At 38.3% G+C, this 72089-nt stretch overlaps 2 pseudogenes; one reads left to right on the top strand and one right to left on the bottom strand.

Moving 5' to 3' along the window:
• Positions 1-23377: 23377 nt before the first annotated feature.
• Positions 23378-27859, bottom strand: LOC116911987 (annotated as a pseudogene).
• A 25811-nt stretch (positions 27860-53670) lies between these two features.
• On the top strand, positions 53671-66057 carry LOC116911986 (annotated as a pseudogene).
• Positions 66058-72089: the final 6032 nt, after the last annotated feature.

Raw genomic sequence — 72089 nt, 5'->3', positions numbered from 1 at the left:
ACTGGGTTTGGTGGCTGCATATGGATGGATCCCCAGGTGGGTCAGTCTCAGGGTCACCTTTCCTTCAGTCTCTGCTCTACTCATTATTCCTTTATTTTCTCCTGTGAGTATCTTGTTTCCCCTTCTAAGAAGGACTGATGTATCCACATTTTGGTTTTCCTTCTTGAACTTCATATTCTGTGAATTGTAGCTTGTGTATTCCAAGCTTTTGAGTGCATATCATGTGTGTTCTTTTGTGAGTGGTTTACCTCACTGAGCATGATATCCATTTGTCTAAGATTCCATCCGTTTGTCTAAGAATTTCATGTAGTCATACATAGCTGAGTAGTATTCCATTGTGTAAATGTACCACATTTTCTGTATCCATTCCTCTGTTGAAATAAATATGTTTAAGTCTATATATTTTTTGCTGAAATCTTGGTTACTTAGAAACACAAGGGTTATGTATTTATACATAATTACCATAGCTGTGATTTCATCACAGATGTACAGAAGTAGAATTGCTGTAAGTTTTACATTTGACAGTGAAAATTATCATCTCACAACTGTTGTTGAGAAGTCTAAACAGTAATTCACTTCTTTTGATACAGTTTGAATCTTTATCAACAGTGACTCAACTGTTTCTCTTGCAAGTTTATGTGGTTATTGACATCCCTCAGCATGAGTAAGTGGTTGATAATTTGAGGACCTCAGTTTCTTTGGTTGTTAGATGCTCAACACTTACTTGAATGATATTTCCCATTAGAAAATATTTGTTCACAGCAGCTTATTTCCATAAGGTCAGTATAAACTGTAGCAGGACAGATTATAATCTAATAGAATGTGATTATGCACAGGATTTTTTATTTCCCTCCAAGCCATGGTGAAGATATTTTTCATTTATACAAAATGATTTAGCATATATCTCGAATATTTAACTTCACATTAGAAATTTTACTTCAAGGAATGACTTATAGATTCAGCTTTTTGGGGTAGAGGAAAATAGATACAAGGTAAAAGCAGAAATATAAGTTCAAAACTGGGCTCAATTGCTAAGCAGGCTATAAAATATTATATAAATCATTTTTAAAGATATATGTTTAGTTTTCCAGTGTAAGAAAGGACAAAACACATGATATTGATTCATATTACAAAGATTAAGTATAAATAATTTTTGAAAGCTACTTCTCACCATCAACTACTAAGTGATTGGTATAATTATCAAGATTAAATTTAATTAATTCTAGTAGAGTACTTACATTTGGCCTGCACCTGGAGCTGAACCTGGCACATAGCTCTCTGTACCCAGATGCCATGGGGAGAGAGTTGGATTCTCAGAAGTGTGAACAATAATGAAAGCACAGGTGAGACACCACTTCTGTTCACATTTCTGGCCCAAGAGGAAATGGCTAGGGTCCTCTGGACACAGGAACCAAGGAGAAGTCTGGGATAGGATCCTTCCAGCTTTCATCTGAACTTGGAGCTAACCAAGGGACACAGCTTTCTGTACCCAAACCTATTAGTTTTACACCAGACTTCTCAGCAGAGACTATGAAAGCCAGAAAATCCTGGACAGATGTCATGCAGACCCTAAGAGAACACAAATGCCAGACCAGTCTACTCTATCTTGTAATACACTCAATTAACATAGATGGAGAAACCAAGATTTAAAAAAAAAATTGCACAATATCTTTGTACAAATTGAGCCCAACAAAGGATAATAGATGGAAAATTCCAATAAAAGGAGGGAAACCACACCATAGAAAAAACAAGAAAGTAATCTCCTTGCAACAAAACCAAAAGAAGAGAGAGACACACAAACATAATTCCGCCTCTAACAACAAAAATAGCAAGAAACAACAATCATTATTCCTTAGTATCATTTAATATCAATAGACTCATTCCCCAATAAAAAGACATAGACAAATGGACTGGATACTTAAAGAGGACCCAACATTTTGCTACAAACAGGAAACATACCTCAGTGACAGAGACAGACACTATCTCAGAGTATAAGGCTGGAAAACAATTTTCCAAACAAATGGTTCAAAAACTAGCTAGAGTAGCCATTCTAATATGGAATAAAATTGACTATTAACCAAACATTATCAAAAACGATGAGGAAGGACATTTCATCAAAGGAAAAATCCTCCAAGATTAACTGTCAATCTATGAATATCTATGCTCCAAATGCAAGGGAATCAAATTCATAAAAGAAACCTTTCTAAAGCTCAAAGCACATATTGCACCTCACACAATAATCATGGGCAATATCAAATCCCCATTCTCTTTAATGGACAGATCATGGAAACAGAAAATAAACAGAGACATAGAAAAGATAACAGAAGTTGTGAACCAAATGGATTTAACAGATACTTTTAAAACATTTTATCCTTAAAGAAAATATTCCTTCTTCTCAGCATACCATGGTATCTTCTCCAGAATTGACCATAAAATCATTCACGAAGCAGGCCTTAACAGATACAAGAAGATTGAAATAATCCCATGCATCCAATCAGATCACCACAAAGAAAGGCTGGTTTTCTATAACAACAAAAATGACAGAAATCTCACATATACATCGAAACTATTCACTTATTCAACACTCTACTGAATAACTTTGTCACAGAAGAAAAAAATTGAATACTGTTTATAATTAAATGATAATGAAGGCACAACAGACCAAAACTTATGAAAGAAAATGAAAGTGTCATTGTGACAACTTATAGCTTTGAGTGCCTCCAAAAAGAAATTGGAGAAAGCATCCATTAGTTCTTTGACAGCAAACGTAAAATCTGTAGAACAAAAAGAAGCAAATGCACCCAAGAGGAATAGAGGGCAGGAAATAATCTCAGGGCTGAAATCAACCAAGTAGAAACAAAAAAACTATATAAAGAATCAACAAAACCAGAAGCTGGTTCTTTGAGAAAATCAACAACATAGAAAAACCCTCAGCAAAACTAATAAGAGGGCACACAGAGAGCATCCAAATGAAAAAGAATCAGAAATGAAAAGGAAGACATAACAACAGAATCTGAGAAAATTCAGAAAATCATCAGATCCTACTACAAAAGCATATATTCACAAAACTTGGAAATCTGGATAAAATGGATAATTTTCTAAACAGATACAAGGTAACAAAGTTAAATCAGGATCATATAAATCACCTAACCAGTCTTATAACTCCTAAATAAATAAAAGCAGTTATTAAAAGTCTCCCAACCCAAAAAAAAAGCCCAGGACCAGATAGATTTAGTGCAGAATTCTATCAGACCTTCATAGAAGAACTCATACCAATACTGTCCAAACTATTCCACGAAATAAAAATACAAAAAGCACTACACAATAACTTCTACGAAGCCATAATTTTGTTTATTCCTAAACCACACAAAGACCCAACAAAGAAAAAGAACTTCAGACCAATTTCTCTTATGAATATCGACAGAAAAAAATGCTCAAAATATTTTTGCATACTGAATCCAGGAACACATCAAAACAATCATCCACAATTATCAAGAAGCCTTCATCCTAGGAATTCAGGGATGGAATAGTATATGGAAATCAATCAACATAATCCACTATGTAAACAAACTCAAAGGGGGAGGGGACACATCATCATCACAGTAGATGATGAGAAAGGATTTGAGAAAATTCAACACCCTTCATGGTAAAAGTCTTGGAATGAACAGGAATTCAAGGCCCATATTTAGACATAGTAAAAGCAATGTACAGCAAACCAGTAGCCAACATCAAATTAATGGAGAAAAACTTGAATCAATCCCACTAAAATCAGGGACTAGACAAGGCCACCCACTCTCTTACCTAGATATTCAATATAGTACTCCATGTCTTAGCAAGAGCCATCAGAAAACCAAATGAGGTCAAAGGGATAGAAATTGGAAAGAAAGAAGTCAAAATATCACTATTTGTAGATGATATGATAGTACACTTAAGTGGCCCCAAAAGTTCCATCAGAAAACTATTAAGCCTGATAAACAACTTCAGCAAAGGGGCTGGATATAAAATTACTCAAATAAATCACTAGCCTTCCTCTATTCAAAGTATAAACAGGCTAAGAAATAAATTAAGGAAATTACACCCTTCACAATAGACTCCAATAGCATAAAATACCTCAATGTGACTCTAACCAAGCAAGTGAAAATCTGTATGCCAAGAACTTCAATCTCTAAAGAAAGAAACTCAAGAATATATCAGAAGATGGAAAGATCTCCCATGCTCATGTATTTGCAGGATTAATATAGTAAAAATTGCCATTTTGCCAAAAATCAATCTACAGATTCAATGCAATCCTCATCAAAATTCCAACTCAATTCTTCATAGAGTTAGAAAGAGCAATTTGCAAATTCATTTGGAATAACAAAAACCCAGGAGAGCAAAAACTATCCTCAACAATGAAACACCATCCCTTACCTCAAGCAGTATTACAGAGCAATATTGATAAAAACTGTATGGTATTGGTACAGAGAAAGGTACAAAGATCAATGGAATATAATTGAAGACCCAGAGATGAACCCACATACCTATGGTCACTTGTTATTTGACAAAGGATCTAAAACTATCCAGTGAAAAAGTGATAGCATTTTTAACAAATGGTGTCAGTTCAATGGATGTCAGCATGTAGAAGAACCCAAATTGGCCCATTCTTATTGCCCTGTATAAAGCTTAAGTCCAAGTTGATCAAGGCCCTCCATATGAAACTATATATACTCAAACTAATAGGAAAAAAGGGGGGAAGAGCCTCAAACACATGGGAACTCGGGAAATTTTCCTGAAGGAAAAAACCAATGGCTTATGCTCTGAGATCGAGCATCGACAAATGACATCATAAAAATGCAAAACTTCTGCAAGGGAAAGAACACTGTCATTAGGACAAAATAACAGCCAACAGATTGGGAAAAGATCTTTATGAATCCTTCATCTGAAAGAGGGCTAATATCCAATATATACAAAAAACTCAAGAAGATAGCTTCCAGAGAGCCAAATAACCCTATTAAAAATTGGATACAGACCAAAACATAGAATTCTCAGTTAAGTAATATTGAATGGCTGAGAAGGACCTAAAGATATTTTCAACATCCTTAGTAATCAGGGAAATGCATATCCAAACAATCTTTAGATTCTACCTCACACCAGTAATAATGGCTAGATAAAAACTTAGGTGACAAGAGATGCTGGTGAGAATATAGAGAAAGAGGAAAACTCCTCCATTATTGATGTGATTATAAGCTAGTACAACCACTTTGGAAATTATTCTGGAGGTTCTACAGAAATTTGGACATAATATTACCTGAGGAACCAAATACACCACTTTTGGAAACATACCCAAAAGATCCTCCAACATATAATAAGGACAGATGCTCTACTATGTTCATAGCAGCCTTATTTATAATAGCCAGGAGCTAGACAGAAGCCAGATGTCTTTCAAAAGAGGAATTGATACAGAAAATGTGGTACATCTACACAGTGATGTACTACACAACTATTAAAAACAATGACTTTATGAAATTCATTGGCAAATGTATAGAATTAGATAATATCATCCTGAGTGTGGTAACTCAATTTCAAGAAAAACTATACAAGATATGCACTCACTGATAAGTGGATATTAGCCCCAAAGCTTGAATTACCCAAGATAAAATCCACAGACGATATGAAGCTCAAATAAAGGACAACCAAAAAGCAGATGCTTCTGTCTTATTTAAATGTGGGAACATATGAGAGGATATGAAGACAAAAGTTTGCAGCAGAGACTGTGGGAATGGCCATTTAGAACCTGCTCCAACTTGGGATCCAGTCCATGGATACCCAGCCACCAAAACTAGACAATACTGATGAAGCCAAGAAAGGCATTGTAGGAGGAGCCTGATATAGCTGTATCTAGAGAGTCTCAGCCAGAGCATGACAAATACAGAGGCAAATGCTAGAAGAAAACTATTGTACTGAGAATGGGATCCCTATTGGAGAAATTAGAGAAAGGATTGAAGGAGCTGAAGGGGCTTGCAACTCCATAAGAAGAACAATACCAACCAACCAGAACTCCTAGGAACTAAACCACTATCCAAAGAGTACACATGGACAAACTCATGGCTACAAGGATGGCCTTCTTGAACACCAGTGGGAGGAGAAGCCCTTGGTCCTGCCCAGTGCATGGGAATATTAAAATGTGGAAGCTGGAAGGGGTAGGTGGGTGGGTGAGGGAACACCCTCATAGAAGAAGGGGAAGGGATGGTGGGATAATAGGTCTATAGAAGGGAAACTGGGTAAGGAGTAACTTTTGAAATTTAAATAAATTTAAAAAGAAGAAGAAGAAAAGCATACTTAAGCACTCAAGCCACAGGAACTCTACAGTCCAGCCTATGCTGGGATCTGAAGAGACCCAGTCACAGAGCTCCTGGCACCCAAATCCCATGGAAGGAAAGCTAGACCTTCAGAGGGGCAGACACGCCTGGGAATGTCAGAGGAGACTACTGTCTGCCCACATTTCTGACTCTAGAGGAAACTGTCTAGCACCATCTGGGCACCCTGTACACAGGGTCCCGAGAGAAGGCAGGGCAGGCCTGTCTGGTTGCTGCCCTCACAGAGAGCTAAAACCCAGCCCCAAGGAGCGACTTCAAGCCTGAGAACAGAGGTATGACCAACTTTTCTGCTCCAAGTAACCTGCCTGTTGGATACAGGACACACAAAGGCAATATTCCTCTGGGACTAGACAATTCCAGTTTCTTGCTGGTGCCCGAACCTCACTGATCCCTGCCCAAAGCTCCCTGCTCTCAAACCCCGTAGGAGAGAGAACTCATTGACCAGACAGGTGGGCACTCCTGAGACTGCAGGGCAGGAGAGAACGCCAGTACTGCCCACCCTCCCCACATCCCTTACCCAAAAGGAAACTGTATAGGGCCTCTGGGAACAGGAAGATAGGGATACTCAAGCTGCAGGAACGCTGTGGTCCAGACTCAACCCGGATCTGAAGGAACCCAATCAAACAGCTCTCTGCACCCAAATCGTGTGGGAGGGAGAGCTAGACCTTCAGGGGGCAGACTCCCTTGGGAAGCCAGAGGAGCCTACTCTCTGCCCACATTTCTGATTATAGAGGAAAAAGGCCTAGCATCATCTGGGCCCTCTGTGCCCAGGGACCCGAGAGAATGTGGGGCAAGCCCTCCTGGTTGCTGCCAACAAGGAGAGCTGAAACCCAGCTCTGAGGAGTGACATCAGTCCTGAGACCAGAGGTAAGACCAACATTACTGCTCCAATTGACCTGCCTGGTGGACTCAGGACACACGCCCATAGAAACAGCTGAAGACCAGTAGAAAGGAACGACTACACACCTTAAAGCAGAACACTCTGTTCCCATAACTGGCTGAAAGAAAACAGGAAAACATGTCTAAAGGACTCCTGACACACAGGCCTATAGGACAGTCCAACCACTGTCAGTAAGAGTAGAACAATGTAACATCAGAGACAATGTGATGGCAATAGGCAAGCTCCAGAACTCAAGCAACAGAAACCAAGACTACATGGCATCATCGGAGCCCAATTCTCCCACCAAAGCAAACACTGAATATCCAAACACATCAGAAAAGCAAGATCTAGATTTAAAATCACATTTGAACATGATGATGGAGGACTTCAAGAAAGACATAAAGAACTCCCTTAGAGAAATGCAAGAGGGGGTTGGAGATTTGGCTCAGTGGCAGAGCGCTTGCCTAGCAAGCGCAAGGCCCTGGGTTCATCCCCAGCTCGAAAAAAAAAAAAAAAAAAAACTAGGAGAAATGCAAGAATGTACAAATAAACAAGCAGAAGCCTATAGAGAGGAAACACAAAAATCCCAGAGAGGATTACAGGAAAACACAATCAAACAGATAAAGGAATTAAAAATGGAAATAGAAGCAATAAGGAAAGCAAAAAGGGAGACAACACTGGATATAGAAAACCAAAGGAAGAGACAAGGAGCCATAGATATAAGCATCACCAACAGAATACAAGAGATAGAAGAGAGAATCACCAGAGCAGAAGATTCCATAGAAATCATTGACAAGATAATTGTAAATTGACATTGTAAAAGATAATGTAAAACAGAAAAAGCTACTGGACCAAAACATACAGGAAATCCAGGACACAATGAGAAGATCAAACCTAAGGATAATAGGTTTGGAAGAGAGTGAAGACTCCCAGCTCAAAGGATCAATAAATATCTTCAACAAAATCATAGAAGAAAACTTCCCTAACCTAAAGAAAGAGATACCCATCAACATATAAGACATATAAGACGTATACAGAAATCCAAATAGATTGGACCAGAAAAAAAAAAAAAAAAAACTCCTCCTCCCGTCACGTAGTAGTCAAAACACCAGATGTACAAAGAAAGAATATTAAAAGCAGTGAGGGGAAAAAGATCAAGTAACATGTAAAGGAATACCTATCAGAATTACACCAGACTCCTCACCAGAGACTTTGAAAGACAGAAGATCCTGAACAGATATCACACAGATCCTAAGGGAACAAAAAAGCCAGCCCAGGTTATTGTACCCATCAAAACTCTCAATTAAGATAGATGGAGAAACAAAGATACTCCATGACAAAACCAAATTTACACAATATCTTTCTGTAAATCCAACCCTACAAAGTATAATAAAGGGTAAAGCCCAAAAAAAGGAGGCAAGCTACATCCTAGAAAAAGCAAGAATATAATCATTTTGCAATAAAATGGAGAGAAGACAAGCACCCAAACATAATCTCACATTCAAACAGGAATATAACAGGAAGCAATAATTACTATTGCTTAATATCTCTCAACATCAATGGACTCAATTCCCCAATAAAAAGACACAGATTGACAAACTGGATATGCGATCAGGACCCCATATTTTACTGCCTACAGGATACACACCTCAGAGACAAAGAGAGACGCCACTGCAGAGTAAAAGGCTGGAAAACAACTTTCCAAGTAAATGGTCTGAAGAAGCAAGCTGGAGTAGCCATTCTAATATCGAATAAAATCAATTTTCAACCAAAAGTCATCAAGAAAGATAAGGAAGGACACTTCATATTCATCAAAGGAAAAATCCACCAAGATGAACTCTCTATCCTTAATATCTATACTCTAAATACAAGGGCACCTACATACATAAAAGAAACCTTACTAAAGCTCAAAGCACACATTGCACCTCACACAATAGTATTAGGAGATTTCAACACCCACTCTCATCAATGGACAGATCATGGAAACAGAAATTAAATAGAGACAAAGACAGACTAAGAGAAGTCATGAACCAAATGGACTAAACAGATATTTATAGAACATTCTATCCTAAAACAAAAGGATATACCTTCTTTTCACCACATCACGGTACTTTCTCCAAAATTGACCATGTAATTGGTCATAAGACAGGCCTCAACAGATACAGAAAGATAGAAATAATCCCATGCATCCTATCAGACCACCACGGGCTAAAGCTGGCCTTCAATAACAATAAGGAAAGAACAGCCACATATAAATGGAAGTTGAACAGTGCTCTAGTCAATGATAACCTGGTCAAGGAACCTGGTCATTAAAGTCTCCCAACCAAAAAGAGCCCAGGTCCAGAAGTATGCAGTGCAGAATCTTATCAGAAATTCATAGAAGACCTCATATCAATACTATCCAAACTATTCCACAAAATTGAAACATTTGGTGCTCTACGGAATTCCTTCTATAAAGCCACAATTCCTCTTATACCTAAACCACACAAATACCCAACAATGAAAGAGAACTTCAGACCAATTTCTTTTATGAATATTGATGCAAAAATACTCAATAAAATTCTTGCAAACCGAATCCAAGTGCACATCAAAACAATCACCCATCATGATCAAGTCAGCTACATTCCAGGGACATAGTGATGGTTTCATATACGGAAACCATCAACACAATCCACTATATAAACAAAGTGAATGATAGAAAGAACATAATCATTTCATTAGATACTGAGAAAGCATTTGACATAATTCAACATCCCATCATGATAAAAGTCATGGAATGAATAGTAATTCAAGGCCCATACCTAAACATAGTAAAAGCCACATACAGCAAACTAGTAGCTAACGTTAAACTAAATGGAGAGAAACTTGAAGCAATCCCACTAAAATCAGGGACGAGACAAGGCTGCCCACTCACTCCCTACTTTTTCAATGTACTTCTCAGAGCCAGAGCAACTGGACAACCAAAGGAGATCAAAGGGATAAAGATTGGAAAGGTAGAAGTCAAAATATCACTATTCGCAGAGGATATGATAGTATATTTAAGTAACCCCAAAATCCCACCAAAGAACTACTACACCTGATAAACACCTTCAGCAAAGTGATTGAGTATTAGAGTAATTCAAATAAATCAGTAGCTTTCCTCTACACAAAACAGAAATAAGCAAAGGAAGAAAATAGGGAAATGACACCCTTCTTAATAGTCCCAAATGATATAAAATATAAAATTGTGGAATACTTTGGATAGTATTGGTATGAGGTCTACTATGAAGGTCTTCCATAAAGTGATATAAAATGATATAAAACTTCAAGCCTCTGAAGAAAAAAATTGAAGAAGATCTGAGAAGATGGAAAGATCTCCCATGCTCATGGATTGGTAAGATCAATATAATAAAAATAATCATTTTCCAAAACCAAACTAAAGAATCAGTACAATCCCCATCAAAATTCCAATACAATTCTTCAGAGAGTTAGACAGAAAAATTAACAAATTCCTCTGGAATATCAAAAACCATGATAGCTAAAACTATTCTCAACAATAAAAGGACTTCCAGGGGAATCACTATCCCTGAATTCAAGCAGTATTCCAGAGCAATAGTGAAAAAACTGTATGGTATTGGTACAGAGACTGGCAGACAGTCCAGTGCAATGACGACCCAAAAATGAACCTACACACATATGGTCATTTGATTTTGGCAGTGGAGCCAAAACAATCAAATGGAAAAAAGAAAGCCTTTTCAACAAATGTTGCTGTTTCAAGTGGAGGTCCGCATGTAGAAGAATGTACATTGATCCATTCTTATCACCCAGTACAAAGCTTAAGTCCAACTGGATCAAGGACCTCCAGTTCAAACCAGATACACTCAAACTAATAGAAGAAAATTGGGGAAGAATCTCAAACACATGGGCACTGGTGAAAATTTCATGAACAAAACACCAATGGCTTATGGTCTAAGATCAAGAATCGACAAATTGGATCTCAAAAAAGTATAAAGCTGGTTCCTGGAGATAAGAACACCGGAGCAGCAGGTCCCCTGCATCTGAGACACCACCGGAACCTGAAGGGACCGACCAGATAAACAGTTCTCTGCACCCAAATCCCGTGGAGGGAGAGCAAAACCTTAAGAGAGGCAGAAATGCCTGGGAAACCAGAAGAGACTACACTCTGCCCACATTACTGATTCCAGAGGAAAACACCAAACGCCATCTGGAACCCTGGTGCACGGAAGCTCCCGGAAAGGGCGGCGCAGATCTTCCTGGTTGCTGCCCCCGTGGAGAGCTCATAAGCAACACCCCATGAGCAAACTTGAGCCTCAGGACCACAGATAAGACCAACCTTCCTGCTCCAAGCGACCTGCCTGGTGAACTCAAGACACAGGCCCACAGGAACAGCTGAAGACCTGTAGATAGGAAAAACTATATGCCCGAAAGCAGAACACTCTGTTCCCATAACTGGCTGAAAGAAAACAGGAAAACACGTCTACAGCATTCCTGACACACAGGCTTACATGACAGTCTAGCCACTGTCAGAAATAGCAGAACAAAGTAACACTAGAGATAATCTGATGGTGAGAGTCAAGCGCAGGAACCCAAGCAACAGAAACCAAGACTACATGGCATCATTGGAGCCCAATTCTCCCACGAAAGCAAACACGGAATATCTAAACACACCGGAAAAGGAAGATCTAGGTTCAAAATCATATTTGATCATGATGCTGGAAGACTTCAACAAAGACATGAAGAACTCCCTTAGAGAAACACAGGAAAACATAAATAAACAAGTAGAAGCCTACAGAGAGGAATCACAAAAATTCCTGAAAGAACTCCAGGAAAACACAATCAAACAGTTGAAGGAATTAAAAATGGAAATAGAAGCAATCAAGAAAGAACACACGGAAACAAACCTGGATATAGGAAACCAAATGAAGAGACAAGGAGCTGTAGATACAAGCTTCACCAACAGAATACAAGAGATAGAAGAGAGAATCTCAGGAGCAGAAGATTCCATAGAAATTATCGACTCAACTGTCAAAGATAATATAAACCGGAAAAAGCTACTGGTCCAAAAACATACAGGAAATCCAGGCCTCAATGAGAAGAACAAACATAAGGATAATAGGTATAGAAGAGAGTGAAGACTCCCAGCTCAAAGGACCAGTTAATATCTTCAACAAAATCATAGAAGAAAACTTCCCTAACCTAAAGAAAGAGATACCCATAAGCATACAAGAAGCCTACAGAACTCCAAATAGATTGGACCAGAAAAGAAATTCCACCCATCACATAATAGTCAAAACACCAAATGCACAAAATAAAGAACCAATATTAAAAGCAGTAAGGGAAAAAGGCCAAGTAATATATAAAGGCAGAGCTCTCAGAATCACACCAGATTTTTCGCCAGAGACTATGAAAGCCATATGATCCTGGACACATGTCATACAGACCCTGAGAGAACAAATATGCCAGCCTAGGTTACTGTATCCTGAAAAACTCTCAATTAACATAGATGGAGAAACCAAGATATTCCATGACAAAACCAAATTTACACAATATCTTTCTACAAATCCAGCGCTACAAAGGATAATAAATGGTAAAGCCCAACTTAAGGAGGCAAGCTATACCCTAGAAGAAGCAAGAAACTAATCGTCTTGGCAACAAAACAAAGAGAAGAAAAGCACAAAAACATAACCTCACATCCAAATATGAATATAACAGGAAGCAATAATCACTATTCCTTAATATCTCTCAACATCAATAGCCTCAACTCCCCAATAAAAAGACATAGATTAACAAACTGTATACGCAAGGAGGACCCTGCATTCTGCTGCCTACAGGAAACACATCCCAGAGATAAAGGCAGACACTACCTCAGAGTGAAAGGCTGGAAAACAACTTTCCAAGCAAATGGTCTGAAGAAGCAAGCTGGAATAGCGATTCTAATATCAAATAAAATCAATTTTCAACTAAAAGTCATCAAAAAAGATAAGGAAGGACACTTCATATTCATCAAAGGAAAAATCCACCAAGATGAACTCTCAATCCTAAATATCTATGCCCCAAATACAAGGGCACCTCCATACATAAAAGAAACATTACTAAAGCTCAAAACACACATTGCACCTCACACAAAAATAGTAGGAGATTTCAACACCCTATTCTCATCAATGGACAGATCATGGAAATGGAAATTAAACAGACACGTAGACAGACTAAGAGAAGTCATGAACCAAATGGACTTAACAGATATTTATAGAACATTCTATCCTAAAGCAAAAGGATATACATTCTTCTCAAATCCTCATGGTACTTTCTCCATAATTGACCATATAATTGGTTAAAAAACGGGCCTCAATAGGTACAGAATTATAGAAATAATCCCATGCCTGCTATCAGACCACCACGGCCTAAAGCTGGTCTTCAATTACTATAAGGGAAGAATTCCCACATATACGTGGAAGTTGAACAATGCTCTACTCAACGATAACCTGGTCAAGGAAGAAATAAAGAAAGAAATTAAAGACTTCTTACAATTTAATGAAACATACCTAAACTTATGGGACACAATGAAAGCTGTGCTAAGAGGAAAACTCATAGCTCTAGGTGCCTGCATAAAGAAACAGGAAAGAGCATATGTCACCAGCTGGACAGCACACCTAAAAGCTCTAGAACAAAAAGAAGCAAATACACCCAGGAAGAGTAGAAGGCAGGAAATAATCAAACTCAGAGGTGAAATCAACCAAGTAGAAACAAAAAGGACCATAGAAAGAATCAACAGAACCAAAAGTTGGTTCTTTGAGAAAATCAGCAAGATAGATAAACCTTAGCCAGACTAATGAGAGGACACAGAGAGTGTGTCCAAATTAACAAAATCAGAAATGAAAAGGGAGACATAACTACAGATTCAGAGGAATTTTAAACAATCATCAGATCTTACTTTAAAAGCCTATATTCAACCAAACCTGAAAATCTGCAGGAAATGGACAACTTCCTAGACAGATACCAGGTACCGAAGTTAAATCAGGAACAGATAAACCAGTTAAACAACCCCATATCTCCTAACGAAATAGAAGCAGTCATTAAAGGTCTCCCATCCAAAAAGAGCCCAGGTCCAGACAGATTTATTGCAGAATTCTATCAGGCCTTCATAGAAACCCTGATACCAATACTATCCAAATTATTCCACAAAATTGAAACAGATGGAGCACTACCGAATTCCTTCTATGAAACCACAATTACTCTTATACCTAAACCACACCGAGATCCAACAATGAAAGAGAACTTCAGACCAATTTCCCTTATGAATATCGAAGCAAAAATACTCAATAAAATTCTGGCAAACTGAATCCAAGAGGACATCAAAACAATCATCCACCATGATCAAGTAGGCTTCATCCCAGGCATGCAGGGATGGATTAATATAAGGAAAACCATCAATGTGATCCATTATATAAACAAACATATCTAAACATAGTAAAGCCATATACAGCAAACCAGTTGCTAACATTAAACTAAATGGAGAGAAACTTGAAGCATTCCCACTAAAGTCAGGGACTAGACAAGGCTGCCCAGTCTCTCCCTATTTATTCAATATAGTTCTTGAAGTTCTAGCCAGAGCAATCAGACAACAAAGAGAGGTCAAGGGGATACAGATCGGAAAAGAAGAAGTCAAAATATCACTATTTGCAAATGATATGATAGTATATTTAAGTGATCCCAAAAGTTCCACCAGAGAAGTACTAAAGCTGATAAACAACTTCAGCAAAGTGGCTTGGTATAAAATTAACTCAAATAAATCTGTAGCCTTCCTCTGCACAAAAGAGAAACAAGCCGAGAAAGAAATTAGGGAAATGACACCCTTCATAATAGACCCAAATAATATAAAGTACCTCAGTGTGACTTTAAACAAGCAAGTAAAATATCTGTACAAAAAGAACTTCAAGACTCTGAAGAAAGAAATTTAATAAGACCTCAGAAGATGGAAAGATCTCCCATTCTCATGGATTGGCATTTTAATATAGTAAAAATGGCCATTTTTCCAAAAACGATCTACAGATTCAAGGCAATCCCTATCAAAATACCCATCCATTTCTTCAATGAGTTAGACAGAACAATTTGCAAATTCATCTGGAATAACAAAAAACCCAGGATAGTTAAAACTATCCTCAACAATAAAAGGACTTCAGGGGGAATCACTATCCCTGAACTCAAGCACTATTACAGAACAATAGTGATAAAAAACTGCAAGGTATTGGTACAGAGACAGACAGATAGACCAATGGTACAGAATTGAAGACCCAGAAATGAACTCACACACCTATGGGCACTTGATTTTTACAAAGGAACCAAAACCATGGACTGACCCTGGACTCTGACCTCATAGGTAGCATTGAATATCCTAGTAAGATCACCAGTGTAAGGGGAAGCCTTGGGTCCTGCTAAGACTGAACCCCCAGTGAACCTGATTGTTGGGGGGAGGGCAGCAATGGGGGGAGGATGGGGAGGGGAACACCCATAAAGAAGGGGAGGGGGAGGGGTTAGGGGGATGTTGGCCCGGAAACTGGGAAAGGGAATAACACTCAAAATGTAAATAAGAAATACTCAAGTTAAAAAAAAAAAAAACTATATCGGTTCTGTAAGGCAAAAGACACTGTTGTTAGGACAACATGGCAACAAATAGACGGGGAAAAGATTTTTACCAATCCTACAACTGATAGAGGGCTTATATCCAAAATATGCAATGAACTTACAAAGTTAGACTGCAGGGAGACAACTAACCCTATTAAAATATGGGGTTCAGAGCTAAGCAAGGAATTCACAGCTTAGGAATGCAGAATGGATGAGAAACACCTAAAGAAATGCTCAATATCTTTAGTCATAAGGGAAATGCAAATCAAAACAACCTCGAGATTCCACCTCACACAAGTCAGAATGGCTAAGATCAAAAACTCTGGTGACAGCAGATGCTGGTGAGGATGTGGAAAAAGAGGAACACTCCTCTATTGTTGGTGGAATTGCAGTATGATACATCCATTCTGGAAATTAGTCTGGAGGTTCCTCAGAAAATTAGACATTGGACTACCTGAGGACCCAGCTATACCTCTCTTGGGCATATACCCAAAAGATGCCCCAACACATAACAAAGACACATGCTGCAGAATGTTGATTGAAGCCTTATTCATAATAGCCAGAAATGGAAAGAACTCAGATGCCCTTCAACAGAGTAATGGATACAGAAATTTTGGTAGATCTACACAATGTAATACTACTCAGCTATCAAAAATAATGACTTTATGAAATTCATAGGCAAATGGACACAACTGGTAAATATCATCCTGAATGAGATAACCCAATTACAGAAAAACATACATGGTATGCACTCATTGATGAGTGGATATTAGCCCAAATGTTCAAATTACCTTAAATGCACAGAACACATGAAACTCAAGAAAGATGACCAAAATGCAAATGCTTCACTACTCCTTTAAAAGGGAAAGAAAAATACTCTTGGGAGGGTTTAGGGGGCAAAATTTAGAACAGAGACCGAAGGAACGCCCATTCAGAGTCTGCCCCACATTTGGCCACTACCTATACAGCCACCAAACTAGATAAGATGGATGAAGCAAAGAAGTTCAGGCCGAAAGGAACCGGATGTAGATCTCTCCTGAGAGACACAGCCAGAATATGGCAAATACATAGGCGAATGCCAGCAGCAAACCACTGAACTGAGAAAAGAACCCCCGATGAAGGATCAGAGAAAGAACTGAAAGAGCTTGAAGGGGCTCGAGACTCCATATGAACAACAATGCCAACCAACCAGAGCTTCCAGGGACTAAGCCACTACCCAAAGACAATACAAGGACTGACCCTGGGCTCCAACCTCATAGGTAGCAATGAATGGCCTAGTAGGGGCACCAGTGTAAGGGGAGGCCCTTGTTCCTGCCAAGGCTGGATCCCCAGTGACAGGGATTTTTGTGGTTGAGGTTGATAATGTTGGGAGGATGGGGAAGGGAACACTCATATAGAATGGGCGCCGTAAGGGTTTGGGGGATATTGGCCTGGAATCTGGGAAAGGAAATAACAATTGAAATGTAGATAACAAATACCCAATTTAATAAAGATGGAGAAAAAAACATACTTAAATATACATAGTTTTATATTCTCATCTTGAAACTCCTCATTAGTTTTATAGACACACACACACACACACACACACACACACACACACACACACACACACACACACGCACGCGCACACTCCACAGAACTAGACTTAGAAATATTTATTTTGCTTCAGTTGGTACTGAATATCAAACCTAAGTTGTCAGAAACAGACATTTTGGGAATGAGCCTTCTCTCACTCCCAATGATTGTTTATTATTTATATATGTAAAATGTACCATAAAGTTATAATGTAGCTTATCAAAAGCTAATTTCTGTTAGAGAAAAATGCAAAGAAAAGTATTATATTTTGTTTCCTTTCATGTTAGAGTCAGAAGATGCACAGAGAAAATGGAGACGTTTTGTATTATGATTAACTTTTACTGTATGTCTCATTTCTTTTAATGCCTAGTTCTACTGAAGAAGACAACATGAAAACTTTTATTTTAAATATATATTAAACGTTCTGTTCATAAAAAAGAAAATGTCACAGTTCAAAACATTCAAGTCTTGTTTTAATGTGAGTTTTGCTGTAATATTAGTGGGAGTATGTTTTACCTTAAAACAATAGTTCTGGCCTTTATAAGATATTATCCGAATAAAGCCTAGAAAGAAAATTTTCTCTAGGACAGGCTAATATAGTAATACCCTGAAATACATGGTAGTTACACAGATCAGGAATCTAATATCATCCAAATGTCTTAGAACCAGGCCTTCTGTCAAGTCCAAGTAACTTTTGTTGTTTAGAATTTTGAAAGTTGAGGATGACAAATGTAAAGACTATTTGGGTTACTCAGCAAGCTCTAGGATATCTTGAGCAATCATATCAGACTATCTGTAAGAAAACCAGAAAGAGAATTGGGGCTATTACTAAATGTTAGAGGGCTTACCCAATTTTTTGTATGGCCCTGAGTTCAATTCCTAATAAGGACAAAATTACATTCACTGTTTATTTATATTGACTGGATGTAATATGATCATTAGATATTAAATTGTCACAGTTATTTTATTATGAAAAGCAGAATATACTTCTTTTTTTTATTATTACCTTGAGTATTTCTTATTTACTTTTTTTTTTTTTCCTTTTCTTTTTTTATTTTATTTTTTTTTTTCGAGCTGGGGACCAACCTAGGGCCTTGTGCTTGCTAGGCAAGCGCCTACCACTGAGCTAAATCCCCAACCCCGGTAGTTTTCTTATTTACATTTCGAGTGTTATTCCCTTTCCGGTTTCCGGCAAACATCCCCCTAGTCCTTCCCCCTCCCCTCCTTTATGGGTTCCCCTCCCCATCCTCCCCGCATTGCTGCTCTCTCCCCAACAATCTAGTTCACTGGGGGTTCAGTCTTAGCAGGACCCAGGGCTTCCCCTTCCACTGGTGCTCTTACTAGGATATTCATTGCTACCTATGAGGTCAGACTCCAGGGTCAGTCCATGTATAGTCTTTAGGTAGTGGCTTAGTCCCTGGAAGCTCTGGTTGCTTGGCATTGTTGTACATATGGGGTCTCAAGCCCCTTCAAACTCTTCCCGTTCTTTCTCTGATTCCTTCAACGGGGGTCCTATTCTCAGTGGTTTGCTGCTGGCATTCACCTCTGTATTTGCTGTATTCTGGCTGTGTCTCTCAGGAGCGATCTACATCCGGCTCCTGTCAGTCTGCACTTCTTTGCTTCATCCATCTTGTCTAATTGGGTGACTGTATATGTATGGGCCACATGTGGGGCAGGCTGTGAATGGGTGTTCCTTCAGTCTCTGTTTTAATCTTTGCCTCTCTATTCCCTGCCAAGGGTATTCTTGTTCCCCTTTTAAAGAAGGAGTGAAGCATTCACATTTTGATCATCTGTCTTGAGTTTCATTTGTTCTAGGCATCTAGGGTGATTCAAGCATCTGGGCTAATAGCCACTTATCAATGAGTGCATACCATGTGTGTTTTTCTGTGATTGGGTTACCTCACTCCAGGATGATATTTTCCAGTTCCAACCATTTGCCTACTTAATTTCATAAAGTCGTTGTTTTTGATAGCTGAGTAATATTCCATTGTGTAGATGTACCACATTTTCTGTATCCATTCCTCTGTTGAAGGGCATCTGGGTTCTTTCCAGCTTCTGGCTATTATAAATAAGGCTCGATGAACATAGTGGAGCATGTGTCTTTTTTATATGTTGGGGCATCTTTTGGGTATATGCCCAAGACAGGTATAGCTGGATCCTCAGGCAGTTCAATGTCCAAATTTCTGAGGAACCTCCAGACTGATTTCCAGAATGGTTTTACCAGTCTGCAATCCCACCAACAGTGGAGGAGTGTTCCTCTTTCTCCGCATCCTCGCCAGCATCTGCTGTCACCTGAGTTTTTGATCTTAGCCATTCTCACTGGTGTGAGGTGAAATCTCAGGGTTGTTTTGATCTGCATTTCCCTTATGACTAAAGATGTTGAATATTTCTTTAGGTGTTTCTCAGCCATTCGGCATTCCTCAGCTGTGAATTCTTTGTTTAACTCTGAACCCCATCTTTTAATAGGGTTATTTGTCTCCCTGCGGTCTAACTTCTTGAGTTCTTTGTATATTTTGGATATAAGCCCTCTATCTGTTGTAGGATTGTAAAGATCTTTTCCCAATCTGTTGGTTGCCATTTTGTCCTAACCACAATGTCCTTTGCCTTACAGAGGCTTTGCAGTTTTAGGAGATCCCATCTTTAATTCAATCTTCACTGAATTAGGAATGCTTTTTTTGCAGAAAGCATCTACCACAAACTGGAATTCCAAATATACATGTCATTATTTTTACTTTTAATGCACAGGAATCATTTGTGTTCACCAGTGGCCTCCAAGAATGTTACTAGTCATTTCTGTCAACCCAGAAATCTACAACTTTAGTTTAGGCATACTTTATATTAATCTGGCATGAGATATAATCTGAGGCTGATGATGCACAGCATTCTCTGAAATAATGTATTGGATTTTTATCACCCTCTGTCATTCTTTTAATCAAAAATAAATTGGTTCCAAGTGTAATATTCATCTTTCAAATACTTTAAAAATTGTGAAAGCTTTGGGAATGAATAGGAGGTAGAGGCTGGAAGTAAGCTAGTGGTATTTTGTAAGTAAGGCTTGTGCTGCTCTGAAGGAATGTTGGCAGGTAAATGTAAAAATCAAGAGCTCAGAAGGAAAGGAAGAGAATTGAAGAGAATATATCCAAGTATTTAGGGAAAACATGAGCAATCATTTACACAACTATATGTGTATAATTAGTTCTGATGGAGTCTCATGTATGTATGAAAAGAGAGTTATTAAACACAGACACTCACACACACACACACACACACACACACACACACACACACACACACACACACACCAAGACAACCAGGTTCTATAAATGCACAGGAATTGGTGATTTTGATATGTCATAGTGCTTGCATAAAATAGAACATGGGAAAGATATGTCAGAAATTCAGTTGAGAAGATTTGAAGCCCAATGTTTAAGATAGAACCCAGATATGTTAATTTCTCATAGTTAAAATTGATAAGACTGGATGAACTAAAGAAGAAATTTTCAAGAAAAAGCAATAAACCTTGAAATTTCAGAAAAGTTTTGGTTTCTTGTTTTTTGTTTTTAACAATTATTTTATTTTAATTACATTTTCAGTGCTGAGGACCGACCCTATGGTCTTTCAGATTCTAGGCAAGCTCTTTCTGGCTGAGCGATACCCCCCACCCCCATCCAGTTCTCAAGTGAGACAGGGTCTCAGTAAACTACTTCAGCTGGTTTTGAACTCATGGAAGAAAGGCCTTCATGTTACAGTCCTCCTGCCTAGTCCACCTGAGTGGCTGGGATTACATGTTGCATCACCAGGTCTTATTAAACATTTTTCTGCATGACTCAACATATTTTTTAAAATATTATACATGTTAAAGGAGAAAAAAACAAATGGGTTATCTCATCTTATTTTCAGAAAATAACAACGTGGCAAGTGAAATATTTAAAGTTTTTAAATGATTACTAATAGGTGAGAACCTTAATATTTAATGCTGTATTTTCATACTGACCAAACATTTACACTGAAAAGCAAGTTTCTACCATGTTCTATGAAGAATGAAAAAAAAAATCAATTTAGAAAAATAAACAACAGGTGCTTTCATTTTGTTCACAAAATTCAAATTTTGCTTATTATTCAATTTTAAGTTGTAAGATATGCAAGAGACTAAAAATGTTAGATATCATAATACCTAACAAAAACACAATTTATGGTAAGAATGTAAATGTTCGTCTTTCCTCAAATTGGAAAATGTTTCAGCAATTTTTGATTTATAAAAATTTTCCCCCACATAGATACATTTTTTAGAGAAACTGAGAAGTATAATTTATTCCCACACCCTCAGATGTGATACACTAGCTGTGTGTGTAAAAATAGTAATCTATTTCATAATGTTCTGATTATAAAAACAAATACATCACTCAGAAGTGCTTCGAGGCTGTCAAATTTAAATTCCTAATATTTACGGATGAACTGCATGAAATATAATTTTCTACTTAAAATTCTAAATCTTATTATGTTGTATGTTTTCATATTTAGCAGTTACTTCTATTGGCACTGAAATTTCTAGAATGTGTTTTATATATCTAAATTGATGCAGAATTGCAGTGGATAGTTTAAAAAATATTAAACGAACTTGAAGTTAAATGTAATATTTTCTAAAAGCTCCTTGCTTATAGAAGTAAACCTTGTATTGAACTGGCTTAAGAATGTTTACTTCACTTAAATATTCACATACACTAATCAAAACAGAAAAAAGAAAAAAACTGTCCTAAATTTATTAATGACATAAATTATGGGCTAGTGAGATGATTTGACCTTTTAAATACTTGACACCAAGCCTGTGGTTCTGTGTGCAATGCTTGGAACACACATTATAGAAGAAACTAATTCTAGCAAACTGGCTTCTGATATTCATAGGAAATACAGAACATGCAATACAATCATTCACATACACACAAGTAATAAATTAAATAAATAAATAGATGGATAATGTATCATAATAAATTTATAGTATAAAACTTATGTTGAATTTTCTAAAACAATATTTCTGCATTTTAGATTTTCCAAATTTCTTTAAAAACAAGAAATTTATCTTTTTATTTGTAAGGCTAAGAAATAGTTTATATATACCATAATTTGAAAATCACAAAATAGCTGTGTTTTGCTTATATTTTATATAGAATGTATTAAATAATGTAAATATAGAATTATCAATAGATATTTGGTTTTTGGAAAGCTTACTGTTTTCAAATCCAGACTAAGAACGATGGCAGGCTAACTGTATGGGTTCTTCTTGCTATGTGGGCATCAAGTCAATCTGTTATTGATTCTTTACTCCTACAAGCTTTACTCCTACAAGACCTCTATCACAGCAGATCTTGCAGACAGTACACCATTTCAGATAAAGGTTTTGCCAAGTATGTTCCTGTAATGAATCAAAGAAATACAGTCGTGAAGAGTCTATATATGCAATGTATAACATCTCCATCTTCAATAAGTTGTGTAAGTGATGTCTTTAGCAATGCAGTTTTGCTGTCAGTTTCTGGAGAACAACCTATATAATCTTGGCTAAAACCTGGATTGTTTGGGAATTCCTATGGGGCACTTTTGGTCCAGAGAACAGATAGACATAACCTAGGGCCAGTGCTAGAACAGCATCAAGGTCAAATACTCCACCAGACTCAGTGAGAGGTGGTGCCCCCCACACAGAATTTCATAAGGAATGAGTCTAAATCGTCCTGGGGTGTTCCGGATTCGGAACAAGGCAAAGGGAACGAGGGTTGTCCAATCATTCCCGCCGGTCTCTAAGGCCAATTTTGTTAGGGTCTCTTCTAGGGTTCTATTCATCCTTTCTACCTGACCTGAGTTCAGGGGTCGATAAGCACAATGTAATTTCCAATTAATCCCCAGTTGAGTGGCCAATCCCTGACTTACCTGGGCAACAAAGGCAGGTCCATTATCAGACCCGATTACCTTGGGTATTCCAAACCTTGGAAAGATTTCTTCTAGGATATTCTTGGCCACCACATTGGCTGTCTCAGTTCTGGTGGGAAAAACTTCCACCCAGCCTGAAAAGGTATCTACAAAAACTAGCAAGTACTTGTTACCATATTTGGCTGGCTTAATTCTGTAAAATCAACTTCCCAATAAGCTCCCGGTTGATCACCCCAGAGCCTCTTTCCAGAAGTATTTATAGAGTGCCATGCATTTGTCAAAGAACAAGCCTTGCAGCTTCTGACTACTTCATCCACCAGGTCCAAGAGCCCTATCACATAGTAATCGGAAGATCTCACTATATCTTTAAATTTTTTTTGTCCCCAAGTGAGTTAGATAGTGCAGGTTAGCAACATATATGTGCCCCTCCTTCTGAGGGAGAATCAGTCTGCCACTTTCTGTTTCAGCCACCCAATAAGGGGTAAATCCTTGTGCCAGGCCTAATTTGTCCATTATTTGATCATCTTCAGGGGTGTATCTAAAGCTAGTTTCCCTGGTATCACAATAATCTTTAGACTCTTTGACTGCCAGGATCATTGCACCTTGGACTGCCTGTTTGGCAGTAAGATCTGTCATCTGATTCCCTCTTGCTACAGTATCTCGAGTTCTCTGGTGTCCTGGACAACATATAATGGCCACCTTTTTTGGCAAATGTATAGCCTCGAGGAGGCTCAGAATTTCCTCTTATTTTTATGTCTTTTCCGGCTGATGTTAACAGTCCCCTTTGTCTGTATATTGCTCCGTGTATATGGGCAGTTGCAAAGGCATACCTGCTGTCAGTGTAGATGTTGATAGGCTTCCCTTCTGCCATCCTTAGAGATTGTATCAAAGCCACAAGTTCAGCTTTCTGGGCTGATGTCCCTTCAGGGAGGCTGCTGGCCCAGATCACTTGCTTCCCGTCTACCACTGCTGCCCCCGCCTTCCACTTACCTTCAACCACGAAACTGCTGCCATCTGTGTACCAGCTCGGACTCCCAGGCCATGGTTGATCCTTTAGATCATGTCTAATACCAGTCTCTTCTGCCAGGATGTCAGTGCAGTGATGAATAGGTGAAGAGTCATCAGTCTCAGGCAGCAAAGTAGCGGGGTTGAGGATAGCAGGGGCAGCAAAAGTCACTCATTCAGTCAACAGAAGGCTCCGGTACGAGTGTTGATCATCCATCTGTCAGGGGGCTGCCAGATAATGCTTTCAAGTGTGTGTGGTGCCACTATAGTTATTTGCTGTCCCAGAGTAAGCTTTTCGGCATGTTTAACAAGCAGGGCTACGGCAGCAATAGCTTTCAGGCAATAGACCACTGGCAACAGGGTCTAATTTCTTGGATAAGTAAGCCACTGGTCTTTCCCAAGGTCCCAAAGTCTGAGTAAGGACTCCTCTGGCAACCCCTGCTCTCTCATCCACATAGAAGTAAAGGGCTTGGTTAAGTCAGGCAGGGCTAAGGCTGGGGCCATCAGTAGGGCCCTCTTGATTTCCTCAAAGGCTCTCTGGTGGTCTGGGGTCCACACAAACGCCCCCCTTCTTTAGTAAGAGGGTACAATGGGGCAGCCGAGGTCACAAACCCTGGTATCCATAGCCTGCAGAAGCCAGCAGTGCCCAAGAATTCTCGGTGTAGTTGGGGTGACATCTGGGTTAGTCTTTTTCCTGGCTTCCATTAGCCACCGCTTTCCATCTCAGAGGGTGTATCCCAAGTAAATAACCTCAGTCTGACATAGTTGAGCCTTTTTAGCTGAGGCTCAGTACCACAGTTCACCTAATTCTGTCAATGATTTTTCGGTACCTTGTCTGCACTCAAGTTTAGTGGTTGCGGCAAGAAGTAAATCATCAACATATTGAAACAGAGTTACCTGAGGGTTCTCAGCTCTGAAGGTGGCCAAATCCCGGTGGAGGGCTTCATCAAAAAGTGTGGGAGAATTTTGAACCCTTGGGACAACCTGGTTCAAGTCAGTAGACCTATCAGTCCAGTGTCCGGATCTCTCCATTCGAAGGCAAAAATAGATTGACTGGAATGATGTAACCTTAGTCAAAAGAAAGCATCTTTTAAGTCTAAGACAGAGTACCGTTTCCTGTCTGGTGGAAGTGAGATGAGGAGGTTGTAAGGGTTGGGAACAGTCGGGTATAGGTCTTGGACCCTCATGTTAACTTCTTTCAGGTCTTGTACTGGTCTGTAGTCGTTGGTGCCAGGCTTTTTAACTGGCAGCAACGGAGTGTTCCAGGGAGATTGACAAGGTACTAAAATACCTTGTTGTAAGAGTCTCTGAATATTGGGTCTAATTCTTTCTCTGGCCTCCTGGCTCACTGGGTATTGATGTACTCCTATGGGGGTGCCATTGGTCTTTAGCCCCACCACTACTGGGGGAACTCTCACTGCCATTCCCATACCTCCAGTCTCTGCCCATGCCTTAGGAAATGCCATCAACCAGCCCTTTATGTCAGAGTGCTTTTCCTGACTTGGAAGCTCATGTAGTCGATATTCTTCTTCAAGCTTCAGGGCCAACACCATGGAGTTGGGAGTCTCCCATGTCACTTCTGGCCCAGTTTGAGTAAATCTGACCTGAGCCTTCAATTTTGTTAGCAGGTCTCTCCCTAGCAAAGGCATGGGACACTCAGGAATAACCAGGAAGGAATGAGTTACCTGTCCTCTCCCCAGATCTACAGTTCCCAAGGTGGTCCACGGATATTGTTTCTGTCCAGTTGCCCCAATTACTATAGTCTTTTTGTTTTTTACCTTCCCTAATGGTTGCTACAATACAGAATGCTCAGCTCCTGTGTTTACTAGAAAATCCATAGGGGTCGCCTCCACAGTTAGGGTTACCCTAGGCTTGGGGAGGGGGTCCGAGCCCTGTCTCCCTTAGTTATCTTCATCTAGGGCCAGTACCTTAAAGGCTTTCCCTTTCTTCTTTGGGCACCCCCTTGCTCAGTGTCCTTTCTCTTTGCAATAGCCACATTGGTTTTTATCAAAGGTGTACCTCTGTCCTTCTTTATTCATTCTTGGTCTTCTGTTGCCCAGGTTCCCTATATGTCCAGGTCCAGTCTTTTCCTTTTCCCTTATTACTGCGGCCAAGATTCTAGTTAAACTTCTTTCTTGTATACAATCCCTCCAGTCCACTCTTTCCTCTGCCTTACGCCTCTCTCTCTCTCTCTCTCTCTCTCTCTCTCTCTCTCTCTCTCTCTCTTCTCTTCCTCTGTCTCTCACTTATGAAACACTTTCTCTGCTTCTTTAACTAAATCCCTTAAGGTATAATCCTGTGGCCCTTCTAACCGCTGTAACTTTCTCTTTATGTCTGGCGCTGACTGTCCTATAAAGGCCATAGCCACTGTAGCTTGTTGACCCTCAGAGGTAGAGGGTCAAAGGGAGTACAACGTCTGTAAGCCTCCATTAAACGCTCTAGAAACACAGACGGTGGTTCAACAGGCCCCTGAAGAACCTTGGCGGCCCCTTTGAGACCTGCCAGGAGAGCCCGGCGGTAGAAGGTCAGCCGCTCCCTACCTGCCGCTGTGTTGTAGTCCCAATCAGGCCGGTTGAGGGGAAACCCAGCATCTATTTCATTCCGGAGATTAGTTGGTGCCCCATTCATCCTGGGGATGTTCTTCCAGGCCTCCAACAGGATCCTCTCTTTTTCTTCAGTAGTGAAGAGGACCAGCAAAAGCTGCTGAACATCATCCCATGTGGGTTGGTGGGAAAACATCAAGGACTCTACTAATCCTGTCAGGCTAGCCGGATTTTCTGAAAAGGAAAGGTGATTAGTTTACCAATTACAAAGGTCTGCAGAGGAAAATGGCCAATATTGGAGGGGTTGAAGGTTGGGTGGGTCCACCAGAGGCCCATAAACGCGCAGAGGCAGTGCCACTGTCGAATCTGGTCCCCCGGGACCCTGTGCTGGACTCTGAGCTCAATGGCTTCGGGTGCCCGCGGCAGGCCCCACATCTGTGCTGCCACCGGCTCCCAGATCAGGCATCTGAGGCAGCGGGTAAGGGGGTGGTGGAGGGCTCGTCCACTCTAGGGCCTCCTCAATCTCCGGGTAGATTTTTAGGAGGAGTCGAAGGTTGTTTTTCGGGCGAACTCTCAGGCTTTGGAGCTTCTGGTTTTGGTCCGTGCTCCGCCACTCCCCAGAGAGCCAGGGCTCGGGAGCCTGGCTTCCATTTGTCCACCCAGGGCTTGACCCAAGGTGGGGGGTTCTGAACCAAATTTTGCCAGACAGTAATGTATGGTTGTTGATCAGGATGAGATCCCAGTCCCTCCTGAAAGACAATAGCTTTAACTTCAGAAATGATAATCAAGTTAAAGGTGCCTTCTGGTGGCCAGCCAACATCAAGTGTTGGCCAGTCCGAGGAGCAAAAAGTCTGCCACCGTCCTTTCTTAATCTCAACTGCCAAACTGTGTGCCCTGGCCCTAACCTCAGTCCAATGATCTAAAGTCAAACTCAAAGGAGTCGTCACAATCTGTCCCATTGTCAGAGTCACAAGTAACACAAAACGGAAACCTTAGACACACAGACAAGAACTGACAGATGTCTATCTTTACCAAGACAGACAGGACCACTCTGAAAATGCAGATGGCCGGGAGGGCGTACAGACTTCTCCAACCCAGGAGAACTGCAGAACTACTGTGTCCTCACCGTTACCCAGATGGGAATCTCCCAGGCATCCCTGGGGTTGCACAGGGGTATAGGTCTTGGACCCTCATGTTAACTTCCCTCAGGTCTTGTACTGGTCTGTAGTCATTAGTGCTGATACAGCAGCAAAATCGGTGAGCCCCTGGCTCATCTACCGCTCACACTTGCGTCTCTTCTGAGACACGAGCCTCCCTCTCAGTCCGAGAAGGGAGCAACTGTAAAACGAGAACTCCAGAACTCGCGAGCAAATACAGACCCAGAATAGCAAATACAGACTCAAAGTTTAGCTGGCACAAACACAAAGACACAGACAATATCTCACCTCCAAGTAGGTCTCTGGAGATGAGGGTGGTAGCCCATCCCAGACGAGCCCCCAAATGAAAGACCTCCAGAGTGGAGAGACCCACGCTCAAGTCTCGGGATGACACGACCCTCCAAGAACTCACGTGAGACTGTCCTTGCTGTAATCACACGAGGTTTATTAACTGGAACCAGTGCACTGGGGTCGAGGCTCGTATCCCATGCAGGGGCAGTGGAGTTCGACCCCGAGATGCTGGGAGAAAGGGTATTTAAAGGGAGAAATCACAATCCAAGGGGACAGGGGTGGTGTCATTGCAAAATCACAAGAATACCAGTGAAAAATCACAAGGAGAAATTCCCTGTTTTTCAAGATTGTTCTCTAAGATTTTAATCTAACTTTATGGTCAGTTAGTACAGGTAAAGAGCAGGGTCTGGAATTTGAGGTATTTAGGGCTTCTTAGGGGTGAGGTTGCATTTTTTAAACTTCTGACTTTTTGGCTGTATTTGTTATTCTTTCAGATGGGCATCTAGATTGTTTCTAGTTTCTGGCTATTACAAATATAACGGAAAATATTTGAAAAACTGTCCTTGTTTTGTGATGGAACACCTTTTGGTTGTATTCCTGAAAGTGATACAGCTGGGTTTTGAGGTAGATCTATTCCCAGGTTTTTGAGAAACCATCAAACTCATTTCCACTTCCACCAGCAGTTGAGGGGTGCTCTATGTTGTTTGCTCTACATCCTCACCACATGTGCTGTCACTTGAATTTTGACCTTCACCATTCTGATTGGTGAAAGATGGAAACTCAGAGTTATTTTGGTTTGCATTTCCCTGATAATTAAGGACAAGTTTTCTCTGTGTGGCTCTTGCTGTCCTTGAAATTCATCTCAGAGACTCATCTGACTCTCTCTCTCAATTGCTGGATTAAGGTAATGTGCCATCACTGCCCAACAATGCATATATTTATAAAGAACTGATTAAAATCTATATTTTTGGAAAATGTGATATTATTCTTTATTTAGATAATATTTCATTAGCTAGACATACATATATAGATTATTAAATGATTCCAGAAACTTTTCTATAATTTCTTACAAATCATTTAAATATCCTATACCAAATGGGCTACCAATTATTTTTTAAAAGTGCATTATTGATATATACTATGTGCTTAATGCTATTAATAAGAAATCTCTTTATCAAATGTGACATAATCTACTTTTTAATTCATCTTGTCATTCAGTAGTTTCATTTCTGGTTCTAAAACCAAAGCAATAATCAATTTTAATCCCAAGTTACATTGCATCATTGTGGGCAATTCAAAGTAGCAGGAATTCAAAGGACAAATTTATATTCACTGTCAAAAGCAGAATGAATGCAGGCATGCTTATCAGTAGTCCTCTCCACTCTAGCACAACTCAACTCATTCCAAAGTGTTTCTTCACATGGGCTGCATACCTGCGAATAACAACATAGACTATTTAACAAGTGTTCCCACCCTTTGAAATGACTTTGTCTTTTATCAATTTATTGTAGCTAAATGAAATAACTGTCTTAACATAAAAGTATTAAGGCAACTTTAATTTTACCTTAGGTATATTTAGCAAACGATGTTTACACTTTATCTTCTAAAGATAGAGTAATATTTTTTATGGTAGAAAGCAGATCACTTTATAAATTCATTAAGTCAGTGAATGGATTTATAAAGATACTGCACACAATTATGTTCATTTAAAAAGAAACAACATGGTGAGGTGAATCTCCACGTAAAATCATTGGCTTCTTCCCCTAACAATCAGGCTTCAATTCTCTTCTCTACTACTCACATGGTAAGAGAAAGCCAACTCCAACAGTTTGTTTTTTTTTTTTAATGTTGTCCTCCATGTAGTATGGCATGCTTCAAAACACATAATAAATATGTGTAGTAATCTTTAAATGTTCTCAGCAACATGCAAAACAAAAGATGCAATCAGCTAACAGCATTTTTTATAGTTATCAATGACTAACAACTTAAGAAATCAGATTAAAAGTCTTTTCTTTTAATTCATCATCTTCTTATACTTACTGTGGCTTTCATATTCTCCCATGCAGTTGTGTTATCTCAAGGACTCTAAGGATATATGTCCTATACTGAATAAGTGTTTGCAGTTACCTTTAATTGCTAAATACCTTAAAAACAAGAAAACAAAATCCGTGCTTACAATATTACTTTCTGAAACAAGTCAGAATATTATCTATGAAATCTGACACTCCTGAAGACAAGCTCACCGATTATATAGATCTACTGTCAGGATCAATTTGTTTGTTAAAAATGAGCCCAAACTAAATGGATTAGTTTAATATGCAGCTTGAAGATCAAAGCAGCTGGCCATTGAGATGCTCTGCTGATGGTCATTGTCACACATGGAGCTTGAAGTGAAGGTTAAACCAGTGTCTCTGTGTTTACCGCGTTTGATGGAATGATCATCAAATGCATTGCACAGTAGCTGCACCTCCCTGCATCTGTCTATTGTTACCACTTGTTCAAAGTATTTGCTCAACCAGTTACATCGAACTCACCTTTTGTCATCTTTCAGTGTCCTCTGCGTGCAAAAGTATAATTATGAGTTCACAGAGGAAAAACAAAAAGGAAAATGATTTTAAATAACTGAATGACACAGGATGGAGCTATAGAATGCAGAATAGTGTGAGACTGTACCTCAAGGGCAAACTGTGTGATTCTGTGTCCCAGGGCAGACCCTTAGCAAATAGGATGATGAATCTTTGTAGTTTCTCAACCATGTTTGCTTGGCTCCAGCACATTTGAGCATCCTTTTCCTATATTAATGATACATATTAAATATGAATTAGGAAGAATGAAGTGCTGCCTGGGTAATATGTAATTCCATAGCAGCACTCTCCACATTTAAAATACAACTTGTAAATTTAAAAAGGAGTTAAGAAAAACTCTTGTATTTACACAAATTCGTGACATTACATTGTCTTCTCTGTAATGACTTTGTGATAAGTCTGAATTTTGAAGGCGATTACTAAGAAATAAATATTTTTGGTTTCAAAATATGAAAAATCATTCTTAAGAGTTTTACTTATTCTGATGTGTCCAAATTCTTAATTTGTTCTTGTTAATTTTACTTTCTACTTATTTTCACTAAAACTCTTTAGGTTGTACGTGCTGGAATTTATCTCTTCTTAACCAGTTTATTTAAACAATTATAAGCAATTGAAGTTTGAATCTATTGTGTCAATAATAACTGAAAATAGTCAGTATTTTTTATTAGATAAAATTTCTGTGAGGGAGATTATTAGAGTCACATAGAATTATAGACTGCTTTGACATTTGTATAATTTATCATGTTATTTTTGTTACATGTAAAGTAGTATTCTTAGACATAAATTGTTTACATTATATGGGTCTGATGGCCTTTAAGTCACCTAGGATAGAAAACAGTATATATGCAATGCTAGAAGAGTATTGATAGAGAAATTGCAGTACATTTTCTAACTTATACACCAATCAGCACTTTTTTTTTTTAATTTCATGAAGGAGCATCTAAGAAGCAAATATGTGACAGAAAGTAATGTGGACTTTTTTTATTTTCCCAGAAAACTATTAGAGAGCAATATTCTCTTTTCCCTCCAAAGTTTATGTGTGTGAATTAAATGTGCTTTTGAAATCTCATTACAGGCAGGTTAAATGTTATGTTTTCTATTTCGTGGGTAATGGTGCCTGCTACATTGATGGTTTCTGCAACCTCATAAAAGAACAATGAATTATGAAATGTCTGTTTACAAAAATTGACAAACACATATGACCATAGAGGCAACTGCCACTTTACTAACACAATAACACTGTCCATCAGAAACTTATATTAAATGTAAATCAAAATAATTTTTTTCCACTAAAGCCACTTTACATTTTTATATGTCAAAGTCTGATATGGTTGATAAATATATAAAAACAATGTATAAAATGATACAAAGTCAATCATCTTTTTAAAGTTAACATGAATATTTATAAATAAAACTATGCTTTTAATATGCTGGATTCCTCATAAATATAAAAAAAGATGTTATTTCATTCACTATTGTTTTAATAAACTTTGTAATTCTTTTCCCCCTTCAAAAGCTAACTTTTAGGTAAGAAAAGAAGTTTTAATTTTATCTTGGTTTCTTTGAATTGCCTGAAGCTAAAGGGGATTTGTCTACCTTTTTATTGATATCATAGGTCTATCAATGTTTTGTTTGATTTTATCACCGAGAAGTATTTCATTTTATAAATATGTCACAATTTACCTGACTGCATGTTACTAGATGTTTCATCGCATTAGAAGAAATAAAGGCCTCTGTAGTATGTACTTAAAATCTCTGAAGGAATATGTAATGTTTTGTCTTGATGTCTCTCCATATCATGGAGTTGGTGTAACCAGAAACACTTCTAGGCTGTGCATGCCTTCCATGTATAGTTCCACTCATCATTCTTGACCTTGGTACCTTTTAATAAATTGAGATGTAAAATGATCTTAAGACTTGAAGGAAGTCTTGTTCAGGTCATCTTTCTGTGTGCATTTCTCTTTCAGGAACACTCTGGGCATGAGCTTTTGTTTCATCTGCTTCTTTATCCTCTTCAGTGCTTGCAGAGACTGGCAGATGCCATTTGCTTACACTTTCTAGTGTTGACCCTTGAATTTCATGTTAACACTGGTCCAAATGGAGGGTGCAAACTATATTCCTTAATTGTCTTCAAAGGTCACTCTTCTGAGAAGAAGAAATAGAGAGTTTCTATTTAGACTTACACGTTTTTCAAAACTTTATGCTGTTTATGAAGTCACATTATATGTGTTCTATTATTGTAGTACATTACTAGCGTGAATATTAAAACTTATACTTGATAAAAGAGAGACAAATTTGTCAGTCATCTTTTTTTCATGTAGAGACATTTGTGAGACTGAGAATGAGTCTTTCGAACTCACACAAAAATTCCTTAAGCAAATTTGTCAAGGTTTCTCCTTCTGTTTTTTTTTTTAAGTATCCTGAAATATCTAGTTTTTCTTCTGACTACTTTTTATCAAAAGCACAAAATTCATTTTTTATAGTAATTTGGATAACATAGGTAGAACTCATAAACTTTTTATTAAAGTAAAAATTTCAGCTCAGAAACTTCTTGGCCCTGTATCTAAATTCCATGATGACTCAAGAGTAATATATTATATATACATACAAACATACATGCAGGTATATAACAATGTAAAAAGCTGGTCATGAATTTGAAGGAAAGCAAGGAAGTACATGGGTAGATGAGAGAACAAAACAAAAGAGGAAAAGATGGAACTATATTAAAATTGCAAGCACAGAATAATTAAATTAAAGGGAGTGACAAAAGTTATTATCAACTTTTAGTCTCCATGCCTTTGTTAAACTGATGAGGTATGTTTCTTTCCCGTTTTTTCTTGTTTCCTTTTTCTGTTTCTGTCATGAAGATGCACTGGGTAAGACAAGAGAATCAGTTTTGCACTATAGATTTTATTATACATTTGTCTTTTCTGTTATTTTCTGTTTTAAAAGTCCTTTGGTAATCTCAAACCTTCTTGTCACCGTTACCAACATTGACAGAGATATTTTAATGAGAACACTGTATCTCATGTGCATTTGCAGTTGATTGAGATCTAGACAGATGCCTGCAATTAGTGTCTGCTCACATGTGCCTCATGTCCTGGGTAACAAGACTGTCATTTATGGTGGAAGCATTTATAAATGGAAATTTTAGAAAGCCATAAATACTAAAAGGCACCTCGTTCTAAGGCTCATGCCTTATTTATGTGAAGTTCATGGGATTTCATCCCAAGCAATTCTACTGAGTTCAAAAGAACTTGTTAAGCAATCACATTTTCATCATTTGTAAATCATTCTCAATATATTTTGCTTTCACTGATATACATCCAGCCTCCTTATGTTCTTCCTAATAATTCCCAGATTACATGATTGTGGTCATCCTTTACCAAGAAAGAAAAGGATTTAATACCTATATTACAATTAATTTGAGGCTGGCATTTAATATTTTATTTTGAAATCTGATTAATTGCTAAAATAAATACTTGAAAATAATTTGTAAAAGTTTTGTTAAGCCTTTGATTTCGTCAATTTTAAAATAGAAATGTCCTTGAAAATAATAAAAGTTTGTGCATAAGTACTAATTGAGGTTTTTATATCCATGGTAGATTTTGAAAGCTACAGATTGAGGCTGGGGAGATGATTCATTCAGTTAGAGGACTTGTTAGTATTGCAGAAGACCCAGGTTTGAGTCCCAACTGCTTTACACTGGAACATAATAAACTGTATCTCTAGTCTCATAAGATCCAACTTCCTATTCTAGTCTCTACAGTCACCAGACATACTTGTGGTACAGATATATATGTGCAGGCAAACTTCTCAGACATATCTTTTAAAATATCTAGTGCTTGATATTAAAAATTTCATACTGTTTAGAAACATATACATCATATTTATATCAATTTAATGTGAATATATAAAAAGATACTAATTGATGAAGCTAAGAAGTACATGCTGACAGGAACCAGATATAGATGTCCCCTGGGAGACACAGGCAGGGCATGTCAAATACAGAGGCGAATGCTAGCAGCAAGGCACTGAACTGAGAATGGGAGCCCTGTTAGAGGAATTAGAGAAAGGATTGAAGAGCTGTCAGGGCTTACAACCCCATAAGAACAAGAATGCTAACCAACCAGAGCTTCCAGAGATAAACCACTACCCAAAGACTATACATGGACTGACCCAGGGCTCCAACTGCGTATGTAGCAGAGTATGGCCTTGTTGGGCACCAATGGAAGGAGAAGCCCTTGATCTTGGCAAGGTTGGACCCCCAATGTAGAGGAATGTCAGGGGGCTGGAAGGGGAGCACAGATGGGGAGGAAAACACCCATATAGAATAAAAGGAGGGAGATGGGATAGGGGAGTTATGTTCAAGAAATGGAGAAAGGGAATAACATTTAAAATGTAAATAAAAATATCCAATAAAAATTCTGCTTAACAAAAAAGATACCAAATGTTTTTCAGTGGAATTATAATCCAGGACTTAAGAAAATTTAAATGTTCAGAATACATTGTAGCCTTAACTATTCAAAAGGCTCCTGAACTGATCTACTCTGTTTTCTACAAAAAGAATATTCATGTGACATCCAAAGGGTTCATACAGAAATGGCATAAAAGTTACTAATGTAACTTAGATTAAAACAAGACTATACTGACAAATAAAACAAATTTAGTATTAACAGATTCAAGCAAATGCTATGCAAAATAAATTAGATATAAGTTAAAATAGGATTGTGTATTTCTACAAATAAATGTTCTAATTCATTAAAATACAGATTTTATAACCTTGAATATTCAGAAAAAGTACTAGAGTCAAAATTTTCTAACATGTGGGTTACTACTAATAAAATAATTCCTGGTTCGGAAGATTACTTAGCACGACCACCTGAGAATTAACAGCTATCATTCAAGAAAATGCACCACTGGGAGTCAAGGAAGAACTGAGAACAGAATGGGAGGCCACAGGCTGATTCTAGTCCATAGAGGGGTGGAGGTCGCTCTGGCTAGTCCTACAAGTAAGAGTCTTTGGCTTGACAGGGACTTGGTGATAGTTGTGACCCCGAGTGCAGAGAGACCTTCTGGAAGACTAGGCTGGGGCTCTGTAGGTGAAGGCTCTTTCCATGATTCCCCGTGGCGGAACTTGATGAAAAGAGTTAGTCTGTAGTTCCAAACCATTTATTGTCATGGTGGAAAGTGGATACACAGAAAAGTACTCCACTTCTCAGCGTGGGCCTGAGATTAAATGGCTTTTGCAAGGGGCGGGGAGGAGTGTTTGGGAAGGGAATCTCATTGGCTATGCCCTCACAGTCAGTTAATACAGATGAATCACTGGGCTCTGGGAAGACTGAAAGACACATTTTCAAATAAATATGCTAAAGGTTCATTGGGAAGATGCTTAAGTGGGTTAGAGCACTGGATGCTTGTGCAAAGGCAGAGGTGCAATTAGCATTACTGTGAATCCACATGGCTGGTAGTTCGCAGCTGGGGGTTGCTCCACTTTCAGGTGATTTGACTCCATTTTGTGGGTCTCTGCAGGCATCAGGCATGCATATGGTGTGATGCACAGTCATATATATACAAGCAAAACACCCATTCCTATAGAAAATGATATTTAAAAAAATATTTTGAAAAAGTATAGCGAGATTGATAAAAGAATACCCATGCCCATGAAGTCAAATTCTGACTTGTATATGTGCACATTTTAGTAGACCTGCATACCTACATCTGTGAGCCCAAAGACATCTATCTGAATATATATTTACAGCAAAAACGGTTTCTCTTGTATCAAGATATCATGTGATTAAGAATTTTAAAATAGTTATAATATAAACTTCTAAATTTAAGCAATGTCCTCTTTAATTTCAAACACTGTAATTTTTAAATTCTTTGTGAAAGTATATTGCTTTACAAGACATTTTCATTTCATTCTTATCTACTTCGTTATATTATGCACTTTGTAAAGACATAAGAATATGCCAATAATATTTTTTCACAGCAGAAAAATAATCATAACACTCAAGTTGAGAGCTTAAAACTTTTACATGATATTGATTAAAGTTAGTAATTTCTGTAATTTTCTTAATGCTTTTTTTACCAATGAAGAGTTTATTACATCAAAGTATTTCTTTTTTTTTTTTTCATTAAAACTAGAGGTACAAGAAAGAGTTCTTTGGCAAGTTTAAAGAGTACTAATTTCGTAAGGACCAGTAATGTGTAAAGTCCTTTGAGTATTTTGAACTTAATTCCAGTAAAAGTTTGGGATAAATGTAAGACCTCTTCATTCTTCAAATCCATTGTCCTTTCAGAGTCCTTTAGTCTCAGCAGCTCAGCAACAGTCCTCAAACCTAGAATTATTTCTAAACCCCCATCAGGTCCAGGCAGATACTATGCATGAGGATTTCAAACTGTCATTTGCCTTTCCCATATTTCTTTCTTTAAAGGAGGTCATGGTTCAGTTTAATGGGTACTGACAGCCATATTAGACTGGAGTAGGCTTGCTTTAAAAACTACAAAAGCAATGCCTATTCTCCAAGCGTTTCTCCAGGGACTGACTGTGATGATCTTCTCTGGAACTTGGCAGACCTCTGCTCTTTTCTTCTGCCACTCTTGGAAAATTGAGACAAAAGATACCCCTGAGATTTTCACTGTTCTTGTTCTCATTGCATTTTATCTCTAGGGACTCCTCTCCAGTGAGTGACTTTTAGATAGAAAGCAGAGTATTTTTTCATTGTCTCTCACTTATGTCAGTGTATGCACTTTAATGAAACTGCAAGAAGCATAGGATAAATATGAGAAGAAACTTTCTGAAGTTGCCATGGAATGAGTTCTACTCATATTTAAATGATTACCCACCAAATAATTGTTATCTACCTAGTCAAAGGGAATGCTCATCTTATGAATGAGCAATGAGCAGCTATTGTGCCAATCTAAGGGACCATCTCTTTATTCTCTCAGTACTACTATCTTTGGCATTCATGCTAAGCCCTGAGTTTGTAAAGAATTGTTTTAAAAATAACCATACATGAGGAAGTCAAGTGTAAAGGAAATAATGAAATGAGATTAGTCAAAAAAAAAAAGAAAGAAAATCAAGAGAAATAGTTTACAGTGTTAATATGCTTACACAGACATTTTGTATTCACTGAAAACAATAGATAAGACATACTACTATTGATTGAACAATCACTTAAATGTTGTACAGGGAAAGATCAGATACATGATACTTTATCAATTCTTATTTCATATTATCCCTTCATATTAAATACTGAAAATTTTCTATGATTGTTTCTTTGTAGGTACATTTAAAATGCATAATATTTTAAATGCAAGTTGTAAAAGCAAAACCATAGCATTAAATAATATCCTTATCATTTATAATTGCATTTTGAGAGGACACATACACACAGACACACACAGACACACACACACACACACACACACACACACACACACACACACACACACACAATGTGACCTATGATGGCATATTTGTTAGATATATACCAACCAATAAACTATGTGATAATTTGTCTTGATTTCAACATGACAGTTTTAAAATCTCTCTAAAAACCAATTTCTCCTCTGTCTTTTAGAGATTATCTGGATTATGTCAGTGAGGCAGAAAAACCCATCCCAGATGTGAGTAGTGCCATTGTAGGAGCTGAAGTACCAAACTCATAAAAAAGAACAAAGTGGGATTAGCATCTGTGTCATTTCTTGCTTCCTAATGGCATATATGACCAGGGCATCTTTTGCTCCTACCACCATGAATTTTTTCTGCCATAATGACTTATAAACAAAAGAAAACAAACAAAAAATTATTTACCTTAGGTTGCTTTTAACTGATATTTTCTCACAGTAATAAAAAAATTACATACTATAGATTGTCAATTGTTGGGAATTGGTTCTAATGCTTTGTTCTTTTTTAAAATAATTTTATGTACTTACATTTCAAATGTTATCCACTTTCTCCCTCCCCTATACCCTCTCCCCTCCCCCTGCTTCTATGAGGATGATTTGTCTTAATTCAGCTCCCAAGGCCTCATTTCCAGACCTGAGGTTGTCTGTGTGTGCTCAGGCAGGTCCACAGGTGCAGTACATACAAAACCCTTCTGGGAGCCAAAGCATATTAACTAATTAAAAGCTATAGTCAATATTTTCAAGAAGTTTGAATTCTAGATGGTTGATAGAAAAATGAAAATCAGTAGAGTTCTATTTTTAATAATATTTATAGACTTAATAATAACATGACAATAAATATTATGAAAACCACTTAATGATAGCATATTATTCAAGCTTATTGCTTAAGACTTGCTTTCCAGGTCTTGACATCTGGGCTGTCCTTTAAAGGAAAAAAAACCAGAAAGATGGACATCTACATAACAAATAAAGAGGTGTTAACCACAAAGAATCTGAGCCATGTATGTGTATGAAAGAAGAGAAAGAGGTCCTGAAGCTAGAGAGCTTAGAGCAGGGTGAAAGTGTGAGAAATTTGTTCTGCTCAAAACATTACCAGGTAAACTTGTCCTATCCATGCTGAAGAAGTTTCATGTACTTGAATCACTTTGTGCTTTGATGTTTTATTAAAGAAATCAGAGTTAGCAATGATTTTATATATATATATATGTATATATATATATGTTGTGTGTGTATTTGATAAATATATATATATATCTATACATATATATTTGTCAGTACTTGTGGATACACACACACACACACACACACACAACATTCATAAGTACAGAGAATTACAACTATTGCTTCAACAACCAAAAAAAATTAGAAGAATGTAAGAGTTTTATGAGTACAAGCTGAGTTCATAACAGGGCAGACAGGAGTTTTTGATCATTTTCAGGGCCTCTCACTTTGAAAAAGGTTTTTCTGCAGAATCCAAGGCCCTTTTTTAAGCTGATAATCTCACCTGCTTTGGGAATCAAAGAGACTGGAGCAGAATCCAAGGAAGAAGTAATAAAATGTAGACATACTCAATGCCATTCAAGTCTATTGTCTGATAAGAAGACCCCTCGCCAACATTGAAATTTCTGCTATTTTTTTCTCTACCTTATAAGACTTGCCAATGGCTCCATTTTAACTGCAAAACACTGAGGAAAGAGAATTCTGATAATGCTTCAGTCTAGATACATTCATCCATCATTAAAAACAAAAAAAACAAAAAAAAAACCAAAAAATAAACAAACAAACAAAAACCCAAACCATTACTGTATTCATTCTTATATCTATTTTTATTTAACAAATATGTGCTAAAATATATTTTTGTCAATTATAGAATATGATCACAGATTAAAGTTTTATGAATAAGACAGTGAAATTTCCCAGTGACATATGCTCATTAATGATCAGCTCTTGTGAGTTTTCTCTCCCTGGAGTTTGGTATAAACTCCACACAAAAACTTTGTTCTCCTGAGGTTAGGGTGTGACAGATATTAAAAACCAAACTCTGTGTCTATGTGCATTGTAGGCAGGGCATGTGACAGGTTCCTTTGTTCAGGTATGTACTCACAGCATGTCACTGTTCACATTGCCCAACTATATTTCTGGGAAGTATTCCTTTTTGTGTCATATGTTGTTTTCTGAATCCAAACCATCCCCTACATCTTTTGATGCCATTTTGTTTAGAAATCTCAACAAAGAAACTCTTCTAGGCATAGGACGTTCCACATAGTTTAGTCCTGAAACTAGATTCCAGATATATTTAAAATCAAGCTAATTCTTCAAAATACCCTATAACTAATTTTATACCCACTGAAATTCATTATAACTCATTCTTGCTGCATCTTAAGTACTTCTTGATCATGCTAGGTCATAAAGGTAGATATAGAAATAGAAATAGAGATGATATACAGATGAGAGATGATGGAAAGATAGACAGACAGACAGACAGACAGACAGACAGACAGACAGACAGACAGATAGATAGATAGATAGATAGATAGATAGATAGATAGATAGATAAATAGATAGATGATAAATACATGATAGATAGATGATGGACAGACAGACAGACAGACATTTGATATATTATGTTACAATGTCATATACTGACAAGAGAGTCTTGATCTCTGTAGGTCAAACATGACAGAGTATAGTAGAATTAAAAGAGACCTGTTAAAAATTGTGAATGTATCTTCCTTTTTGTGGACTGAGAACACAAGTGGTACCTAATGCACTTTATTTTCTTGTTTTTTCTTCTCAGAGTTGTCATTTTTTGGCTTCTGTTGTTGTTACTCTGATACATTATCATACTCTGAAGTCTCTCATTGTAGAACTCATTATGTACTACAGGCCATTGTAAGACTCATGCTAATCCTCCCATCTTAGACTCTTATGTCATAGGATTATTGGAATGAGCCACAAGACACGACCATGTTCACTCACTTGGTTGAAAATGAAAATGAAGTGGTAAATCATTTGGGAAAATACCATATATTTGAAATTGTGTTCATTTCTTGTAGCAAAGATGCTTTTGATTTTGTCATAGTAGATGTAGTTGCAGTTATTAATTTACTCCTTCATTGAGCTTTTACTCTTCCAATATCTTCCTTAAATATCCATGTAATTTCAACCATGAAAGATTGTTGAAATAATGAAGAGGAATATTGCACAAAACTGGAGTTTAGTCTAAATTTAAATTTCTTCATCATGTCTCCTCTTTTCCATTTCAATATATTTAATTTAATTTATTTATTTTATGATCTCTGTGTGTGTGTGTGTGTGTATGTGTGTGTGTGTGTATGTGTGTGTGTGTGTGTGTGTGTGTGTGTGTGTGTGATGGTCTATGTGTGGAAGTCAGAAGACACCTAGTTTTTTCTCTTTTTTTCTTTTTACCATGTATGTCCTGGGAATCTATCCTAGGTGGTCAAGCAGTAGGTGACATTACAGTCTGATCTACCTCAATAAGACAACAATTTATTCTTACTTATTTCTGTATTTTAGTAAGATATCTTTAATAAGAACATTAGCTTTATAACATATCTGATTTTCATTACACTTTCATTGTATAGATTAACAGGCAGTGCTCATGTTTCAATAACCATCTCTAAGGTCATCTCTAAGGTGAATTTTGCCTGTTTTAAATTTATATTTTGTCTATGATAATCATTCCTAAGTTTTAGTAGACGCTTCTATTAGTTGTTAGTTATACTTATCTCATTTTTCCTTTGCAAAGGAGAATTGTTTCTCTCCATCTCTCCCTGTTCTGCTGCTGTTTTAATAAGTAATGGTTATTGACAAGCATAGAATTAGTATAGTTTTTTGGGAATTGTTATTAAAATGCAAATGTTGCAATAAAAATTATAAACACCCTAAATTCAGTATTTACTGGCTCAGTTCATGTGTTTCTCCATTTAATATATTTAGTGCATTTAATATGTGTATTTAGGATATCATAGTACACTACTACAGTCACTTCATTTGCTTTCTATTTCTATAAACAATGATAAAACCAAGTTAAGAAATAAAGGTTTTATTTTGTCTTATAGCTGACTGTCCAGCTGACAGTAAAGAGAAGGAATTTCAATCAGATCTGAAGCTCAAACTGAAGCAGAATTGTGAAGGAACCAGCTTACTTATTTTCTCTACATCATGGATCAGTTAGGCTGTGGATGCACCTGCTCATTGATTTTCTCCTCATCCTGGCTCAACTTAGCTTGCTTCCTTTAAAACCAAGGCCCACACCCAGTAGTCGCATTTTTAAAAGCCTGAGTCTTACAGCAAGCCCCATTTTTTTGCTTACAGGATATTCTGATGTATGCATATTCTCATCACTGACCAAAGTTCCTGTGAAGTTGACAACACTAAACAGCACAATTGACCTCCTGTTAGGTTAACACATTAATAGGTTACTGGTTTTCTTTTTATTTATGTATCTATTTTTTATTTAATCCTTTTGTCTTTACACTTCAGATTTTTTTCCCCTCCCAGTCCACCCTCTGACTGTTCCACATCCCATACCTCCTCCCTTCCCCCGTCCATGAGGATCTTCCCACCTGGCCAGACCTCTAAACTCTCTGGGGCCTCCAATCTATTGAAGGTTAGGTGATCTTCTCTGACTGAACCCAGACCTAGGAGTCCTCTGCTATGTATATGTTGGGGCCCTCATATATGCTGGTGTATGTTGCCTGGTTGGTGATACTGTTAAATAGTAGCCTTTCATTTCTTGTATCCCAAGCTCATGTTATAATACCCGAATGTAAAAGAGTATATCTTTTAAAACACTTTCAAAATTGAAAATATAATCTCATAAATGTTCAAAGTCCCTCAATTGTCAAATTCTGTACTATAAAAATATATTACACAAGTCTAACTTAATAAGGAAGCATCATGGTCTGTTTCTCAATTAAAAAATGAAAATGATAAAAATAATAAACAGCTAATGTTATTATAAGATTATTATCTAGGTTTAATGGAACAATCAGTGAAAAATAATTAAAAGCTCCTCTCTTGTGTTGCTAGTTATGAGTAAGAGACTACAATGATTAATATCACCTACAAATACATTTATGCATATTCTTTTTTTTTTTTTTCCTTTTTTTTTTTTTTTTTCAGAGCTGGGGACCAAACCCAGGGCCTTGTGCTTGTTAGGCAAGCGCTCTACCACTGAGCTAAATCCCCAACCCCACGCATATTCTTAAGATTAAAAAAATGTCTCCTAAGGTAAACTACTAAAAGAGCCAAGATTTTATATTTTATTACATTCTGTGTTTTATTGTTTATTACTTCAATTAAGGGCAAGTGATATCTGTCTTAAAGGACGGTTACCAACAAAAATAATTTTAAACTGCACCAGACCGTAGGGTACATGCTTGCAAGTCAGTACTAGGAATACTATGGCAAAAAGGATTTCTGTGAGTTTGAGGAAACTTGGTGATACAATATGAAAGCTTTTCTCAAAATAAGAGAAAAAAATTCAACATTTTTTGTAGCATCAAGTAAAAATTGGACATGTTTTGAAACCAGAGCCTGCTTCATTTTATGCTCATGCATTAATCAACATCTCCTTTAAATTATTCAGCTTGGGGATGGGAAAATAGCATTGTTATAAACTGCTTGCCTTGTATGAGAAACATATTCACACTTCATAATAACCACTGGAGATTCAGAGTAGCAAATCTACTATAAATATTTTCTCTAATTTATTTATTATGATTTATTTTGTTTATTAAATCCAAATCACAGGTAAACATAGATTAGCAAATAAATTTCATATTTATTTGTAATTATTTTTACTATATTATAAAATCCTTGGTTTCTCAATTTAAATATATAATATATAAATACTGTGAAAAACTTGTTACTTGCAAAAAGAAAGATTAAAAAGTCAAAAATTCAAGAGACCTAATTAAAAGTTTGATATTATAGGGAAATGAAAGTTTTTATTATTATTATAGCAGGAAAATTTTATCTAATAATTCTGAATGTTATGAAACAAAAGAATAAAATTATGCTTAATAATAATCAAGAACATTGCATTTATTATGTATACTGATAAAATGTTCTATTTCACGAGTTTGTTACCTTTTAAACTTCACTTCTAAGTTGACACAGCAGATATCATTATGATTAGAAAGAGAAATCTGATGAAAAACTGCACTGCCGTCATGCACCAAAACCCACCTAGGGCCAGAGTCATGTTGTGCTTGTCATTTGAAGAACATTTAATTAAAATCAATATAGTAGCTAAATTAGCTTAGAAGCTACTTAATAAAATCCAAATGGGTTTGAAGACATTAAAGTCTCTTCATACTCTGATTATAGGTTGCCAATAAATTACAACTGATATTTTAATCAAATTTTAGGAATACAAATTCAAACTAGATTTTTAATTTATGCAGCTAAGAAGTAACCAGAATAAATGTTATCCATCTCTCAATATTAACTTGAATGTTAAATTTTCATATATGTTATAAACAATTACTCAAACTTTATTGTTTTTATTTACATGACAAACATCTCAGTTATTATCACCCCGTCTTGAGGAGTTTTCAGATTCTGTGCTAGCAGGAGTGGATTCATGTTTATCATAATCAGGTTTAAGCACATAAATCTACTTGAGAAATGTGCATGTCAGTATTCTCCGTTATCCTTCCAATTCCTCCATTTATTTTGCAGGTATTTAAATTTATATACACTTTTATGTGTGTTTATAAATTAGGTGTGTCAAAATTCATCTTCCTCAAATGAAAAGAAGAGAAACCATCAGCATGTAGTCTTCATTGGAAAGTGAAAAAAAAAATATATATATATACATACATATATATCATATTATTTCTGAGTCTCCTCTAATATTCATTAAACCCTGCTTTTATTTAAAGAAATAAATGCATCTATACATACTAGTCTGAATTGTCTCCTAAAAGTTAATAGGACTTGGAAGATTCCACAGGTGCTGAACACCGTTTTCAGCCTTTGCAGAGCTACAGTTATGGAGGCAGAAGGGAAATAAGCAACAAAGTTTTACTAAATATTATACAGTGGATATATACAGTGGATAATACAGATGACAAAATTAAGTTCAGGTAGCTCTGCCCACCTTTTATATCTTATCCTGCTGTTAATGATATTAAATGATGCATACCATACATACAAACATATATGCTACACACACACACACACACACACACACACACACACACACACACACACACACACACACAATTGGTTCAAGAAACAAACTAATCTTACCTGCAAAAGTAACTTCAAGTCCATTGAATATCTAATCATTTTCTGTATGAATGAGTACAGCAGGGGTTGGTGCCTCACTCTATAGGCAGAAGGAAATCAAATCAATTGGATATGGATATTGATTTGACCTCCATTTTATAGGCTCATACTTTATAACACGATTTCAACTCGTCAGGCATTTTACTGGAAAAACTAATTTTGCTAGTGTTTATATAATTCAATATATATTCCCTTATCAAATAACATATGCCAAACACTAAATAAGCTGACATATAATTTGCATCAATGAGAAAGTTTAATGCAGTTTTTAGGCTTTTTTAGTTGGATACAAACTAGATATAGTTGGAAAGAGGGAATCCCAAATGAGGCACTGTCTCTATCATATTGAGCATATGAAGCAATGACTCCATCAGACTGGACTTTGGGGATGTCTGTATAGTATTTCCTTATTTACTCATTGATATGGGTGGTCCACTGTTGGTTTTTGTTGGTTCCTTAAAAAAATGAAAAGAATAAACTTTTGGGAAGTAAAGCAACAAGCAGCACACCTCCATGGTTTCTTCTTTGTTCTTTGGTAGGCAAGTACTAGCCTAGCATGCATGGAGCCTTGGGTTGGAGGCAGGAGGAACAGGGGCTTCAGAGTCATCTTTGGCTAAGTGGGCATTTTGAGGCTAGTTTATGCTAAATAGGACCTGATATCAAAACATAAAACAAATGAACAATATTTTTTCATATAATATGTCCTGTTTACAACTTCTTTTTTCTCTACTTCTCTCAGTTCCTACCCAACTTTTACATTATTTATAATGACCCCATTTCAACCTATTATTAGGAGCCAAACATTGTGTTTTTATAATTTATTCCAGAGTTTTTTCAAGAAAAAAACATAGGCCTTTCTAGTGAGCACAGTGTCCCCAGTGGAGGAATTAGAGAAAAGACTGGAAGAACTGAAGGGGTTTGTAAGCCCAAAGGAAGAACAACAATATCAACGAATTAGACACACCAGAGCTACCAGGGACTAAACTGCCGGGACCATGGCTCCAGCCACATATGGAAAAGAGAATGGCCTTGTGGGACATCAGTGGGAGGAGAGGCCCTTGGTCCTGTGAAGGCTTGTTGCCCCAGTATAGGAAAATGTCAGCGCAGAGAGGCAGGAGTGGGTGGGTGGGTGGGGGTGTCACCCTAATAGAAGTAGGGGGAGGAGGGGTGGGATAGGGATGTTCCAGAGTGGAAACCTAGAAAGGTTATCACCTTTGAAATGTAAATAAAACATATCCAATTAAAAATTGTTGAGTGGCCCATAGATATTGAAGTATATCACAGATATTAGAGAAGCTTTGATTATAAATATATTTTTTGTTTAATCCTTTTTTGATGGTCCAGATTTTGGCCTACTCTGGATCCACCCTCTGACTGTTCCACATCCGATATCTCCTCTCCCCATCTCCAGGAAAATGTCCACACACATGTATTCACCTCCCAAATCTACCCACTCCCTGGGGCCTCCAGAATCTTGAGAGTTAGGTGCATCTTCTCTCACTGAGTCCAAACCTAGCAGTCCTCCACTGTATATGTGTTGAGGGCCTCACACCAGCTGGTTCATGCTGCCTTGTTGGTGGCCCACTGTTGGAGATCTCTGGGTCCAGGTTAATTGAGAATGCTGATCCTCCTACAGGGTTGCCCTCCTCTTCAGCTTCTTCCAGCTTTTCCACAATTCAACCACAGGTATCAGCAGCTTTTGTCCATTGGTTGGCTATAAATATGTTCATCTAACTCTTTTAGCTGATTCTTGGGTCTTTCAGAGGACAGTCATGAGAGCACCCTTTCTGTGAGCATACCAGAGACTCAGTGATAGCATCAGGCTGTGGGGTCTCCCCTTAAACTGGATCCCAAGTTGGATCTGTTACTGTACTTCCTTTTCCTCAGGTTCTTCTCCATTTTTGTCCCTGCAGTTCTTGCACACAGGAACAATAATGGGTTAGAGTTATTGACTGTAGGATACCAACCCATCCCTCACTTAAAACCCTGTCTTTCTGCTGGAGATGACTCTACAAGTTCTTTCTCCCTACTGTAGGGCATTTCATCTAAGGTCCCTCCCTCTGTGTCCTCTTACCTCCCAGATCTCTGGAACAGTATAAACGGTCTCCCCACCTCCTACTTCCTAACGTTGCCTATTTCCATTCTTCCAGTTAGCCCTCAGGATTTCAATCCTGTTATCCCCACGCAATACCTTGTCATTTTTCCCTCTGCCCCTGCTTGTCCCTTTCTCACCTGGGTCCCTCCCTCCCTTTCCCCTCCTGGAATTGCTTTCTTCTCCCTCCCAAGTGGGATTGAAGCATCTTCACTTGGGTTCTTAGGCTTATTATACTTTTTTGGGTTCTGTGGGTTGTATCTTGTGTATTTTGTACATTTGTTTTGGCTAATATCCACTTACTAGTGAGTGAACACCATCCATGTCCTTCTGGGTCTGAGTTACCTCACTCAGGATATTTTCTAGTTCCATCCATTTGCCTGCAAAACTCAGGATGTCCTCATTCTTAATAGCTATGTACCATTCCACTGTGTAAGTGACTCACATTTTCTGTATCCATTCTTCTGTTTGGGGACATCTGGGTTGTTTCCAGCTTCTGACTATCACAAACAGATCCACTAAGAACATAGTGGAACATGTGCCCCTGTGTCATGGCAGGGTATCCTTTGGGCATATGCCCAAATGTAATAGCTGGATCTTGGGGTAAATCCATTTCCAATTTTCTGAGGAATCTTCAGAGTGATTTCCAAGGTGGTTATACCACTTCACGATCCTACAAGCAATGGAGGAGTGTTTCTTTCTCCACATCCTCACCAACATGTGATGTCACCTGAGTTTTTGATCTTAGACATTATGATTAGTGTAAGGAGGAATGTCAGGGTCATTTTGACTTGCATTTCCCTGATCACTAAAGACTTTGAATATTTCTTTAAGTGCTTCTTGGCTATTCAAGATTTCTAGAGAAAATAGTCACAATTTATCAAAATAAAACATATAATATTTTATTAGTATATAAAATAATACATAAGTGTTTCTTGCTCTACTGCCATAATTGGCCTCAAACTACTGGGTTCTATTATCAGGTATGAGAGACTGTATGTACCAGTGTGCCTTGATCATTAAAAATATAATATTTTATTACACTTAATTTATTATGTGTCATCCATATTACTTTGGTATTTGTACATATTGACTATGGTTGCATTGGCTTGTGTGCACATAAAATCTATGTAGATAAGATGCACTTCTTATTTGTTGAGACCAGGTCTTCAAATAAATCTCAAACTCATTTATTTACCTCAGTTAGTTTAGCTGACCAATGGACTCACTCTCATGCATTTTGAGGCTCTGTACTCAGGTCTTCCCACTCACACAATAGTCCTTGTATTGACAGAACTAAGGTAGTTTAGCAGCTACCTATTGGATTTTAATTAAGCTATTTATAGTAAGTTTACTTGTCAAAAAAATTAGTTTGCTTCTCTTCTGTTCCACCATTGCACACCCTGCCCTCTCTCTCATTCTCTACTCCCTTCATTCCTCACTTATTTTGGGCATCCCTTACTTTCCTCATTATCTGACTCTCTTTCTATTTTTTGTTCAGGGTAGTTTCCAATTTAACACCCTCAAATCTCAGTCTCTTATTAAATACTCATTAATTGGCATAATGATAAAAGTTGGTGATGGCTGTCTAAAGCAAATGGCTATACTGAAAAGTTCTCTTCTTTCACATTTACAATCCTATAATTGAAATTAGACATAATACTACCTGAGGACTGAGCTATACCAGTCTTAGGCACATCCTCTAAAGATGCTCCAACATGTAACAAGGACACATGCTCCACTGTGTTCATAGCAGCCTTATTTATAATATCCAGAAGCTGGAAAGAACCCGGATGACCTTCAACAGAGGAATAGATACAGAAAATGTGGTACATTTACACAATGGAGTGTGGGGCTTCATGCCAGGGTGTGTGTGTGTGGGTGCTCCCCATGGAGATCTCTGCCCCAGCTTGGTGTGTGGGTTTGGGTGTAGGAAAGAGAACTCAGGAAGGGAGGGGGGACTGCCTCTGCAAATTCCTTTGCTGGTTCTGCTCCTTTCTGCCACTGTTGCTGTCACTTCGGTTGCTTTGTTGCTCAGGCATGGATGAGCCAGCAGGAGACTGACTAGCCAGCAAGGGTGCAGGAAGACTTCTGGTGGTGATTTCAGGAGAGCAGATCTCTTCCCCAAGCTGTGGTGTTACAGCTTTTATGACAGAAGCTCTCAGATAAGTGTAATTCCTGTACACTTTTAATCCTTCTGAACACGATTCTTAAATATAGTTTTTGAATGGGTCAGTGTCTGACAGGAGGTACTTCCTATTGGTTTGGCTGAGAGTTTAGGAAGATCTCATCTACATATTTGGAGACATGGTCCTGCATGTGCGTCTGATTTGTCTTAAGCATATGTGACTTGTGGTCACATCCTTACCTGTGAAGGAGGGGCTGTGAGGGGCTGCAGCAACATGAGAAGATCCTCATCTCTTGGGAGACGGGGAATGCGCCTACCGTCCCTAAGGGTCCCCCCAGGGATTCAACCTATATCAACAGGGAATCACGGTATCTTTCATGGCCTACCTCTCTACAACTCCTCCTTTTACTTTTTTAAAAATGAGTTGTTATTTCACAGTGAAAATTTGGGGTGGAATTGAAGTATCAAAAGAAAACACTAAACAGGCCGAAGGGGTAGCACAACTAGGCTAGAGGTGTAATGAGGAATACGGGTGGGGGTTGGGAGGCCAAAGGATTATGGAACCAATAATTGATAATTGATCCTTGGGTTATACAGTTTGAGGGTATTAACTTTGGTATTAAACAATGTTAGATTGATCTAGTTAGACATCATGTTTTCCTTACTATCATGTAACTTTCCCAAGTTCAGTAGCCATCTGGCTTTGGCAACAGAGTACATCTGTAGCTGGAAGGTCCCAAGTCTCAGCAGTCCATCTGTGGATCTCAAAGCATGTTTCCGGAGTCTGAAGTCAGATGAGTTGTCTGGAGGAAAGCAGCTTTGTTGTCCTAGGCACATTTGAGGAGATCAAATTCAGTCTTGGCTGAACCTAGGGAAACAGCCCTGTAAAAAACAAGTAGGGTGATCAGAACACAGGAGCAGATCCGCAGCAGGGGGATGTCTGCATAGGATGGGTGGCATGTGTTAGGTTTGTGTTGGTTTGTTTGTAGCACACCATGGTCTGATGTTATAATCCTAGAAATGCAAGGGTATTTGAGGGGTTTAGTCATGGAAGGCATTCTTTAAGTCTGCCTTAGATGGCAGAAGGAGAAAATTTCATGTTAATTATGTATCTGGGACAGGCAGCAACAGTTTGTCTATGAAAGAAAATGGGTTGTTAATTAAAGATTAAATAATAGTTTTCAGTGTATTTGGTTTGACATGTAGGAGTAGATTAGATGGTTTTTAAACCTTAAAGGAAGTTTGGAAAATTTTTGGACATAAATCACAGATGCTAGGGAGAAAACTAAATATTTAAATAAAGAGACATGAAAAGCATGAACATTGTCTTAGGTGTTCCTGTTAGAGAAAACAAACATTTAAACAAAACTTGGTCTTTGCTCTTCTGTTTGCTCTCCTGCTTTTTCCTTCTTCCCTTTTGTACCTTCTTTCCTCATTCCCTCCCCGCTTCCCTCCACATGCCCATGGCCAGTATTTACTTCTCCTCTCTTCTATTCTTCTCTCATTAAAGTTCTCCACATGGAAAAACAAACAAACAAACAAACAAACAAACAAAGCCTGAAAACTTTTGGGATTCAGATATGTTTTCCCATTGTCTTTGACCAGCCTAGATGTAGGAGGGGAAGGGCCTGCTCTGCCACACTGAGGCTGTTGCAGCTGAGGCTGCTGGGGCTGTGCCCTCTAAGTAGACTGATCTCATGTTTTCCCTGTTTGTTTTTTCTTGGCTGGTAAGTCCTAAATGTAGATTGGAAGGAGATGAAGAGGCCAACTTTGAAGAAAAGCTCAAAGCAAGAATAGACTCTTGATAGCATAGGGATGGTCTGCATCTGCTCCACTGGTGGGGAGGCAGAACACAGGAAGTTTGACCACTCTTACTTCATGAAGCCTGGCAGGTGTCAGGCTGTGGGAAGCCTCAGGAACCCCTATATGATCCAGGGTGGAGGAAGTGCAATCTGAGGGGTAGGGATGGCTGGAGCTAACATCAAACACTCAAGTGACAGCAGATGCTGGTGAAGATATGGAGAAAGAAGAACACTTCATTTTGGTGGGATTGTAAGCTGGTACAACCACTCTTGAAATCAGTCTGGTGGTTCCTCAGAAAATTGGACATAGTACTACGTGAGGACTCAGCTACACCACTCCTTGGCATATACCCAAAAGATGCTCCAACGTAAAACAAGGACACATGCTACACTATGTTGATAGCAGCCTTATTTATAATAGCCAGAAGCTGGCTCAACAGAGGAAGATGTCCCTCAACAGAGGAAGGATACAGAAAATATGGACATTTGCACAATGTATTACTACTCTGCTATTAAAAACAATGACTTCATGAAAGTCATAGGCAAATGGATGGAACTGGAAAATATCATCCTGAGTGAGTAACACAACCACAGAAGAACACACAGGATGTGTACTCACTGATAAGTGGATATTAGCCCAAAAGCTCAGCCTACCCATGAAACTATTTACGGACCACATGAAGCTCAAGAAGAAAGACAAAAGTCCATATGCTTTGGTACTTCTTTGAAGGGGTAACAAAATATTCACAGAAAATATGGAGACAAAGTATGGAATAGAGACTGAAGGTAAGGCCACAGGAACTGCTACTTATGGACATCCATCCCACATGCAGTCAACAAACCCAGTCACTATTAGGTTTGCCAAAGGTGCATGCTGACAGGAGACTGATAGAGTTCTTTCCTGAGAGACTCTACCAAAGCCTGAAAAAAAATGAGGCCAATGTCAACCACTGGACTGAGAACAGGGGTTCCCAATGGAGAAGTTAGAGGAAGGACTGAGATGATTGAGGGGGTTTGCAACCCCCACACAAAGAAAATCAATATCAACCAGCTAGAAACCCCAGACCCCCCAGGCCTAAAACACTAACCAAAGAGTTCACATGACCCATGGCTCCAGATGCATATGTAGCAGAGGATGGGCTTGTTGGGCATCAGTGAGAGGAGAGGCCTTTGTTCCTCTGAAGGCAGGATGCCCCAGTGTAAGGTAATGCCAGGGCGGGAGGTGGGAGGGAGGGAGTGGGTGGTTGGGTGGGTGGATGGAGAAGTATCCTCATGGAGGCAGAGGTTAGGGGTATGGGATGGGGGTTTTCCAGAGGGGAAACGGGAAAGGGTGTAACATTCAAAATGAAAATAAATAAAATATCCAAGGAAAGAACAGAAAAAGATTTTAAAATGTACCAATTAAATACCATGCATATTACCTTTGTGCTCAAAATCCTTAAATGGACCATTTCAATACAATTAGCCAACAGGTGATTCTCCAGCCTCTGGATTTGTGAAACATACCTTTTTATATTTTGAGATTACAAAATAAATATACCACCTTTTTTTTTTAACTGTATTTCAAACTCCTTCCCCTTACCTTTTTTAGAGGAATTTTAATCCAGCAATATAACTGCTAGAAAACATACCCTTTTTTCTTTTTTTTCTTTTCTTTTTTTCAGAGCTGGGGACCGAACCCAGGGCCTTGCGCTTGCTAGGCAAGCACTCTACCACTGAGCTAAATCCCCAACCCCTTTAATCATACCTTTAATCCCAAAGGGTGTAAGGTTAGTTTGGAGAAAGTAACAATCATATTTGAAAGTGATACCTAATTGATTAACAGCCAAAATGACAAATCAGAAAAGATTTGACAGAATGAGTCAGATTTAGGATAAACTGAGCTCTGATTAGAACAAACAAGAACAGGATATTATTTAAGAGCAGTGCAGGAAAAGAGAGATGAGTTCAAGTTGGTTCATTCAATTCAGTCCAGGTCAATGGAGTTCAGGTAAGTGGAGTCCATTGAGTTCAGTCAGTGCAGTTTGGTACAGTTCAGTTCAGTAAATTAGAAGAGTGCAGTGGAGTTGAGGTTGTTGGTAAGTCCATAAAAGATAGCTCAGGTTACTAGAGGTGGTTGAAGCCATAGAATTGGCTTTGTTGTTCATATGAGGTCTCAAGCCCCTTCAAACTCTTTCGGTTCTTTCTAAGATTCCTTCAACGAGGGTCCGGTTCTCAGTTCAGTAGATCTACATGCGGTTCCTTTTGGCCTGAACTTCTTTGCTTCATCCATCTTATCAAGTTTGGTGGCTGTATGTGTATGGGCCACTTGAGGGGCAGGCTCTGAATGGGTGTTCCTTCTGCCTCTATTCTAAATTTTGCCTCCCTATTCCCTCCCAAGAGTATTCTTGTTCCCCTTTTAAAGAAGGAGTGAAGCATCCATATTTTGGTCATCCTTCTTGAGTTTCATGTGGTCTGTGCATATAAGGTAATTCAAGCATGTGGGCTAATATCCTCTTATCAATGAGTGCATACCATGTGTGTTTTTCTGTGATTGGGTTACCTCACTCACAATGATACTTTCCAGTTCCATTCATTTGCCTATGAATTTCATAAAGTCATTGTTTTTGATAGCTGAGTAGTAGTCCACTGTGTAGATGTACCACATGTTCTGTATCCATTCCTCTATGAAGGGCATCTGGGTTCCTTCCAGGTTTTGGCTATTATAAATAAGGCTGCAATCAACCTACTGGAGCATGTGTCTTTGTTATTCTTTGGAGCATCTTTTGGGTATATGCCCCAGAGTGGTATATCTGGGTCCTAAGGTAGTTCAATGTCCAATTTTCTGAGGAACCGCCAGACTGATTTCCAGAATGGTTGTATTCGTCTGCAATCCCACCAACAAAGGAGGAAGGTTCCTCTTTCACCACCTCCTCACCAGCAACTGCTGTCTCCGGAATTTTTGATCTTAGCCATTCTGACTGGTGTGAGGTGGAATCCCAGGGTTGTTTTGATTTGCATTTCCCTTATGACGAAAGAAGTTGAACATTTCTTTAGGTGCTTCTCAGACATTTGGCATTCCTCAACTGTGAATTCTTTGTTTAGCTCTGAACCCCATTTTTAATAGGGTTATTTGTCTCCCTGCAGTCTAACTTTGCAAGTTCTCTGTATATTTTTAATATAAGCGCTCTATCAGTTGCAGGATAGGAAAAGATCTTTTCCCAATCAGTTGGTTGCCATTTTCTCCTAACAATAGTGTCCTTTGCCTTTCAGAAGCTTTGTAGTTTTATGAGATCCCATTTGTCGATTCTTGATCTTAGACCATAAGCCATTGGAGTTCTGTTCAGGAAATTTTCTCTAGTGCCCATGTGTTTGAGATTCTTCCCCACTCTTGCTTCTATTAGTTTGAGTGTATCTGGTGGAGGTCCTTGATCCACTTGGACTTAAGCTTTGTACAGGGTGAGAAGAATGGATCGAACTGCATTCTTCTACATGCTAACCTCCAGTTGAACCAGCACCATTTGCTGAAAATGCTATTTTTCTTCTTTTGGATGGTTTTATCTCCTTTGCCAAAGATCAAGTGACCATAGATGTGTGGGTTCATTTCTGGGTCTTCAATTCTATTGTGGTGGTCTATCTGTCTGTCTCTGTACCAATACCATGCAGTTTTTATCACTATTGCTCTGTAATACTGCTTGAGTTCAGGGATAGTGATTCCCCCGGAATTCCTTTTATAGTTGAAGATAGTTTTATAAATCCTGTGTTTTTTGTTATTCCAAATGAATTTGCAAATTTTTCTGAATTTTGATGGGGATTGTACTGAATCTGTAGATCACTTTTGGTAAAATGGCCATTTTCACTATATTAATCCTGCCAATCCATGAGTACAGGAGATCTTTCCACCTAATGAGATCTTCTTCAATTTCTTTCTTCACAGTCTTGAAATTCTTATCATACAGATCTTTCACTTGCTTGGTTAAAGTCACACCGAGGTATTTTGTATTATTTGGACCTAATATACAGGGTGTTGTTTCCCTAATTTCTTTCTTTTTTTTTTTTTTTTTATTAATTTGAGTATTTTTTATATACTTTTCGAGTGTTATTCCCTTTCACGGTTTCCCGGCAAACATCCCCCTCCCCCCTCCCCTTCCTTATGGGTGTTCCCCTCCCAAACCTCCCCACATTGCTGCCCTCCCCCCAAACAGTCTAGTTCACTGGGGTTTCAGTCTTAGCAGGACCCAGGGCTTCCCCTTCCACTGGTGCTCTTACTAGGATATTCATTGCTACCTATGAGGTCAGAGACCAGGGTCAGTCCATGTATAGTCTTTGGGTAGTGGCTTAGTCCCTGGAAGCTCTGGTTGCTTGGCATTGTTGTACATATGGGGTCTCGAGCCCCTTCAAGCTCTTCCCGTTCTTTCTCTGATTCCTTCAACGGGGGTCCTATTCTCAGTTCAGTGGTTTGCTGCTGGCATTCACCTCTGTATTTGCTGTATTCTGGCTGTGTCTCTCAGGAGCCATCTACATCCGGCTCCTGTCAGTCTGCACTTCTTTGCTTCATCCATCTTGTCTAATTGGGTGGCTGTATATGTATGGGCCACATGTGGGGCAGGCTCTGAATGGGTGTTCCTTCACTCTCTGTTTTAATCTTTGCCTCTCTCTTCCCTGCCAAGGGTATTCTTGTACCCGATTTAAAGAAGGGTGAAGCATTCACATTTTGATCATCGGTCTTGAGTTTCATTTGTTCTAGGCATCTAGGGTAATTCAAGCATTTGGGCTAATAGCCACTTATAAATGAGTGCATACCATGTATGTCTTTCTGTGATTGGGTTAGCTCACTCAGGATGATATTTTCCAGTTCCAACCATTTGCCTACGAATTTCATAAAGTTGTTGTTTTTGATAGCTGAGTAATATTCCATTGTGTAGATGTACCATATTTTCTGTATCCATTCCTCTGTTGAAGGGCATCTGGGTTCTTTCCGGCTTCTGGCTATTATAAATAAGGCTGCGATGAACATAGTGGAGCACATGTCTTTTTTATATGTTGGGGCATCTTTTGGGTATATGCCCAAGAGAGGTATAGCTGGATCCTCAGGCAGTTCAATGTCCAATTTTCTGAGGAACCTCCAGACTGATTTCCAGAATGGTTGTACCAGTCTGCAATCCCACCAACAGTGGAGGAGTGTTCCTCTTTCTCTGCATCCTCGCCAGTATCTGCTGTCACCTGAGTTTTTGATCTTAGCCATTCTCACTGGTGTGAGGTGAAATCTCAGGGTTGTTTTGATTTGCATTTCCCTTATGACTAAAGATGTTGAACATTTCTTTAGGTGTTTCTCAGCCATTCGGCATTCCTCAGCTTTGAATTCTTTTTTTAGCTCTGAACCCCAATTTTTAATAGGGTTATTTGTCTCCCTGCAGCCTAACTTCTTGAGTTCTTTGTATATTTTGGATATAATGCCTCTATCTGTTGTAGGATTGGTAAAGATCTTTTCCCAATCTGTTGGTTGCCGTTTTGTCCTAACCACAGTGTCCTTTGCTTTACAGAAGCTTTGCAGTTTTAGGAGATCCCATTTGTCGATTCTTGATCTTAGAGAATAAGCCATTGGTGTTTTGTTCAGGAAATTTTTTTCCAGTGCCCATGTGTTCCAGATGCTTCCCTAGTTTTTCTTCTATTAGTTTGAGTGTGTCTGGTTTGATGTGGAGGTCCTTGATCCACTTGGACTTAAGTTTTGTACAGGGTGATAAGCATGGATCGATCTGCATTATTCTACATGTGGACCTCCAGTTGAACCAGCACCATTTGCTGAAAATGCTATCTTTTTTCCATTGGATGGTTTTGGCTCCTTTGTCAAAAATCAAGTGCCCATAGGTATGTGGGTTCATTTCTGGGTCTTCAATTCTGTTCCATTGGTCTATCTGTCTGTCTCTGTACCAATACCATGCAGTTTTTATCACTATTGTTCTGTAACACTGCTTGAGTTCAGGCATAGTGATTCCCCCTGAAGTCCTTTTATGGTTGAGAATAGTTTTAGCTATCCTGGGTTTTTTGTTATTCCAGATGAATTTGCAAATTGTTCTGTCTAACTCTTTGAAGAATTGGATTGGTATTTTGATGGGGATTGCGTTGAATCTGTAGATCGCTTTTGGTAAAATGGCCATTTTTCTCTAAGGGAGTTCTTCACGTCTTTCTTGAAGTCCTCCAGCATCATGATCAAATATGATTTTGAAACTAGATCTTGCTTTTCTGGTGTGTTTGGATATTCCATGTTTGTTTTGATGGGAGAATTGGGCTCCGATGGTGCCATGTAGTCTTGGTTTCTGTTGCTTGGGTTCCTGTGCTTGCCTCTCGCCATCAGACTATGTCTAGTGTTACTTTGTTCTGCTATTTCTGACAGTGGCTAGACTGTCCTATAAGCCTGTGTGTCAGGAGTGCTGTAGACCTGTTTTCCTGTTTTCTTTCAGCCAGTTATGGGGACAGAGTGTTCTGCTTTCGGGCGTGTAGTTTTTCATCTCTACAGGTCTTCAGCTGTTCCTGTGGGCCTGTGTCTTGAGTTCACCAGGCAGGTCTCTTGCAGCAGAAAAGTTGGTCTTACCTGTGGTCCCGAGGCTCAAGTTCACTCTCGGGGTGCTGCCCACGAGCTCTCTGCGGCGGCAGCAACCAGGAACATCTGCACCGCCGTTTCCGGGGAGCTTCAGTGCACCAGGGTTCCAGATGGCGTTTGGTGTTTTCCTCCGGCGTCCAAGTTGTGTGCAGAGTGCAGTCTCTTCTGGTTTCCCAGGCGTGTCTGCCTCTCTGAAGGTTTAGCTCTCCCTCCCACGGGATTTGGGTGCAGAGCACTCCCCTAATTCCTTTCTCGGCTAGATTCTCTTTTGTTTAGAGGAAGGCTACTGATTTATTTGAGTTAATTTTATACCTAGCCACTTACTGAAGGTGTTTACCGGGTTTAGTAGTTCTCTGGTGGAACTTTTGTGATCACTTAAATATTCTATCATATCATCTGCAAATAGTGATATTTTGGCTTCTTCTTTTCATTCTGTATCCCTTTGATCTCCTTTCATTGTCTGATTGCTCTGGTTAGCACTTCGAGAACTATACTGAATAAGTAGGGAGAGAGTGAGCAGCCTTGTGTAGTCCCTGATTTTAGTGGGATTGCTTCAAGTTTCTCTCCATTTAGTTTAATATTAGCTACTGGTTTGCTGTATATGGCTTTTACTATGTTTAGTTAAGGGCCTTGCATTCCTATTCTTTCCAGGACTTTTATCATGAAGGGGTGTTGAATTTTGTCAAATGCTTTCTCAGCATCTAATGAAATGATCATGTGGTTTTGTTCTTTCAGTTTGTTTATATAATGGATCACGTTGATGGTTTTCCATATATTAAACTATCCCAGCATAGCTGGGATGAAGTCTACTTGATCATGATCGATGATTGTTTTGATATTCTCATGTGGCTCATACATATAGAGCCACCAAACTAGACAAGATGGATGAAGCAAAGACGTGCAGGGCAACAGGAACCCAGTATAGATCTTTCCTGAGAGACACAGCCAGTATATGGCAAATACATAGGCGAATGTTAGCAGCAAACAATCAATTGAGAACGGAACCCCCGTTGAAGGAATCAGAGAAAGGACTGAAAGAGCCTGAAGGGGCTTGAGACCCCATATGAACAACAATTCCAACCAACCAGAGCTTCCAGTGACTAAGCCACTACCCAAAGATTATACTTGGACTGACCCTGGGCTCCAACTCTATAGGTAGCAATGAATAGCCTAGTAAGGGCACCAATGGAAGGGGTGGCCCGTGGCCCTGCCAAGACTGAACCCCCAGTGAATGGGATTGTTGGGGGGAGGGTTGTAATGGGGGGAGCATTGGGGAGGGAAACACCCATATAGAACGGGAGGGCAAGAATTAGGGGAATGCTGGCCTGGAAACTAGGAAAGGTAATAACAATTGAAATGTAAATAAGAAATACACAATTTAATAAAGATGGAGAGAAAAAAAAGGAGCCAGAAGATAAAAACAAGCTTAATTTGAGGACAAGGAGAACAACTCATTTTAAAGCCTAGAGAAGCATTGAATCAATAACCCCAAAGAGGCCTTTGAGCTAGAACAGCTAGGTTGAACCAGCCAGCCAGTATTCAGAGAGAATTAGAAAGGCTGAGCTCTTTCTGAAACAGCATTTACATCAGGACAATAAAAGTTACTGTTACATTTTATTGTATAGCTCAGGAATAATTGCAGAAGAATGAATGGAAAAAAAATTAAGATCCGAGTAAAAGTGATTTTGCTGAGAAATTTTGTCTCCTTGCAATGTCTGAGTCTTCATCCACAGAGTCTCAAGTACATGACTGCCTATCCATGAACTGAAAGAGAACAGCTACAGCAGACATGCACATAGAATTTTATGCTCTCTTCATTACTGATGCCATCATATACCATTTGTTCCCCATTCCCAAGAGTATTTCCTCCTGCTTTCCTCACTACCTGATACCTATCTTTCTTGTGAAATTCTTCTCCTTTTTCGTTATTGCACTTAATATCTTTTTTCAATATTTTGCTCAAATGAGTTTCTGTGAACATATTGCCCTATGGCCACATGGACAGATTCTAAAATCTTATCAAAAGCCATATACCAAAATGTGTATAGGCAGCACTAATATGACAAAATAAGTTTCAATTAAATCAAGACACAAAGTTTTACAAGTGTGGCCGAAGGCTAGATGTTAAAGGCCATTAAGAATAGTGTTAATATGACATATTGCAATGAATGAAATTATCAAATATTTATAAAATATTTTAAAACATTTAAGTACAACTATCTTTCACTGATCTCTATTTTAAAATGTGAACAATATTTCCTTTGTAGCAAATCACATTTTAAAAGTTAATATATTCATCATGATTTTAAAATTTTTAGTTGGTTGTTAAGATTTCATACAAGTATAAAATGTATTTATATCATAGCTACCCCAAACACTACCTCTACTTTTTCCCTAGAACATTCTTCTCCCAGAATGCCCTGATGATCTTCATATTTTGTTTAGGAAAGTGACCTGTCCAGCAGGTCCAGTTATTCAGGGTTCTGAAGAGGCACTACTTGAGGGTCAAAGGCGGGGAGAAAAGAAAGAGACCAAGCAAAGTTCTGTTGTCAAGGTCTCATTTATTGAGTGGAATGTACAGCATTTAAAGCTCTGAGGCAGGAATTGAAGCTTAGGGTGGGGGAGTATTGGGAAGTGCCCAGGGATATAAGGTGAATCGCTAAACTGCAAGATATCCTCCTTAAACAAAGAGGCAACAGTCTTCCAGGGACATGTTCTTTGAAAAGGTCAAGCCCTTCTCAGGAATCTGCTCAGGGCAGGGCACTAGCTTTGCTCAGTCTGAAACATCCTGTGATTGTTCCCTGAATCTTCCTGGGAAAGGCTTTTGTCCAACAATCTCATAATCTTACAGCATCCATCTTAGGGGTGAACATCTGTGGCCATACAGCCCAGAGTCAAGTATACACCTTAAGCTATACAGTCACAAAGCAGCCAGGCCCAAATCCAATACGGCTCCCTAAAGAAAAGTAGTAGTTTAAATTCATGCAGTTGTATATTTTGTTCCCTTAAAACATTATAGCTAATAAAACATATCTAACAAATTGTGAACTTCTATTTTATTGGGCATAGTATAATTTTAAGAAACAGGAAAGTTAAATTTAAGAATGAATTTGAAATTTATTTTATCTGAAAACATTTTCTTTAGTGGTACCCCAATTTGCCATGGCAATTGATTGAGTAAAGTACAACCCTCAAATGAAAAGGTTTCAAATGATTTTTTTATAGATTTAGCAAATTAAAACCTTCATGGGTACACAATCAATGTTTTGTTTGCCAAATTTATACACATGATTTTCATTTGCTCCTATAAAGCTCACATTAAAGGTTCAAATCTATTCTGAAGACTGCTATGTTTTCAAGTAAACTTTTCTTGAAAATACTACTGTGTTTGTAGATCTCTGTGGGAGTATAGCTTCACGTCTTCTCCAATTCTATGATCCCTTAGTGATATAGATTGTATTATAACTGTTCCTACAACTCAAGAGGACTCTCATGGCTTTGGAGTTATTATTTCTCTTCATTGTTGCTGTTTTCTCCTTGCCAGGCACTGATTGATTCCAAATCAACCCTCCCTTCTGGGAGTTTGCACATTCTAACAATTGAACAGCTGTCTTAGGTAGTGGTGTTTCTATAACTCTCAGCAGGCACTCACACTATTAATACCATTTTACATTTCTAATAGGAATATTCTTAAACACCACAAATCCTAATTATTTGAGCAGCAGTGGGCCTTAATTCATAACAACTACTTCTGAAAACAAAGACCTTTGCTACTTGGCACAGAACCCCTATGAGCTGCCCTCCCCTTTTATCTGAGGGTGAACATCATCTATGGAAAGACTGCTGCCTGGGAGGTGATAATTACCCTTCTGAGCATCATGGAAACTCCCTGGTGCTACATGACGATGCAGTTAGCAAACTCATACTTGCTAATCTCTCCTTGCCTCCTCATGTTCACATGTTCCCAAATTATCTAATCATCACTTTATTTTGGAGGAAAGATCAAAAGTGTATGACTCATGCTTATATTCTTAAATTTTTCCCTTTGAAAGGAAGATATCCCACTGACATTATGTACATGCATTTATTGAGCAACATTTTTTGTTCTGAAATAAAAAGCAATCCTATTTATCTAAATACTCAAATATTTATCCTTTTCTTAAGTTCTAAAGAAAAAGCAGACTATTGTAATGCTCTTACAATTGATGAAAAAGAAGCCACGAATTTGAAGGACAGTGTTAAGTAAACTACAGAAGGATTTCCAGGAAACAGAGGAAAGAATAAATGTTGAAATTAAAATAAAGTATAAAATATTAAAAATTTATGCTTAATGATTTTTACTAAATATGGCATTTAAACTTTACATAGTTATGTGAAACAAGTTTGTATTGTAGCACCAAATACACACTTCTATTTGGCAGTAGTCACAATGCATGTTTAAATTTCATTTTTCAAGTAAATTGGAACAGATATTAAATATAGAATCATCACATGTTCCATATATGAGAATATAGAAATATGCTATATGCTTATATTTAGTGAATACTTGAATAGATAAAAACATATGAATTAAGAGCATTATGCTACCATGATGCTCTCTGTTAAATTTTTACAAAGGTTGGGTGAATAGTTCTAGAGCAAAGTTTTGTGAAAAACCATGTACCAAAGCAGTATGATTTGTTGTTATATGTGGGAACATCTTTTGGTCATGTGTCTAGTAGTGGTATAGCTGGGTTTTCAGGTAGAACTATTTCCAATTTTCTGGGGAACTGCCAGATTGATTTCTGAAGTGGTTTTACTAGCTTGCAGCCCTAGCAGTAATGGAGGGGCATTCCTCTTTCTACACATCCTCACCAGTATCTGTTCTCATCTGACTATTTGATCTTTGTCATTCTAATTAGTGTGAGGTAGAATATCAGGGTCATTTTGACTTGCTTTTCCCTGATAAATAAGGATATTGAACATTTCTTTAAGTGCTTCTCAGACATTTGAGATTCCTCAGTTGAGAATTCTTTGTTTAGCTTTTTACCCCTTTTTTGAATAGGGTTATTTGATTCTCTGAAGTCAACTTCTTGAGTTCTTTGTACATTTGGATATTAGCACTTTATTGGATGTAAGGTTGGTAGAGATCTTTTCCCAATCTGTGAGTTGCCGTTTTGTCCTGTTGACAATGTCCTTTGCCTTACAGAATCTTTTCAATTTTATAAGGTCCCATTTGTCAATTGTTTATCTTACAACATGAGCCATGGGTGTTCTGTTTGGAAAATTATCCCCTCTGCTGATATGATCTCTAAGCTTATTCTGTATAGACCGTCATTGCAATGTAGTCCACAACTTAGGTCAGAAGAAGGCTGAAGGAACTGATTCCTCTTTTTATCATTTAAATTTTTTTGTCTGGTTTTTAAATAATAGTATATTTTATCACTTCTCCCTTTTGTTTCTTTTTCTAAATCTTCCTATACACCCTTCCAACCTCCCTTAAAATTTAAAGCCTCTTTTCTAGCAAACTGTAATGGCACACATATATGTTTATACATATATATTCCTAAATATAACCTCCCCAGTCTATAAGATGTTACTTGTATTTATATTTTCAGGCATGACCATTAGAATGTATTCTAGCTACCAGTACTCCATGTCTACTGATTGAAGTAGTGGTGGATAAATTTTACAATGACACTACTTACTTGAAAATTGCATAAATGTAGATAGAACACACTAGCACATACACACACAAGACATGTGGAAATGAACCTATAAAAATAAACAATGAAAGCTTTCATTATTCAAATGCTTCTTTTGTCTCTATATCCTCTCATCCTTCATCATATATAGCTAGGAGAAAATGGAGAATTAAAGAGAAAACAGCAGGAAAAACAAATGTTTACCTTTGTGCTTTTAATTTTTTTTCACAGCAATATTTAAAATTATAATAAATACTCTAATTAGATCTTTAACTTCTCCAAAGGTCCATGTGGTAAGGCCTCAGTGTAGTTGCTGAAACTTTAGGATACAAATTCTAATAGGAGGTCCTCATGTTAATAGGCTTGTGCTCTTGGAGGGAATACTGTTATACTATTTAGACCCTTACCTTATTTTTTCCTCCCTAGACTAAAGGAATACATTTTCACTCAGGCACATGCTCCCACAATGATGACCTTATTTGCCTCCCATAGGCCTTTAAGGAAGGACACATTGTCTTGGAATAAGACACTCTAAATCTGTAATACCACAATTAACCATTATTCTTTATATTGTTCCAGTGTCTAATTTAGTAGTAGAAGGTTGATGACCATAATAAGACAAAACAGAAGACTTAGATCACTTCATGCTACAATTAGTTCTGTGTCTAGAAGGAGAATAGACTAGAATATTTTGGAAACAAAATTTTCCTTTGAATGTTGGACCATGAGATTTCTCTTTATAGGATTTCTTTTTGATGAACATTTACTTTGGCATACAGTTCACTTCTAAAGGTCAATTCTGCCTTTTGTGTTATTCTCATCCACAAGAGCTATTGCTGAAATCTAATCATGTTTTATACTTTGTCATTCTGCAGGTATTTTAAGGTAGCTGCTCCCCATCACAAAAAGTCAAGAAAAAGCTCTAACTATTTTGAAACCTGACTGTACTAACTTATTAAATGTGCGACATCCCTAGACTAGATATTCTAATAATAAGATATAAGTGAATAATTAAGAATATGTTGTTACAAAATTTAGTCAGTTTAAATACTTTTACAGGAAGATGACACTATATGCAATTTTCATTTATCTTTTCAATATAATATCAATATTATCAATACTTTTCACATATATAAAATTGTAGAAAAAGTATTAGCATTACTTACCAATTTATTCACTAACTGAAATGCCATAAATATATTCCTCTATACCTCCAATCTGATACTCCTTAATTACAATCCGGTCTGAGCAAAGCAAGCTATTGGGCCAGTGACAGCCTGGAATTAAGATGTTTTTGGTACCCTGGTTGCTCTGCGGCTGTCATTCTACCACAAAATGAATATATTGCATCGCAAATGATATGGATATTGTTTGGACTACCATGAGAAAAAGAGAAGGAAAGAAGGTTGGGAGGTCCATGAACATTCAAAGAAGGAAAAAAAAATGGCCTGAGGACTAAGCTCTACCATAAACAGTGCCATGCCTAGAAAATACAAATGAAAATGACCATTAAGATGCATGAAAGGGAAAGACCAAGCAGAAGGATGACAAGAAGACTCTACAGGGAGGAGTCCCTCCCTATCTGCTAGACAGAGAGGGACAGTGGAGAACTAAAGTACATTTCAACATGACTAAGCAGAAATGCAAAGAAAAGGCAGGAAAATGCGACTCCCTCTACTCAAAGTTTGTGCCCAAGGAGAAACAAAAGTATTGAAAGTTATTCAATCAGGAAAACAAAAAAAGAAGGCATGAAAGAGAATGGTTACAAAAGTCTGCTTTGTTGGTGATGGTTTTACAAGAAAACCACCTAAATATGACAGGTTCATTACAACAATGGGTCTACGTTCCAAAAACGCCCCTGCCATACACCCTGAGCTGAAAGCTCCTTTTCTCCGCCTATACTTGGTGTGAAAAAGAATCCATCATCCCCATTATACACAACCCTAGGTGTGATCTCCAAAGGTATAGTCATTGAAGTGAATGTGATCGAGCTGGGTCTTGTGACACAAGGAGGCAAAGTTACTTGGGGAAAGTACAAGTATGCTCAAGTTGCCAACAATCCTGAAAACAATGGGTATATAAATGCAGTCTTTCTGGTTTGACAGTGACTTCATACAAGTTATTCCACTCACTATGGAAGACAGCATAAACACTCTCAGGAAAACACCATCACTGTGATTTTTCTGAAATACCAAACAGGCTTAACCCATGTGCAGTCATCAAGAAGTATTTATAGAATTGTAAAGGAAAATAAAACACTGCACTATTAAAAGCCAAACAACGAAACAAACACCAAACAAACAAACAAACCCCCAAAAGCCCAATAGTAATGTGTTCCAGTTTTTTCCATCATAGGTGTTATCTTGGCCAGAAGATAAAGTATCCCTTACATTTCAAGAATTCCTAATCAATTTTTAGTCCAGATAGCCAACTATATTAATGAAGTAAAAAAAGAGCTTTGAGTTTATCGTGTATAATAAAAGCATGCTAACAGTGGAGGTGAGAAATGGAAGGACAATCTTTGTGAGATGTTGGAACTGAGATGATTTAACTGATATACATATTACTTTGTATTCACTTTGAGTTTTTGAAATTTATAATGTTACATGTGCCACAGTCACATTCAAATTTCCTCAGGTCAAGAATATCATAACATCTTCTTATGCTGCAAAAGAGAAAAATATTTCAAACTAAAATACAATTCCCTTAGACTAATGTACCACAAATTATAGTTATTTTAAAATTATGGGATTACATATATTATAGTCAATAAAACACTGAAGATAATATTTCTTTTCATGTATATTCCTTTAAATCAGGGAGCTTACATATATGTTATTTTTTTAGTAGGAATATTTTTCTCCTCTCTATAGCTAGAAATGTCTGCATTTTAAACATCATAGAAAATTTAAATGTATTTTCTTCTAGCTGTGAATGTTAAAAAGAATAATTAGATTTTGACACACTTGAGTCATTCTCCTGTTGGAACTATACACATTTTATGTACTAATCTCAGAGTTACAAGCAGCAGAGGCTTTGACTTTTTTCAAGTGTGGCAAGAAGCACATTTTTTATGTCTATTTTTAAGTCAGTAAGCATCTCAGAACATCTATCATCTACCAGAATCATGGCAAAGCCATTTACAATCTAAGAATATTCTTAGAAAAAGTATAGTTTTCAATATGCTAAGACATTTTATGAAGATCAATACATAGAATGATGGATACATTTGGTAAAGCATTGTAAGTGTCCATGATTAACTGAAGAATGACACCTCAGACTCAAATAGTATGTAAACAGAATTCCAGCATGCTGGGGTTTCCGAATTATCAAGAGAGAGAGAGAGAGAGAGAGAGAGAGAGGAGAGAGAGAGAGAGAGAGAGAGAGGGGGAGGGAGGGGGAGGGGAGGGAGAGGGAGGAGAGGGGAGAGAGAGAGAGAACACAATGTGAGCTCACAGGCACAATTTAAATCACGTTAGAATTCCAAAGTAGGTAAGCTTTATCTTACTCTATCTCTAGGCATGCTAGTATCATTTTCTGGGGTGTGAAAGCTGGAGCCTGTTTTTTCCCCCCCTATTAGTAATTGACTTGCCTGGGTGTAGTTGAACTTGCCAAGTTCCTAGGCTCTCTCTCTCTCTCTCTCTCTCTCTCTCTCTCTCTCTCTCTCTCTCTCTCTCAATTGGATATATTTCTTTATTTACATTTCAAATGTTATTCGCTTTCCTGGTGGTTTCCCAGACATAAGTCCCCTATCCCCTTCCCGTCCCCTTTTCTATAAGGGTGTTCCCCTCTTCATCCACTCCCCTTACAGCAACCTCCCCCTGATACTCCCTTGCACTGCGGGTCCAACCTTGGCAGGACCAAGGGCTTCTCCTTCCTCTGGTGCCAAACAAGGCCATCATCTACCACATATGCAGCTAGAGCCATGGGTCAGTCCATGTATAGCTCTTTGGTTACTGGTTTAGTTCCTGGAAACTCTGGTTGGTTGGCATTGTTGTTTTTCTTAATTACCAATTTAAAGTGTAAGACCCCCAGAGCAAGGAGACCCTCACTCAAGTCTCAGGATGACATGACCCCCCCCCCCCAATAACTCATGAGAGACCAATCTTGATGCAATCAACAAGAGGTTTATTGATAGGGACAACAGAAACCAGTGCACTTGGGTCGACTCATATTCCATGGAGGGATAGAGGAGTTCGACTTCAAATAGTTGGAAGAAGGGGTATTTAAAGGAAAAACCATACCGAATCACAAGGAAGAACCTCTTGTTTCTCATGATTGTTCTTTAAGATTTTAACCAAACTTTTTTTTTTTTTTTTTTGGTTCTTTTTTTCGGAGCTGGGGACCAAACCGAGGGCCTTGTGCTTCCTAGGCAAGCGCTCTACCACTGAGCTAAATCCCCAACCCCAAACTTTATGTTTAACCAGTTCCTGCTACTATGGTCAGCTGCTACTATGGTCAGCTGCTATTATGGTTAGCTAGTTCCTGGAACAAAGTAGCTAAACCAGCTGGTGCAATTCCTCTTTCTGTGATCATCTAGTTTCTGGAACAGGCAGTTCCAGAGACTGCTTTTGGCTTCAACTTTTGTCTAGGGGGCAATTTTAAACTTTTTCCTTTCATTCCCCACTTCTTCTAATGGCTAGTTCTAATCATAGAACTATGCTTCAGTATCTTCATAATATTGATTTTCTTGTCCTTCTAAAGCATGATATTGTTGGGAGAACATCAAAATCTGAACAGTATTCACTCTTTCTCTAGCAAAAATTACTAACTTATTAAGGATACATGGCAAGGAACAAGGGTAAAATTAAGAGAGACGCAATTAATGAGGATATTAAAGTAGTCAATCAGGGAGATCTATTGAACAATCCTTCCTTGTCATTCTTCTCTGTCTCTTAAAAACAGCATTTCTCTCTTAAGGCAGCACATAGCCCTTCATCTTTGAGGAAGAGTAAATCTAGCCCCCTCTTGTTTTGTAAGACCATCTCCAAGAGGGAGGTCAGGGATTTATGGAGCTTAGATATTTATCTGCTATTGGTAAGACACTTGCGGTGTAGACACAACTTAAGAGGATCAGTAGTCCTTTCTAATTTAGCACATAAAATGAGCCCTAAGATAATTCCTTTATGTCTTACTAAATCTTTAGCATCAGGATTCCAATCTGGGTACTATCTGAACCTACAGACAAAAGTCATGACTGCCTTTAGAACTTCTAAACTTATAGAGGTTGTGATCCCTGAGGCACAGCCGCAAGAAGTGCTAGGAGTACTAACACATGCAATGCCTTTACATCATTTGCAATAGAAATCAAGCCTACCCCCACAACTGTCATTGGGGGACCTATATTGATGGAACCCAGGGCAAACATGAAATTCTTGCTTTCAAAACACACTCCTCAAATGAGCACTACAGCTCACGTCTCTGATGTATCCACTTATCTGACATGCAGGTCCAGGGAGCTTTTTCTCAGCTCCTAGCCCCAACTGTTTGTATGTGGCTGTTGACTGCTGACACTTGACAGCTGTCAAGGTGGTCAGCAGCAACAGGTATTGTCCTCTCCAGCAAGGCTCAAGTGGCTGGACGTGATGTTGTCATACGTAGATGGAATCTCCGACCTGGAACTGGTGAGATGTCTCAGGGGTCCTCAGTTCATAGGCTATTGCCAGCTGTGACCAGACTTTTCTTTGCATCACCTGTAGGTCTTTTAGCCTGGCACACAAATCATTATTACTATGACATGTTGGTTCAGTAATATCTAATAGAGTCAGAGGAGCTGAGGCCCCATATAACATCTCAAAGGGGGTAAGGCTGAATCTGGAAGGGATATTTCTTTCTCTGACAAGAGCAAGAGGGAAGGAGTGCCACCCAGTCTGCACCAGTATCCAAGGTCAATTTGGTCACGATCTCTTTATTCTTTCTTTACCTGTCCTGAGCTTTGAGGTCTGTAATGTCATTTCCAATCCACCTCTAAATACCTGGCCACACACTGACTAATTTGTCTACAAAAGCAAGGCCATTGTCTGACCTGATTACCTTGGGCACTACAAACCAGTGGAAGATTTCTTCCAGGATCTTCTTTTTTTTTTTTTTTTTAACTTGAGTATTTCTTATCTACATTTCAAGTGTTATTCCCTTTCCCGGTTTCCGGGCAAACATCCCCCTCCCCGCTCCCCTTCCTTATGGGTGTTCCCCTCCCAAACCTCCCCCCATTGCAGCCCTCCCCCCAGCAGTCTAGTTCAATGGGGGATCAGTCTTAGCAGGAACCAGGGCTTCCCCTTCCACTGGTGCTCTTATTAGGATATTCATTCCTACCTATGAGGTCAGAGTCCAGGGTCAGTCCATGTATAGTCTTTAGGTAATGGCTTAGTCCCTGGAAGCTCTAGTTGCTTGGCATTGTTGTACATATGGGGTCTCGAGCCCCTTCAAGCTCTTCCCGTTCTTTCTCTGATTCCTTCAACGGGGGTCCAATTCTCAGTTCAGTGGTTTGCTGCTGGCATTCGCCTCTGTATTTGCTGTATTCTGGCTGTGTCTCTCAGGAGCGATCTACATCCGGCTCCTGTCAGTCTGCACTTCTTTGCTTCATCCATCTTGTCTAATTGGGTGGCTGTATATGTATGGGCCACATTTGGGGCAGGCTCTGAATGGGTGTTCCTTCTGTCTCTGTTTTAATCTTTGCCTCTCTCTTCCCTGCCAAGGGTATTCTTGTTCCCCTTCTAAAGAAGGATGAAGCATTCACATTTTGATTATCTGTCTTGAGTTTCATTTGTTCTAGGCATCTAGGGTAATTCAAGCATTTGGGCTAATAGCCACTTATCAATGAGTGCATACCATGTATGTCTTTCTGTGATTGGGTTAGCTCACTCAGGATGATATTTTCCAGTTCCAACCATTTGCCTATGAATTTCATAAAGTCATTGTTTTTGATAGCTGAGTAATATTCCATTGTGTAGATGTACCACATTTTCTGTATCCATTCCTCTGTTGAAGGGCATCTGGGTTCTTTCCGGCTTCTGGCTATTATAAATAAGGCTGCAATGAACATAGTGGAGCACGTGTCTTTTTTATATGTTGGGGCATCTTTTGGGTATATGCCCAAGAGTGGTATAGCTGGATCCTCAGGCAATTCAATGTTCAATTTTCTGAAGAACCTCCAGAGTGATTTCCAGAATGGTTGTACCAGTCTGCAATCCCACCAACAATGGAGGAGTGTTCCTCTTTCTCCGCATCCTCGCCAGCATCTGCTGTCACTTGAGTTTTTGATCTTAGCCATTCTCACTGGTGTGAGGTGAAATCTCAGGGTTGTTTTGATTTGCATATCCCTTATGACTAAAGATGTTGAACATTTCTTTAGGTGTTTCTCAGCCATTCGGCATTCCTCAGCTATGAATTCTTTGTTTAGCTCTGAACCCCATTTTTTAATAGGGTTATTTGTCTCCCTGCGGTCTAACTTCTTGAGTTCTTTGTATATTTTGGATATAAGGCCTCTATCTGTTGTAGGATTGGTAAAGATCTTTTCCCAATCTGTTGGTTGCCGTTTTGTCCTAACTACAGTGTCCTTTGCCTTACAGAAGCTTTGCAGTTTTATGAGATCCCATTTGTTGATTCTTGATCTTAGAGCATAAGTCATTGGTGTTTTGTTCAGGAATTTTTTTTCCAGGATCTTCTTGATGACTACCAAGGCCATCTCTTGCTTAGTGGACAAAGTTCCTGAAAAGGTATGTACAAGCACTCCTGGTTTTATCTCAGTGAAGTTAACTTTGACTTTCTACTAAACTCTCTAGGTCTCTTTGCCCTGTTTGCTTGCTAAACATTCACTTGCTGACATAACTTAACACTTTTCTACTGTCTCTCTGGCTAAAATCCTAAAGTCTATTACATATGCCTTTACCTGTATAAGCTTCTTATCCCCCTAAATGAGTCCATTTGAATCTTTTTTATTCTCTGGGGAGTATCGTTCCCCCCCGCCCAAGTGGGTCATTGTCCTTCCTCTTCTATGGAATTTGGGCCTTTTCTTCTGTTGTACATTCTAATTTAGGTCATCCCTTAGTCTAATTCCAGTTCCCAGTGGCTGTCCCTTGCAGGCCTGCAAACAGGATAGGCTCCTGCATAGCCATTTGTCGAGCCATTTGATCTG

The sequence above is a fragment of the Rattus rattus genome, chromosome 11, assembly GCF_011064425.1.
Source record: "Rattus rattus isolate New Zealand chromosome 11, Rrattus_CSIRO_v1, whole genome shotgun sequence".
In the NCBI taxonomy this organism is placed as follows: Eukaryota; Metazoa; Chordata; class Mammalia; order Rodentia; family Muridae; genus Rattus; species Rattus rattus.
The sequence above is the reverse complement of the archived record's forward strand: the minus strand, read 5'-3'. Positions and strand labels throughout refer to the sequence as shown.